Source organism: Salvia miltiorrhiza, chromosome 1, assembly GCF_028751815.1.
Source record: "Salvia miltiorrhiza cultivar Shanhuang (shh) chromosome 1, IMPLAD_Smil_shh, whole genome shotgun sequence".
In the NCBI taxonomy this organism is placed as follows: domain Eukaryota; kingdom Viridiplantae; phylum Streptophyta; class Magnoliopsida; order Lamiales; family Lamiaceae; genus Salvia; species Salvia miltiorrhiza.
Window position 1 is genome coordinate 35,062,114 of NC_080387.1, and position 72,089 is coordinate 35,134,202.

At 35.9% G+C, this 72,089-nt stretch overlaps 1 protein-coding gene and 4 long non-coding RNA genes across 5 annotated transcripts; 4 read left to right on the forward strand and 1 right to left on the reverse strand.

Moving 5' to 3' along the window:
• Positions 1-17,734: 17,734 nt before the first annotated feature.
• Positions 17,735-18,666, forward strand: LOC131022355 (uncharacterized). The gene is made up of 2 exons (XR_009101240.1): positions 17,735-18,034; positions 18,287-18,666. It is a non-coding gene; the product is annotated as an uncharacterized LOC131022355 (long non-coding RNA).
• Positions 18,667-33,133: 14,467 nt separating this feature from the next.
• On the forward strand, positions 33,134-35,319 carry LOC131022362 (uncharacterized). Its single transcript, XR_009101242.1, has 2 exons — positions 33,134-34,529; positions 34,947-35,319. It is a non-coding gene; the product is annotated as an uncharacterized LOC131022362 (long non-coding RNA).
• Positions 35,320-42,007: 6,688 nt separating this feature from the next.
• Positions 42,008-45,401, reverse strand: LOC131022368 (uncharacterized). The gene is made up of 4 exons (XR_009101247.1): positions 45,221-45,401; positions 45,092-45,144; positions 42,756-42,818; positions 42,008-42,246 (listed from the first exon to the last, which is right to left on the reverse strand). It is a non-coding gene; the product is annotated as an uncharacterized LOC131022368 (long non-coding RNA).
• LOC131022373 (uncharacterized) lies at positions 43,366-45,550 on the forward strand. Its single transcript, XR_009101253.1, has 2 exons — positions 43,366-44,760; positions 45,178-45,550. It is a non-coding gene; the product is annotated as an uncharacterized LOC131022373 (long non-coding RNA).
• Positions 45,551-52,102: 6,552 nt separating this feature from the next.
• Positions 52,103-53,666, forward strand: LOC131022380 (E3 ubiquitin-protein ligase PUB24-like). Its single transcript, XM_057951832.1, has one exon. The coding sequence runs from the start codon at positions 52,427-52,429 to the stop codon at positions 53,657-53,659; it is 1,233 nt and encodes a 410-aa protein (XP_057807815.1). The 5' UTR covers positions 52,103-52,426; the 3' UTR covers positions 53,660-53,666.
• The last annotated feature ends 18,423 nt before the right edge of the window (positions 53,667-72,089 follow it).

The window sequence follows — 72,089 nt, forward strand, 5'->3', positions numbered from 1 at the left end:
CTTGGCTATCAGAGATGATATGCTGGACACACCAGACGACCAAATAAAACGACACCGTCCTACTTAAATGGAAACAACGCCGTGTTGTGTGATATTAATGTGGTGAATAGCTATAATACTGGAAAAAAAACGAACATAATTTACACTTTTTCATTTAAAAAAAATAAAATTCACAAGTTATATTGGAAGCTTTATACATATGATAATATTGAAAAACAACGATTTTTCTAGTATTATCTTGTTTCTTTCTAGTATTATAGGGATTTACCATGTTACTTTTACCCAAAACGACGATGTTTTCTTTTAAGTGGGACGATGTCGTTTTATTTGGTCGTCCGATGTGTCCAACATATCATCCCTAATGGCCACGATAAATTAAAATTGGGAAAAATTGAAAATTGGACCAAAATCAGAAAGAAAAAAAAAGCTCAGGCATATTTCTCGAATTCTTGAAAACGTTTTGGATTTACATGTAATTAACCCTTCACTTGGCCACCTTATGTGTCCGGTGTGTCCAGCGTGTCATTTTTTGATGACCACGTCAAATTAAAATTGGAGAAAACCAACAATAAAACCAAAATTAGAAAAAATAAAATAAAATAAAAGACTATGTATCATGAGCAAAAAAAAAAAAACTCTTGTGCATTTATGAATTTTCCTAAAAGCGTTTTGAATTTATAGGCAATCAACCCTACATCATATAAGTTTTTTCTAATAAAGGATTTTTAAAATATCCATTTTGAAATTGTAAAAATAAAAGGTATCAATTCATAAAAATATAAGAAGTAATCATATTTATTATTTGTGTTATTGACGCCTAAATACACGAACTTTGGGCCTATTTTATGTTTTACTACGAACTTTGAAATTAGTCAAAAAATACATGAACTTTGACTCATTTTATTTTTTTTCCACGAACTTTAAAAATTGTCAAAAAATACACAAACTTTAAAAATTGTCAAAAAATACACAAACTTTGGCTCATTTTATTTTTTTACCACGAAATATATAGTTACAAAAATTATTCAAATAATTCTTTTATTTTATTTTAATACGATGTCGTTTTAATTACGAAATATATTTTAAAATTTTAAAAACAAAATCACGTCACCGTGAATAATTATCATCTATCATTAATTAAATTAATTAAGCTAGCTAGTTAATTTTACTTATATCATTTTCTTATAACAATATAGTCGTGGGAAAAAATAAAATGAACCAAAATTCATGTATTTTTTGACAATTCTCAAAGTTTGTGGGGAAAAACAAAATTAGCCAAGGTTCGTGTATTTTTTGACAACTTTCAAAGTTTGTGGAAAAATTAATATGAGCCCAAAGTTCGTGGATTTATGCACCAATTTATGGTTTGATTATGAATTTTAGATTTAAAACTCGAATTAACAATCAATCAATCTTTATTCAAATTGTGAATTCATCGTAATTTTAATCGAATTCACAACTAACCTAATTTGAATTGTGAATTTATCGCAATTTTAGAATTAGTTATGAATCTAGTACATGAAAAGTACAATTTATCAAACGAAATTCGCTGGAGTTTGGCGACTGATTTTTTGGTCGATTGATTTAATTTTTAATTTTAATTATTTTTCTAAGACATGTTTTCGTACTAAAAGAATTATTCAACTAGAGCCAAGTCCCTAAGGGGACACTAAGCTATGCGAACTCTTATCTACGAATAGTAGATGTAGGGTTCAAACCTCACCGCTCCCCCTATCCACCGTAAAAAAAAACTAGAATCAATGAATTACACATATAAACCAAAAAACATCAGTTTCGTATTTTGAATATTCTAACGACTTGGGTGCTATTCCAGGTGTGAGTTTACGTAGAGAGAGAAAATCAGAGAAGAAGAAAAGAGTTTGCAAAAAAGTTAAATAAGGGTATTAGTATAATTTTATACAAAAAATAGTTATTTTTATATTTTCTTTTTTAATGCATATTTTTTATATTTACCATTCTCTTGCGTTCTACAAGAGTATGCTCACTTTTATTTTTCATTTGTCCTACATGAGTATACATAATCTATTTTTGAATATGACCTCGCCATTAACTATTTATTTTTTATTTTCATTTTCAACTTTTGTTTACAAATTTATCAATATGGCTCACCATTATTTCTCGACTCCACTCACAAAAGTGGTCTCATTTTTCCACTCACAACATATTCACCAAATATTTATTAAAATAAATACTAACAAAATAAATTAAGCATACTCTTCTAAATGAAAGAAGTATATGAGAATGAAGAATTTTATATATTGACTCTTATTTTAATACGTGAAATCGTTACACTGATCAATAAAATAATTGATTTCGTGCTTGTCTGTTTCCACCATTATGAAATTCATTAGTTTTTTCATGTTTCTTTTTTTCTTGCCAAGAAAGGGCAATCACTCAATTCATGGTTGAGTTATAGGCGTACATTGAAAAAGGGCAAAGTGTGGAAAAAAAGGGGTAAAATCTTCCATGATAATGAGACACTAAGATCTATGGCATTGACATTGCCCAGTACTTTCTGTTCTATAAAGAGAAGTTCATCTCTTTGTGTCACCTTTTTTTTCTCTTATGAATAGATGTTGGTTAGTGGGGTTACATTGTTTATTGCTTAACAGCTGAAAAAATGGCATCTCTAGATGCAAAAAGATTATATATGTATTACATATGTATATGTAAAAATCATATACTCATATTGACTTTTCACTTGGATTTCCTTTGTGTAATAAATGAGGTATATTCAGATTTATGCTTAGTAATATTGTTGTAATTTCAAATGCTAGTAAATTTGAAATTGAATTTTGATTTTTTAAGACAAGGCAGTCTCACATGAATTTTCTGTGGTATTGTTCTTTGGGTTATTAGCCTGTAAATACACAAACTTTTTCAACTTTATGAAATTTAACATGACTTTTATTTTCTGCTCACATATACATGAACTTAATGTTTTTTCTGATTTTTGACACCGACAAGGAAAAACTTTAATTTATTGTTGACGGGAAGGCCGGAATTCACTCTCTAATCAAAATAATAAATATAACTATTCTATTCAAGTGCGTATTTCGTAGTCCACGTCGTGTATTCCGGCCTCTACGTCAATAATAAATAGAGTTTTTTTTTATTACCAGTGTCAAAAATCGAAAAAAATGTTAAATTCATGTATTTATGGGCAGAAAATAAAAGTCAAGTTAAATTTCAGAAAATTAAAAAAGTTTGTGTATTTACATGCTAATAATCCTTGTTTTTTTGTGAAGTTTTGGTATCTTGTTATATGCATTTTCATAAATTCTTAAAATGGAATAAAGAGTATAGTAATTCGTATAGATATTTTGTGAAGTTTTGGTATCTTGTTATATGCATTTTCATAAATTCTTAAAATGGAATAAAGAGTATAGTAATTCGTATAGATATTTTGTGAAGTTTTGGTATCTTGTTATATGCATTTTCATAAATTCTTAAAATGGAATAATGAGTATAGTAATTCGTATAGATGTTTATCCATATAGACCAATGTGGTTGAAGAATGATGGAAGTATGCCACCATAACTTGGGTAGGCCATGAGCCATGGCATGCCTTGGACCAAATCATGTACCATTACTTACCTTTGCCTTCTTTGCATCATACATGAGAGAGAAAGGGCAATCATAGATTATATTCTTTTTTACTTTGTTATCATATCATTATTTTCTTTTCAATTTCTATTTTGTAAAAAGTTGTGAAGCAGCTTTGGTAGGGTGCTTCTGCTACTATATTGCAAGGGGGACATACTAGTCATTTCCCCAAACATTTCAGTTTGGATTTATTACAAATTGGTGTTTGATTTGGTATCCAATTCTACTCAAATAAATACCACATATATATGTAATTAATAAATATATCTGGCAACTGCTATAGTTTGGATAAGATGGAATTAATAACTCTGTGTGACTTGAATAGAGGTGTATAACATGCTTCAATAAGGGCACATATTTTTCGTTTATTTCCACGTGATTGAGAAAGATGGCCCCATAGTTTCTTGCAGAAAATCTAAGTAAGCATTGTCTTTTTCGATAAGGAGAAACTGAAACTTATCGCCGCTGCTTGAGAGATGTAATATTTTTTAGATTATATATTAATACGAGAGATAAATTCCATCACACACTTAGTATATTTTCATTCATTCAACCAATTAAATCATCCCAACCATGAATTGTTTGTTAGTAGTGGAGGCGGTGACTCACTCTTTGAGTACTATGTTTTGATGTGAACATTTTGGTGGGCCAAAATAATGCGGCTAATGGGCCTCATCTAATGGCACAAGTGGTAAGGATTTTATTATTTTGGTTGAAAAGTCTAGAAATGTAGGAAATTATTGATGTGACCAATTTGTTCACATCAGGATATATCATGTCTCTACTCTAGTGGATCCTAGATAGTAATTTGTAGTGAAAATAGTAATATTTTTTTTTTATCTCATGCGTGCAAAGAAGATTGGTCCGTACCATCAAAAAGTACCAAAAACATATGGAATTAAAAGAACTTTAGGGCAAAAATATATGGTAAGTGTTGAAATTTAGAATTGGAATTTTTTTTTTGCCAATTTATGATTATAACGCAATATAGTGTACACTTTCATGCCGTAATCAAGTTTGAGAAGGTTTGTTAGACTTGGAGCCATTTCTCTGTAATTTATAATTAAACCATAAACCTTACTAATACTCCCTTCGTCCCAGCTTTTAGTATCCAATTTTCCTTTTTTGGCCGTCCTACATTTTGATATCCATTTCTATTTTTAGTAAAAGTAGGTGGGACCCTTACACCATTTTAATTATTTTAACTCTTACATAAAATGTGAGACCCTTATTCCACTCACAACACACCAATCACTTTATTAAAACTCATGTCGTTCTCAATTGGATACCAAAAGCCGGGACGGAGGGAGTACTATATAAAACCATTTAGATAAATATGGACTGGTCGTTCGGCTCAATTTAGACACGGCCCAATATATTAAGAATTTTAAGCTGGGAAACTAAGCCCATAAAATTTATATGGTTTAAGTTCTAGATTGGGCCGGATCTGCTTGTTATAATTGAAACAGAGTTGAGATTGGTTTTACTATGTCCGAGTTGGAGTAACTTAGTCACGATGGAGTTAAAAGGTCATACACCATCGGGTTTGAAGGGAATACATCATACTAGCTATGTTTATATTTATATTTATAGGGAATCGTTATTGTATTAAATCAAATAATGTATAAATTTATGAATTCTCTGTAACATATATAAATTTATTGTAAAAAATGAAGATTTTTTTTTAAAAAAACATCAATTGTCGCAAATTCATTTTGGACTTAAAGGCTAAAAATAATTTTTATTTTATACGATATATATTTGGACTCGTATGAACCACTTTCAATATGAATTCTACCTCTCCCCTATATATTTAAAGTGGATATATATATATTTGGACTCATATAAATATATCGTATAAAATAAATGGTTATAAATGGATATAAATGTTTATAGAATTCGTATAATGTTGGGAACCTTGTGGAATATCCTAACCCTTGTTTTGATGATACCAAAATTCATAGGACTTAAATGTAATAGACTAGAATCGTTTTTGAACTCAAGTGTTAGAGTTCGTTTCTAGTTTAGTTGCGGTGTCAAAGACTGAAGACTGAAGACTGAAGAACGAAGACTGAAGACTGAAGACTGCAGTTACCAACTGAAGTATCAGTTGAAGAATCAGTTGAAGACTGATTATTTAATGCGCGCCATGGACTGATACTAAAGTCAAGTATCAGTTGAACATTCCTCCTAGGACTGATCTTCCAACGTTCAGAGGAAGCCACGTACGCTCAAGTACAGCCGCATTAAATGCAGAGATATCTCAATATCTTATCTCTGCAGAGGTCATTCCTATCTGGTGGTTACTTTTCAGAGATGTCACATCTCCTGTCCATCAAAGAGAGCCGTTTCCACACAGACAAGGAACCTCGAAGATTGAAGCCTCAGCCCAAATTCGAATTGCTCTCCAACGGAAGAAATCTTGAGGACGATTTACGCCAACGGATCTATTCAAGAGTTCTCCTACAAATAGCGCTCGAGGATCACTTCAATCTTCACCGATTCAACGACATAAGCTGAAGCTCTGCCGAAATAGCTACTCAGCCTAAAGCTTAAACCGCCCAAAGCTTGAATCGAAGAAGAGAATTCCAAAGCCAAAATCAGTCACTGCTGATTACATACATTCTCTTAGACCCTAGGCATATATTCTGTGTACCCAGAAGCCAAAGGTCAAACTTGCTTCAAAGAACTTGTTCTTTGTAAGTATAGTTGGCACTCGTTTAAACCTCTCCCCCATAAGAGTGTTTGAGTGACTCGGAGTTTCAGAAGGTGTTCTGAACTCTGATAGGGAAGTCTGAGCACGAGGTGTGCTTAGCAAGGAAATCCTGCGCGAGGTGTGTAGGTAGGGAAACCCTACGCGAGGTGTGTAGGTGCTGAAGAGAGAGCTATCTTCAGTTCACGGTTTGCAGTGCACCAGGGAAGCACTTGCGGAGTGGATTGTTGGTCTGATCAATCAGCCGTGGATGTAGGAAAGAGTTTTTCCGAACCACGTAAAAGTCTCTGTGTTATTTATAGCTTTCAGTTTTACATTCATAACTGTGTTATTTCAATTGATAAAACTGAATGCTGACTAACTGAAAAGAGAAACCTTAATCCAACTATCTGCTCCACCGAGGCTATTCGAAACTAAGTTTAATTTCCGCTGCGTATGATATCAATCTGACTCACTATCCTCTGATAGTAAGGAAGAGAGATATCATCTTCATCTCTGCAAACACGACTGAAGCCCTTACGTGGATCAGTTAAGTTCCAGTGACTTAACTGATAACTCTTTACTGAAGAGCTTTCAGTATCAGTCGTCAACCCTGTTGGTCAACACTTATTTCGGTTAAACAGGTGTCTTGTTTGCGTGTAAAGTTTCGTTTCTATATCTGACTGAGATCCCTCTGATTGAGGTTTGTAGATAGTCATAAAAATAGCCTATAGGTGTATTCCCCCCCCATACACCTATTCGAGACCCCCCGGACCCAACAATTGGTATCAGAGCGGGTTGTTCGCAAGAACTATTTGTCTCTGACTAGTTCTACTTGAACTAGATCCTTATTAAAGGTCTCGAAAAAGTTTTACTCTTTCTTATTGTTTTGTGCTTGCTACTTGCTTTATCTGCTGTTACCTGTTCTTTTTTTTTTATGGAGACTAACCACAGCAGATTATCTTCTCTACCTATGTTCTGTATTGAAAAATACGACATATGGAAGTTTCGGCTTGAAAGCTTCCTCATTGCCCAACATTGTAGAATGTGGGAAGTCATCACCAGCGGTCCAATCATTATCACCGAAACTGTAAAAAGGGTTCCTACTGACATCCGTCAGGAACCTTACGATGAGGACCAGCCCAAGTCAAAGGCAGACTTCACCACAGAAGAAAGGAAGCAAGATGAGCTAGACAACCTCGCCAAAAGCATCATCTCCGGCACCGTTCCTGACAAGTATGTCATGAAGATCATCAAGTGCAGGACAGCAAAGGAGATGTGGGATATTCTGGAAAGAATGTGCGTAGGTTCTGAGGAGATCAAGGAGAATAAGCTTTCCATAGCTTGTCAGAAATTCGACTCCTTCCTCATGCTCAAGAATGAATCTGTCGAGGAAATGGAACAAAGATTCAATCTCATATTGAATGAAGTTCAATCCATTTCCAAAGACAAATACACTCAACGAGAAATCAACTTGAAGATTCTTCGAGCACTGCCACGAGGAGAATGGCAGATCTACTCAGTCGCTCATCAGCATAAGCCAGGATTCAGTCAGCTCCCGACAAACAAGCTTTTCTCCGATCTCATGGCAAATGAGTTCGATCTTCTGAGAAATCTTGGTAACAAGAAGGCTGGAGGATCAGACGAAGATGGTCCATCAACCTCAAGAGGAGTTGCACTGAAGGCCTCAACCAGAGAAGACAAGAAGCAGATCAAGGAGCCAACGGAACTCAACCCTGAGGACTTCTTCAGTCAATATGCCTTGTTGACTGACAGATTCAACAAGATGGAGTCCAAGTTCCGGAAGTACAGAAGGTTCCACAAGCAGCACTACAAGGGAAAAGAAAGAGAAAGGGACTCCAGACATTCCACAGATCGAAGCGGAGAAAGGAAGTCAGCCGCTTACGACATCAAAGAATTGGAATGTTATGGATGTAGAAAGAAAGGACACTTTAAGCATGAATGTCCTGATCTGACTCCAGCTGAGCGCAGGGAACTGAAAGCAAAGAAAGATCGCAGATCTTTGAAGAAGAAAGCGATGGTTGCTGATGATGCTGACTCTTCCAACGACACATCAGAATCATCCGACTTCAACAGTTCCAGCTCAGATGATGAGAGCCGAGCCCTGATGGTCAACGAATCAGAAAGTGTAGCTGACAACAGCTACGACAATGGAATGAATGGCCCAGAGGTAAAATCTCTCACGAAAACTCCATATACTGATAACTTCCTGATGCTTTCAGGAGACCACTCAGAATCTGGAGATAGCTCATCCGTTGAAACTGACGAGTTTGATCAGCTCCTGACTGATCACTGTCAGCTGAGGAAAATGTTCGAAGATCTCCTCAAGCAGAATCAGAAAAAGGACAAGGAGATCGATGATGAACGAGCTAAACATCAGACAATCATCTACTTTCCGGATGAAACATGTCTTGATCAGCTAATCATGGAGAACAGCCGACTGGAAGAAGAGCTCAGAATCTCCAACTCAGAATGTGAAAGAGCTTCTCATGAAATCAAAAGGCTTAATCACAAGCTGGAAGAAACAGTCAGGTACTGCATGTTGCAGTCTCCCATGATGAGCAACTTTCCATCGAAAGGACTGGTCAACAGCATCGGAGGAAAGGTTGCAGCTGCCAAAGGAAAGGATATCATGATCATCTCTAAGAATGATCCTTCTGAAATCACAACCTCAGAAGAATCAAGAGATCATGATATGGATGAAGTTCACAAGCGCAGACTGATGGCCAGATCAAATGTTCCACCTCCACGAAGCTACAGACGAGCTAAGGAGGCTCCCAACCAGATCATCTTATTGAAAAGGCTGGAAAGCAGATTTCAGTCAAAGATCCGGGAAGGAACATCAGGAGCCAAGAAGAATCTTTCTCATCAACCCAGGGGGAAGAAAGGCCACATCAGTCAGAAACTGACATCCTCAGTTCAGTTTCAGAAAGAACAACATCCATGGAGATCAAGCAATGCTGAGTCCAGTCGAGCCATGCCACTTTTTCGACGACAAGCCACTGGACGTCAGACAAATCTCCATAAGTCTGCAAAGACTAAAGTATCTCACGGAAGATACTTCGGCGAGCAAAGAAGACCTCAACCACTCACCAGACAGAACTGCTACAAGAGTGAGGCCTTCAAAAGGATTTCTCAACGGAAGAATGCTCATATGCCACCTGAAGCGCCAACGACACCGATCAGACATCCAACAATGCGCAAGAAATCAGCCAGACCAATTCTGAAGCAGATTTGGGTTTCAAAGGGAACTCGAACTAACATTGAAGGACCCAAAGCTTGATTGGGTGCCTGAAGCAACTCTTTCTTGCAGGTCAATGTCAGGAAACATAAAAAGAAGGAAGAGGCCAAAGCTTCAATCAGAACGTGGTATCTGGACAGTGGCTGCTCGAAGCATATGACGGGCTACAAAGAATATCTATCCCAGTATGTTGAGAAAACTGGATCCAAAGTTGCATTCGGAGATAACTCGATTGGAGAAACAAAAGGCTATGGTGTGCTCAACATGGGTAACGCCAGTATCAGTAATGTTAGCTTTGTTTCTGGTCTTAAACATAATCTGTTGTCTGTGAGTCAATTTTGTGACAGTGGTTTCACAGTGAAAATCAAAAAGGATGAATTCACTGTTAGAAACAATCAGAAGAAGGTGGTTCTGAAGGGATTCAGACAAGGAAGTCTCTACGTCGTTTCTTGGGAAGACAGCCCACCAGAAACGTGCCTCATCAGTAAAAGCAGCTCAGAGCTCAATTGGCTATGGCACAAGAGACTCAACCATCTCAACTTCAAGACGATCAACAAACTTGCTAAACATCAACTGGTAGAAGGACTCCCTTCTATTGTATTCCAGAAGAAGCAAGAATGTGAAGCATGCCTCAGAGGAAAGCAGACGCGGACATCATTCAAGTCAAAGACAGGACACTCCTCTGAAAGGATTCTGCATCTACTTCACATGGATCTGTTTGGCCCGATCACTCCAAGAAGCTACAACGGTAGGAAGTACACCTTGGTAGTTGTGGATGATTATTCACGATATACCTGGGTTATCTTTCTTTTCAAAAAGAAAGAGACACTGGAGGAACTGCCAAAGCTGTTGAAGAGACTGAGCGTTGAAAAGGAAGTCAACATCATCAGCATCAGATCAGATCGTGGGACTGAGTTCCTCAATACTGTCATTCGTGAGTATTGTGATGAACAAGGAATCAGTCATCAAACTTCTGCAGCAAGAACTCCACAGCAGAATGGAGTTGCAGAGAGAAGAAACCGGTCTCTAAAGGAAGCAGCAAGGACGATGCTAGCCGAGTAAAAACTCCCCTTGAAGTTTTGGGCCGAAGCAGTCAACAACGCATGCTACACGTAGAATCGCTCCTTCCTCACTCAGAGACATGGAAGAACTCCATACGAGTTATGGAAGAACAGAAAGCCATCGATTGCCCATTTTCATGCTTTCGGTTCTAAGTGTTTCATACACAACAACGATAAGAAGAGGTTGAACACCTTCGATTGCAAGGCTGATCCAGGAGTCTTCCTTGGATACTCCAGAATAGAACGTTCAAGCAAAGCCTATCGAGTGTTCAATACTCAAACTCTATGTGTAGAAGAAACACCTCATGTGATCTTTGATGAGTCTACAGATGGTTTCAGGGAACAAGATGCTGAAAAGAATGTTCAGATCACTGAAGGTTCCAAAGCTGAAATCCATACTGACGAGCCCTCTACTGTCTTGGTATGGGGACCTGGAAAGGATGAAGATACTGAGATACTTTAGTATCAGAAGATCAACCAACGGTCTGAAGTTCAAACTGGAGCCAATACAGATGGCAATAGTCAAGGGGGAACTCCAGTTGCTGAAGTTCAAGATGAACGCGCAGAAGCCGCCCCAGCTCAACTCTCCCCTGCTCCAGAAAGTGCTCAACATCCCAGAGCTATTCTAACTGAAGAAGCTCCACCATCTCCTGAAGAAATCAAGAAATATCGAAGATGGTTTGAACTCCACTCTAAGGAGAACATCATTGGAGAACCATCAGATGGCGTCAAGACTCGGAGATCTATGTGCAACCTCGTCTTCAACATCAACCAGAACTGCATCAACGAAGATAAGAATTTCAGCTGTTTCTTATCAACTACAGAGCCGAAGGATATTGAAGAAGCTCTGAAGTCAACAGAATGGGTCATCGCAATGCTAGAAGAACTAAATGAATTCAACCGAAATTCTGTTTGGGAGCTTGTGGATCGACCAGACGATGCAAAGGTGATTGGCTTGAAATGGATTTTCAAGAACAAGAAAGACGAAAAAGGAAACGTTGTGAGAAACAAAGCAAGGCTTGTGGCTAAAGGATACAGTCAAGAAGAAGGAATCGACTACGACGAGACATTTGCCCCAGTTGCCAGATTGGAAGCAGTCAGACTCTTCTTAGCTTTTGCAGCTCACAAAGGTTTCAAGGTACACCAAATGGATGTCAAGTGTGCATTTCTCAATGGAGTGCTCACAGATGAAGTCTATGTAGAACAACCTCCAGGATTTGAGGCTGCTGGACCAGAAAAGGTGTACAAGCTGAAGAAAGCGCTCTATGGGTTGAAGCAAGCACCAAGAGCGTGGTATGATACTCTCTCGGAGTATCTGATTGAACAAGGCTTCAAAAAGGGATCTGTGGACAGAACGTTGTTCACTCTCAAAGAAGGAGAAGATCTCTTGCTTGTTCAAATTTATGTCGATGACATAATCTTCAGATCCAAATCCGAACACATGTGCAATAAGTTTGCTGACATCATGAAGAACAAATTCCAAATGTCCATGATGGGAGAAATGAATTTCTTTCTCGGATTGCAAGTCAAGCAGACCAAAGAAGGAATACTGATCAGCCAGTCCAAGTATGCGAAGGAGCTGATAGCTAAGTTCGGTATTCAGCACATGAAGTCAGTCAAGATCCCAATGAACACAAACTGGAAAGTTGATCCAGGTTCAGAAGGAAGCTCTGTCTCTTCGAAGAAGTACAGAGAAATCATTGGATCTTTGCTATATTTGACTGCGAGCAGACCAGATATCGCATTTGCAGTCGGGGTTTGTGCAAGATATCAATCAGATCCTAAGGAAGCTCATTTAGATGCAGCTAAGCGGATTCTGAGATATCTCAAGGGCACACCCAATTTAGGATTGTGGTACCCAGCAGAGGACGACATCAAGCTCACCGGATTTTCAGACTCCGACTTCGGTGGATGCAAGCTTGATCGCAAATCAACCTCCGGAACATGTCAATTCCTAGGCAACAAGCTCATCTCTTGGTTTTCTAAGAAGCAGACTTCAGTCGCCACCTCTACAACTGAAGCTGAATATGTTGCTGCCGGAAGCTGCTGCTCACAAATCCTGTGGTTAGTCCATCAACTAAAGGACTATGGGATCGAGGAAAAGGAAGTTCCTATCTATTGCGACAGCTCCAGTGCTATTGCAATCTCCCAGAATCCAGTTCATCACACCAGAGTCAAACATATTGAGATTCGACATCACTTCATTCGTGATCATGTCGAAAAGAAGAATGTCTCTGTGGAATGGATTCCCACTGCTATTCAGAGAGCGGACCTGCTGACCAAGGCTCTTCCAGAAGAGAGGTTCAACGATCTTTGTGCAAAGATTGGCCTTATCAACCCTGAAGAGTGATGCTGTGTTTGAAGATTTTCTCAAACAGTCATGCTGACTAGTGGTCAACCAACTGCTGCTTCTACGATCGTCGACGTAAAAAGCAATGAAGTCCGAGTGCTCATCTGAAGAGGAAGTCATCCTGATGAATCATCCAGGATCACGTGGTATCAACTGACTACTATGTTCAGTTGATCAGTAAGTATTTTAAAAATGCTTACCTTTTCAAAATCAGTTATTTCAGTTTAGAGCTTTAAGTTTTTAGTTCAAAATCTTTTCTCTAACTGATCAGTTTCTTTCAAAAACTTTAACTGATTATTGGAATTGTTGGAATTGGAATATCCGAATTAGGACAAGATTTTTATAAAGTGAAAATCTGTTTTGATTGAACTTGTCCTGATCTTTTTGCCAAAAATCCTTCCAACCTTTTTGCCTCTGCAATAAAATTTCTTGAAACGCTCATTGACATGACATGTGTAATGATGCCTTTTGAAGTCCCTCGCAGTGACGGCGGACGCGAAATTTTTTCTTCAATTGCATTTAAGGCACATTTTTCGAAAAACCTTTTCATCTTCTACATGGTTCACATCTTGTCTATTTATACCATGTTGTCTTCATAGTGTTTCTGCATCAACTAACAACTCTCCACAGCTTTCACTGTGAGAAAAAGTTTCAATTGTTTCCAAAGTTGCAGAAAAATTGTTCCGACTAAAGGAGAAATCTATGACTGCAAAGTCATGGAGTGGAAGAATGACGCTCATTGTCTTGGTCTTCACCGGACCCTTCCACTGGATCACAACGTCTCTCCGGCGTCAAAGTTTGCTCTACCCTCACTTGTATCCAGCGAAACGAGCGTCTTCCATCCTCATGCCCGGCACATGGATTGGAAGTTCCTGTCTAGAATATGGACAGACTTCACCTGTTTCTCAGGAAACTTCTCACCTTTTGGTGAAGACTCCATGTGGTGCAACAGCAATGCGCAAAAGCTCATTGCCATCCGGCGCAAAATCGACAGTGCTAGTCCTCACGACTGTCACTGATTCGATTCTCCATTTTCACATCTTCTTCTCCCCCATGTATGACGAAGGCATGTTCTGATCCAATTCTTTCATGAACGCCACGTCATATATTTCCTTCGTTTCTCCTCCCCTCCTTTCGCACTTCTAATTCATCTCTTCTCGTCTGTCTCCTCGCTCTTCGGATAGTATGTATAGCTACATCTCATGATTATCTCTAACGATGCTATGCATACTTTCCCTTCCTTCAAACTGCTTCCCATCATTCCTCTGTCTCCCCGCCTTCTCCGTCATTCTTTTTCTTTCTTCTCCACCCACTCCTGACGTCCTTCTCCTTCTGCTTTCTCGGGACATCTCCTCTTCTCAAGACGTTTTCACAACTTGAGAATTGGAGTTGTTGTCTCATTTGATTTTCAGCTTCCATGGTCATCTCTCTCTTTTTGATGTTGCCAAAAAGGGGGAAAGTTGGGAAAGTAAGAGTCAGTGAGTAATCTGTTTGAAAAGATTACTCCTGTCCCTATTTCTTGACTGAAGATGGGATAGCTATGGATCACCAGAAGGATGACATTTCAGAAGAGACCTCAATTCAACGGAAAACAAGTGAGAGTGGAACAAGCTTAGGAACATTGAAGACACGAAGACAGAAGATGAAGATCAAGAAGTTCAAGGCGCAGCCAAGCAGACTGCTGGAGTCCAAGGTTTATCCATGATGTTTTTGTTTTACTTTTTACTCCAATGTAAGTCTTGCTCTGTACCTAGACTGATGGCTTATCAGTCCATTTAATGAAATGAACTTCTTATTGATCTCACCCTGAAGACAATGACTCTTTGTCCAGGCTCTGATTTATGGTTTTTCTGTCTTCTTGCTGTTCTGTGTTTAGAATTGTTTTCGTTCTTGCTCTGAGTACAAGTTATTTAGGTTCTGTTGTTAAGGGGGAACAACTTTCACCCCTTGTCTAGAACTTGTACTGTGAGCTCAGTCTTTTTGCTGTCTAGAACTGCTGTGTGGTTTTGGCATCATCAAAAAGGGGAAAATTGTTGGGAACCTTGTGGAATATCCTAACCCTTGTTTTGATGATACCAAAATTCATAGGACTTAAATGTAATAGACTAGAATCGTTTTTGAACTCAAGTGTTAGAGTTCGTTTCTAGTTTAGTTGCGGTGTCAAAGACTGAAGACTGAAGACTGAAGAACGAAGACTGAAGACTGCAGTTACCAACTGAAGTATCAGTTGAAGAATCAGTTGAAGACTGATTATTTAATGCGCGCCATGGACTGATACTAAAGTCAAGTATCAGTTGAACATTCCTCCTAGGACTGATCTTCCAACGTTCAGAGGAAGCTACGTACGCTCAAGTACAGCCGCATTAAATGCAGAGATATCTCAATATCTTATCTCTGCAAAGGTCATTCCTATCTGGTGGTTACTTTTCAGAGATGTCACATCTCCTGTCCATCAAAGAGAGCCGTTTTCACACAGACAAGGAACCTCGAAGATTGAAGCCTCAGCCCAAATTCGAATTGCTCTCCAACGGAAGAAATCTTGAGGACGATTTACGCCAACAGATCTATTCAAGAGTTCTCCTACAAATAGCGCTCGAGGATCACTTCAATCTTCACCGATTCAACGACATAAGCTGAAGCTCTGCCGAAATAGCTACTCAGCCTAAAGCTTAAACCGCCCAAAGCTTGAATCGAAGAAGAGAATTCCAAAGCCAAAATCAGTCACTGCTGATTACATACATTCTCTTAGACCCTAGGCATATATTCTGTGTACCCAGAAGCCAAAGGTCAAACTTGCTTCAAAGAACTTGTTCTTTGTAAGTATAGTTGGCACTCGTTTAAACCTCTCCCCCATAAGAGTGTTTGAGTGACTCGGAGTTTCAGAAGGTGTTCTGAACTCTGATAGGGAAGTCTGAGCACGAGGTGTGCTTAGCAAGGAAATCCTGCGCGAGCTGTGTAGGTGCTGAAATCCTGCGCGAGGTGTGTAGGTAGGGAAACCCTACGCGAGGTGTGTAGGTGCTGAAGAGAGAGCTATCTTCAGTTCACGGTTTGCAGTGCACCAGGGAAGCACTTGCGGAGTGGATTGTTGGTCTGATCAACCAGTCGTGGATGTAGGAAAGAGTTTTTCCGAACCACGTAAAAGTCTCTGTGTTATTTACAGCTTTCAGTTTTACATTCATAACTGTGTTATTTCAATTGATAAAACTGAATGCTGACTAACTGAAAAGAGAAACCTTAATCCAACTATCTGCTCCACCGAGGCTATTCGAAACTAAATTTAATTTCCGCTGCGTATGATATCAATCTGACTCACTATCCTCTGATAGTAAGGAAGAGAGATATCATCTTCATCTCTGCAAACACGACTGAAGCCCTTACGTGGATCAGTTAAGTTCCAGTGACTTAACTGATAACTCTTTACTGAAGAGCTTTCAGTATCAGTCGTCAACCCTGTTGGTCAACACTTATTTCGGTTAAACAGGTGTCTTGTTTGCGTGTAAAGTTTCGTTTCTATCTCTGACTGAGATCCCTCTGATTGAGGTTTGTAGATAGTCATAAAAATAGCCTATAGGTGTATTCCCCCCCCATACACCTATTCGAGACCCCCCGGACCCAACATATAATATATATTGTATATATATTAAGAAGTGGATATAAATGGATATAAATGGTTCATATAAAGGATATAAACACTTCTTAATATATAAAATACGAACTAGCTAAAATGTATGAATTCTATGTCGAACACGTCTGAATTCTTTGTGTAAATGTTGAATTGCGAAAAGTAATTTTTTTGCTACCTATGAGATTTGAATTCGGGACCATGAATTCATCCAATAAGATGATGAATTAATCGTAAATATTGGTGATCTAAGAGCTGAAAATGGTTCTTATTTTATATTTTAAAATATATTTTTATTTTCGCCTTCCCATATATATACATATGGGGGAGTGTTCCAATGAGATCCCCGTGAGATCTTAGATTGATTTGTGGATGCTGATTTCATGTATCCTATGACTGATATTTATTTAAACGGCGATTTTTTTTTACCAGGGTTCGAATTCTGGAGGAAGTGAAATTTTTTCCAATTTTTTTAATATCGTTATTCATCAGTATGTACTGCCTTATTCATTGTACTCATAATCTCACGAAAAATAGCAATATAACTACAGTGTACCCACATATATACGTGAACTCTATCTTACGGTGAAAACTAGATCCTATGAACAAACACATAAAATACATGAACAAGAGATAGTCAAATCGTGAACAATTAAATGTTCACGTGTATACAAGATTCAACCATCTTTGTTCATGTATTTTATGTATTACAATTGTTCACGACTTGATTATCTCTTGTTCATGTATTTTATGTGTTTGTTCATAGGATCTAGTTTTCACTGTAAGATAGAGTTTACACTTGATCCTTCCACTATATATATATATATATATAGGGTGAGGCTACAGTGAAAACACTCCTAAGTGTATAAACTACATGGACAAGATCCAGCCCTCCATCTGTATGAAATTAACGGACCAGATTAAAGATTCAGCCTTCTTACGGTTCTTCCAGTTTTAATTAATAATTCGTAACTAATATTGTATGAAGGGCAAAAATGTCATCAAAATTGAGGTTGACTATCCGTATCCCTCTATCTGTTCCGATCATCATGGGTGGGATATGGAAAGATTTTCTTTTCCATCCGACAAATCATTTTGGTCGAGAATTTAGAATGTTTGGTACGAATTGAATGCAAAATAAAATAGCACCAATCACAAATTCCATAGAACCGATAAGTTTTAGTTTTATTATAAAATAAAATTATACTAATTACATTGATTGTGAATTTCAAAGTATTTGATTAAGCTTTTTATCGGTATTCACTCTCTCTCTTCAATTATAACCTACCAAATCTATTCCATAGAAATCACTCTTCCATCTTCTCCATTCACAGACTGTGGATGAACTAGGGTTCCATTGTAGGTTCTGATTTCACCGACGGTGGCTTAATGGCGAGGACGAAGAATGCAACGACGAAAGGTTCGTAAATGTTGGGTTCAATTGTGGGATCAGCTTTAACCCTGTTTTATTTTTTATTCTTTCAAAAATTTAATTTGAAATGAGAAATTTGTCATTTTTTTAAGAATTCGCGAGCTGTCAATTTTGAGAACCCTATTTGGGTTCGGTTGCTTTTTGAAAGTTTTATGCTTTATAATTGTCCCCTTGTGTCTTTAAACGATTTGTCATTTTTTTAAGGTTTCGCGAGCTGTCAATTTTTTATTAACCAACTAGGGTATGCGGAGAAACATAACCCATTCTCACTTTTTCATTTGCTGGAGATTGTGAAGGCGCCGATCTCAGGTTTTTTCAGAGACGTAATGACGAAGACGAAGGGTGGTTTCGGAGGTTCGTAGCAGTGGGTTACTTGTTGTTTATAGTTGTTTAAGATTCGTAATAGGGGTTTGTTTTTATTGTGGAACCCATCTTCAATCTCTAAAAATCTCTTAAGGTTCTTCGATTTTTGTCAATAATCGGTTGATTAGTTGTAGAATTAGTTAGATTTTTGAAAGTTCACAGTGTCTTTAAACGATTGTAAATTTCTTGAATTGTTATGAAAAAATCGATTCCCTACGTGAAGAATATGTTAGATTTTTGTGGGGTTTTTGTGTATACATTCGATTTTTTTAATGCTTTACAAGAATCTCTTACGAATTTTTAAGTTTGTATTACGAATGACATGGTGATGCATAGTTCTAAGAATGTCAAACAGTAGATTGCAAATTTTTAAGTTTGTGGTTACGAATCTAGTTCATGGTGCATGTAATTAATTTGTTATATGAATCTGAAATAGTTTTCGTTTCTAATATTACGAATTTTTAAGTTTGTGATTACGAATTTTTGGCTGACAATTGTGTGGAGGTAGATGTGTTTTGGTTTGATTGAACGAGTTAGATGTGTGTTTTGGCTGACAATTGTGAGGAGCTATTTGTGTTTTTTTGCTGACATTTCGTGACTGTGAGTGTTTATTATGCATTTTCCTATATTTTCATGTCAAATTGTCAAAAATATGAAGTGCGGTGTGGTTACGAATCTGATACATTATCCTACGAATTAATTTGTCATATTAATATGAATTTTGATTGTAGGTTTCTAATCTTACGAATTTTTAAGTTTATATTTGTATGATCAAGTTTTATAATTGAGTGCAAGTTTCTGGTATTACGAATTATTAGCAAGTTTGCTCTATAATTAAATCATTTGTATAATTAATAATGAAAATTTGGATTATCGAATTATTAGCAAGTTTGCTAATTTTTTGGTGAGAACTTGTATAATTGAAATAAAGTTTTATTTGAAATAAAATGATATGTTATTCTACATTTTTTGTGGTTTACTGCATAATAATCTTGCGGTTATGATACTTAAATTTTATTTTTTTAGTGAGAATTGGCCTGATAAATTTTAAAAATTTAAAATATAGTTGTTTGTTGTGAGGACTTATGGAAATTATTCATTCAACAAAAATACAATAAGAATTTACGGTCCAGATTAAGAATTTTAAAATCATTTATAAATTATAATATTGTTTGATACGAATTATTCATGTAGTAAGAATTGTATTATAATAATACACTTACGTTTAAATGATACATCTAAACTTAACAAATGAAATAATCATAATACCACTTAATTATTAAATCATCTTAAGAAATGGATTGTTCAAAAAATAATGGTGAACAGTTAAGAAACGTCTTTAATCATATTCCATGACTTTGAAATACCAAAAAAATACTAAACAAGCTTCAAAGTGCATGACAAATTGAGAAATTGGAAAATTAAATTGACATCGTTTCTTTGTCGTAGAACAATCACTCCTCTTCACTATCTTCTTCAACAATCTTCCCATAATTGTGCGAATCATGTCAAGCACGGCGACCACACTTCTTGTACATCCTCTTGGATTTTTTTTATAAAACTCATATGCGTCATCTATAGACTTGAATTGTTGCCCTATGCACGACTTCTTGCTGGCTTCGTAGACGGGAAGGTATGAATTAGTGTCAGATATTATTTGACCTTCTCGCGTCTCTCAATCTGACACTGAAAAACAATAGTTGTTCAAACCGATATCAAAATACGATTACTGAAGTAATCTGTTATGAAACAATAATACGTAACGTAACTAACAAAATTCGTAACATACAGCTGCATAACGTAACAAAAAATTTCGCAATACTTACATTTTTTGGATAAGAATTATACACATTTTTTTGATCTATGAACAACATGAATTTTGACCTTCTAAGTGTTGTGTTACGCATTCTAAATACATAAAAAAATAAATGTGTAACATTATTTAAAAAATTCGTCTGGAATTTATGAAATATTATTTCGTAGCAAAAATAATAACATTCAATTAGTAGATTACCACAAACTTTCAAAATCATATTACAGTTATTAATGAACGAATAGTAAATAACTTATTACAACATATTAACAAAAAAAATAGAATAACCAAACCAGAAAATTGAAACAAAATCGAAACATGCTCATACTTCATACACAATATACTACAACAAACAATAATTCGTAACAAAGATAAAGAAATTCGTACTAAAAACTACTCAACATAACCCAGAAATAATTCGTAATATAATATGTTTCATACACATGACATAGTCACAGAAAATTCGTAACAAAATGCTAAAAAGAATAAAGAGCATACATACCTGGATTATCCATGATTTACTTTGAAGAAATAGAATGATGAATCCAAAAATTTTGGCTTCCGTTGATGATAGAGACTCTGTGTTTTACATTTGAGAAAATATTAGGATTTAGGTTAGAATGATTTTAATGGATTTAATACGTGTGTTAAATAAATAATTGATATAATTATGGAAATAAAGATTTGATACATGTGTCCACTAATTAGAGATTAAATTGAGCAATTACATACTTAGCCTTTTAGTCATTAGGCGTGAATATTGAGAGATTAGATTAGGCCTATTTCAAGCCATTAGATCAATCAAGATCTAATGGACAAGATTCATCCATATTTTATACACTTAAAAGTGTTTTCATTATAGCCCTCCCATATATATATATATATATATATATATATATATATAGAAGAGTTCAATGGAGAACATTGAACATGTCAGTAATATTTCATTTGAACGTTAAATGTTCGTAACAGTTATTTTGTTGAACATGAGCGTGAATAAACATTGAATTTTTTAGGGTTATGGGATTCGACCTCTATATGTTCAACGTCAGGTTCAACAAAATGACTGTTACGAACGTTTAACGTTCAAGGTGAACAACTAACATGTTCAATGTTTTCTGTTCTTTGAATATTTGGTGTTCTCCATGCGACCCTATCTATCTATATATATATATATATATGAAAATATGGAAGTCGCTATAAACAAAGAAAAATAGAAGAAGAATTGAGTTGTTAATAAAATCTGAACAATGAGAACTTTATAAATTTATTATAAATAATAAAAAGGATGTTTCAACATGTTCATCAAAAGAACAAGATATATTTAAAAAATAATTAGAAATAGAATGTGAGACACATGAAGTTGAAGATATTGATAATAAGATTGAAGACGAAACACGTGTCTATACCCCTGCTAGTGTCAAACAAAATGAAATCAATATTTTTATTGAGAATGAGTTAGAAAATATAAAAAATATGTATTGTAGTCCTACTATATTTTCTTGGCCTTATGCCCTCAATTCTCTTGATTCGGTCCCGACTTATGTAATCTCATCCTCTTCAATGCGTAAATTAGGTGATCAAGCTTATCTCGCGCTGAGCCAATTGGGAGAACTCGCTAATGACGACGATAATAAAATAATTACCACTGCATGTCGTGAAATCAATGGAAATTTCACCGGCATCAATCTCATGTTGAGAATTATGCAGCTGATCAACTGAGAACAAGCAGATCGTTGAAGAAACACCCCAATTTTTTCAATTAATTATGCGGAGTTTGAACTGCGAATTTGGAAACACCGCATAAATGGATGCACTAAGGTGATTGGTACGATGGAATGGAATAAAGGTGGAATGGAATGAAAGTAGGAATGGAATGGGAGTGGGAAAGAAATGACAAATCTTAATGATTTCCTATGCTTGGTATGCACAAGGGATACTAAAGAAATGGAATTGTGATTCTTTGTTTAATTCAATTCCTAGCTAGAAATAAAGTTTAGAAATGAAATGAAATTATTTTATTGTATTAATATCAATCCATGTATATGATTGTGTAATGTGTTGTATCAATTTCAATTCATATATTATACTATTGCTTATATAAAGTTGATAATATCTTATTTTTTCTATAAAAAAAATTATTCAAAAACATATTTTTTATATTTTTGAGTAAATAATAATAATAATAATAATAATAATAATAATGATGATGCATGTTTCATACAAATATACATGTCAAAACATAAATTTAGAAGGATTAAGAATGAAATGGAATGACTAATACAATGGTAGGTGGAAGGAATGGTGATTCCTATAGATGTAGGAATGGTGATTCCAAATGGAATGATGATTCCTACCAAAAAAAAAATATACCAAGCAAATGAATGGAATGAAGGTAGGAATTACCATTCCATTCCCACCTCCATTTCATCATACCAATCACCTAAGGGAGTGTTCGGTTGCTCGAGATTGAATTGTTTTGAGATTAGCCGAGATTGAATTGGCTCGAGATTATTTTTGTCATAGGGGTAGGCTAAGACTCATAAGCCATGACTAATCCTACGTGGCATAATCTCGAGATTAAGTCTCAGGCCCTATTTACTCAACCAAACATAATATTACATAACTAATCCTACCTTATTCTATAAACCGAACACCCCATAATAGTATTAAAAAACATTGCATATTCAAGTATTTTGGTGAAATTGAAGTCGTGATTCTTCAAAGAGATGGTGGAAATTTTAAGGAAGCAGGCGACACCGACGAGAGAGGTTATGAAAATCCTGATCCATACCTGCTCGACAGAGATGAAGATAGTAGAGACGGGGGCGGTTCTGGAGCTGATCGAGATGGAGAAGGGCACCCGGAGAAGAAGACAGCGAAGATGATATTTAGGTTTCCATGGTGGCAAAAAGGTTGTTGAGAGTGTCGTCGTTGGTGACAGGTGATTGGGCAATGTGTATATGCAAGTCGATTGCGGGGTTCTCCGCCACATCGGCAGTGGTGAAAGAGATGCTGACGCGGTGTGACGGTGAAAAAGACGCTAACAGTTGTAGGCATGATGAAGCTCTGTTTTAGAGTATTTTTATACTCTTATATTGTTGTCATTGTGTAGATTAGAAGGAGTGTCTCCATGAGTTCTACTTGTTGTTCTTTTATGAGTTGCTTCCGATGTTACAAGTTTCTGGAGACACCTTTGCAGTCTATACTTGCGGGATTTGAAGATATGGTTAGAGATTTACTTGAGCCTTCCTATGGATATTATCTTTTGAATCTCTAGATTGCATTGGAGTCTTTCCCCAAGAGTCTTACTTCTTCCAAACATCTTCGAGGGTTTGCATATATATATTGAAGTCGAAGAGGACTGCTGCGGCTGTTGCATTTATTGTTATTCTTATTATTTGTGAGAGTATTTTCGTGCACTTTGAGAGCATACAGTTTGTGAGTGTGTGCTATTATTTTTACACTTTATCTCTTTGTAAGTGTGAGTTCGTTTCTGTTGTAATATATTACTCTAACCTGTTGGAGTGATATAATTCGTTGGACTTGAGCGTGGATTGAGTACTAGCAATCACGCTTAGGGAGTAAGTTCTTATCTTGCTCTCCATTGTTCACGTAGGTGACGATTTGGGAAAATATAGAGGCTAGGAAGATCAAGTCTTCGCGTGTGAATCATTTGTGTATCTTATCATCACTAGTGAACCGTTTGAACTAGGCGTGGTCCCCCAGACGTAGGTGTTTTATCACCGAACTGGGTAACCTTCTTAGTGTTCTTGTGTTCTTCACTTTTCTGCACGAGTTTCTGTTTGAATCACTATACGAGTTCTAACTTTATATGTGTGTGACACAAATGGATATTGATAGGTACAATTTCAATTGGTACCTGAGTGGGATCACCCAAGTTATCGGTGTTGATTCCCGAATCATCTATCCTATTATTTCCGCTGCTGCTGTGTTTTGTTTTTCTCACTCAATGGCAACATAAAAATAAGGTGGTTCAGTCACCAGACCACCTCTACTTGATATCTACTGGAAGATGCGAATGATCTCTTTCATTTATGATGTCGATGAGAATGCATGGACTTCTATTGAAGAAGGATGAGTTTCCAAGTGATGACGAAGGGAAACCCAAGCCTAGGAACAAATGGACAATGGTTGAGTTAGCCCGCCTCCAATGCTAATCAAAAAGTGCTAAATTCAATCCACAATGTTGTTACCATGGATTTGTTTGCTCTTATATCCATGTGTGCTACTGCAAAAGAAGCCTAGGATGTTCTGATAAGTACTTATGAAGGAAACTCTAAAGTCAAGAAACAACGTCTTCAACAATTGGCCACCAGATTTGAAGAATTAAAGATGGACGAGAATGAGATTATTAGCACTTTCCATGGCAAACTTCTTGCTCTTGGTAACGAGAGTTTCTCACTCGGTGAGAGAATATCTAAAGAGAAATTGGTAAGAAAAGTTATGCGTGCTTTACCTGAGAGATTTGACTACAAACTTACTGCCATAGATGAAGCAAGATATGTCTTTATTTCTTTATTTCTACAAACTTACGACCAAGAAATCAACAAAAAGACAACATAATTAAATAAAAAACCAGCAATGAGGAAGATATCTTTATTTCTTATGTATATAATTTAAAATAACCTTGCTACAATTTTGAAGTTGCAATGTATTGCTTCATTGCTTCTTTCTCATTTTAAGAAAATCAATGTTAATTTTTATATATATTTATTTTTTAACTATTTAATTTCATATTGATATCCAATATTTATTTTGGTAGTAAATGTATTATTTTTAAATATATTTTTATATCACCATTACAAATTATACATGTAAATTTTATATTTCAATGTACATATTTTTTCATAAATGAAAAATTTTAGCATTTTTATGTATTTTTTTAAAGTTCTAAATTTATTATGACCCGTGCATCGCACGAGAGTGCGTGTTAGTACATGTATATGAAAGTGTTTGAATGAAAATCCTCATTTATTGTAAGAACGGAGAATTTTTTTAACACTTTGATCGTGAAAATGTACGGTAAATAGCTCACCTTTAATGATGATAATGATCACATGGGTTTGAATCTTATGAGGAGAAAATTTCATTTCTTTCAAGTGCGGTAAATTTTATGAAAATTGCATTAATTTTAAAATGTAATGTTTGAACGATATTATGGACTAGATTATGATATATTTGATGTATTCTAATAAGCTTTATGATGAGGAGTAATATGTGCAGAGCAGAGAAGTGACATAAGCCAGAGGAGCAGACTTCGTCAGAGAAACGGGCTTCCTCAGAGAAGTCAGGGAAATGAGCCTTATCAGAGAAACGGGTTGCACCAGAGAAGCTATTCTCGCCAGAGAGATGGTCTTCGCCAGAGGATCATCGGAAGAGCTGAAAAATCTCCCGATTAAGGACGAAATTACCATTATGCCCCCGACCATGCAAGACGCGTGCTCCAGCAATGAAATTACTTTTTTACCCTTAACGTGTACTCTATAAATAGCCATGAGCTCGTACCTTGTAAATATACGCTTTCAATACTTTTACTACTGCAACAATCTTTCCTCGTGCTATCAGCAATCTCGCAATCTTCTCTCACTTTTACGATCAATCTCTAGGTAAAATCCACAATTCACCGATAATTCACCAAACAAACGATCATCGTTCATTTATGCTTTACCACTTTAATTAATTAGTAAATAGTTTGACTATTGGATGAATAAATTGGAGACAAAAGAAAAGTCTGGCCTATTTACCTAGGGTAATAGGCTTGTGTTATGTCCAAACGAAATGTCCTGTTTCCTTTTTTGGCAATACACTCTCTCTCTATACTTAATATTTAAATAATTTCCACCAACCCACTTTATCTACTTTATACACATTTTTTAATCTCCGTGCCGAAAAGAAATAGGACATTTCGTTTGGGACGGAGGGAGTACTTCTTTTGTCATAGGCGTGTGTTATTCCTATAAGAATATGAATATACTCCATCCGTCCAAAAAAAAATCCTAAAGGTGAACGAGACGAGTTTTGAAGAAAATAGTTAAGTTTATTTTGAGTGGAGATAGGTCCCACATAAAAGGTAGTATTAATAATGATAATTAATTGTATTGTGAGTGGAGTTTAGTGCCCATCATGTGATAGAAACTTTCCAAAAGAAGAAAGGGATTAATTTTTGTGGACGTCCCAAAATGACAAAAATAGACTATTTTTTGTGTACGGAGGGAGCATTTCTTTTGTCAAAGGCACGTAAAGTTACAGAAACACAAGAGAGAAAATACTTATAGCACTATAGAATTCAATCAGAGATTTCCTATCTTTCGAAGATTGAATTGTGCATCGGGGAGATTTCCTATCTTGAATTGTGCATCGGGGAGATGTGCATCGGGAATTGTTCCTGCATCGAATTTGCAATTAGGGCTGGTAAATCGGTCGGTTCGGTGACCGGTTAACCGGAACCGAATTAGGCTCAATGGCCTAACCAATAACCGAATCGGTTTATTGATCGGTTAACCGAATAACCGGGTTCGAATTAACCGAATAATTCGCCGATTTCACATTTCGCCAAGAAAGCCGGTTAATTCGGTTAACCAGTTAACCAAATTAATCGGTTAATTATCAAAAAATTCAAATTTAACAAATTTGTAGGCAGTGGGATTTGAACCTTGCCCTCTCAGAGAAAGGATGAGGTCCTATCCACTCCACCAACTAAAGTTTCATATTTATTTAGAACAAAAAAATATTTTATAAAGACTTATAATGTTATATTTAAAAAAAAAAGAACAACTCTAAATTACTAGTGGAATATATTAGTAGTGAGTAAAAGAAACCAAGTCTGGTAGCAGAGCAGAGAAAGCAGATAAGAGAGCACGATGTAATAGAGCAGATCAACTTCATGACAAAGCAATGCCATAGCAATTTTCATGACAGACCAATTTTTTTTTGGAACACCAACCAATTTCGAATTGATTAGCAGCAGCCAGAAAATTAGTGGTAGCACCCAATTATTTAACAATGATATAAATATATCATTCAATCATTGGTAATGACGAAGATCACTGTACAAAAATCAAAATAAACATAGCTGATGGTTTTGTACAATTATTACAAGCAGCAGAGCTCCATTGCCACCTTTCATTTTCAAACCTACACATGCCTTGTAATTTACAAACTAAACTGTACCCTCATTCAAAAAAAGAAAACAAGAAGCAGAGCAGTAACGCAGCATTCAACAATGTAAATATGTAATTTAACCCAAAATCAAAAAATACTTGATTTAGGTGATTTAGGACAAATCTGGCGATACCTTGTCAAGGTTGAGAAGCGGAGGGCGACGCTGGCGCAGGGAGCGAAGCTAGTGATCGCCGGCGAAGAGGCCGAGGTTGGCGGAGGGAGAAAGGGGCTGGGACTTGGGAGAAAGGCTGCAGTCTGCAGGCTGAGCACGAGAGGGGGGGGGGAGGGGCAACGACGCCGGTGGGAAGAAGCGCCGGTGCCGGTGGGAAGGAAGGGAGGCGCCGGTGGGAAGATAGGTGAACTATCTCTGCTGCTCAAACTCAGAGCCTCAAACGAAACAGAACCCTAATGTGGTGGGGATTTTTGAAAATTTAATATAATAGGAATGTAATTTAATTAATTTAATAAATTTAAATTGGTTAATCGGTTTAACCGGTCGGTTAACCGGTTAAATCGATTAACCGGTCTAGTAAATATGCACTAACCGATAATCAAATTGGAATCGGAAAACCGGTTATCCGTTAACCGATAACTGGTTTTTCCGGTTCGGTTACGGTTTTAACCGAAAAATCGGCACTGATTTACCAGCCCTATTTGCAATACACGTGGATACCATAATAGTTGATTCAATTACAGGAATTGCGACAAGAATTGCTATAGGATTGTTTACTACACAATAAGTGAGTTATTCTAATTGTTGTGTGTTTATTATCTCTACACAAGAATTCAATTGTATAAATCTAGGTTTTATCCTTGATAATAATTTTCGTTGCGTATCATTATGTCAAAGATTTTCAACAGTGTTCTCACACCCTGCATGTATATGCACATATTTGAAGATATTAAAAATGACAATTTCTCTTTAATAATAAAACATTGATTATATAAATATTATTACTCCTTCCATCCCTCAAACATCTTCCTCTCTTTCTATTTTGAGTCGTCCCCAAAATATTTTCCTAACCTATTTTTGGAAATAATTGCATTCACTATTACTCTTACAATCTTCACTTTTTGTGGGACTCATTCTCCATTCATCAAATACACAATTAATTTTTATTAAAATCCGTATCACCCTTCTTTAGAAAAGATGTTTGAGAGAGACGGAGAGAGTAACGAAGAAGTGCATCTATAGGGCCTAATTCGAACTATTCTATAAAGTCCATATTTTAAACAAAAAGATATATCTGCCGTTCAAATTATAAAACACATCTATATAATATATAAAAAGACAGTTTAACGGCTATTTTTTCCTACCAAATTTTAAAAATTAGTTTTTTTTAATTGCTTCCTATTTTTCAACAAGTATACAAAAATTACGTGTTCCACTCATTTTTCTTTCTACTCCACCTTTTTCTTTTATGTTTTGATTTATTTTATTTTCTACATCTTTCTAATCTTTCGATTTGATTTAATTAGCCTTATTTTAATTTTATTTTCAATTTTAATTTCTTTTGTTCATAGCAAATATATGACATCAATTTATATCTATATTTATATAATATACAAAAGGATAATTTTAACAGATACTTTTTAATGTAATTTTTTTAAAATGATTTTTTTAATACTCCAAAATACCTATTTTTTTCACAATTCACACTCAATCCTGCATGTTTTTTTTCTTTTTCTCTTTTTTTCGTTTCAATTGTAATATAATTTGATTAATGTTAAATATTTAATATACATATCAAATTAAAGATTGTGAAAATAGCTTTAATTTGATATAAAAAATGGCTTTTTCCCTCCATTTATTCCCTCTCTTTTTTTTCTCTCTCTTCTCCCTCCATTTTTCACTATTTTTTTTATATTTTAATTATTTTCTAAACATTATCACATTATTTTATTTTTAAAAAAATATGCACATTTTAAATTTAATATAGTAAAAAAAATTATGAAAAATGAAGTTAAAACGATGAAGTTATTGAATAAATTAAAAGTTAAAATATTTTATTTTATCTCTTTGTTAAAATTTTACAATTTTATATATATATATATATATATATATATATATATATATATATATATATATATAGGGTTAGGTTATATTGAGAAGCTCAAATGTGTTGAGAAGTTGAGAAGCAATCTAATAGATGAACATGCCAATTAGTTTTTATGAACACGAGTTTGATCTGGGGTTCGATCCTTGTCAGTGACGTATTTTTTAACAAATTAAATAGATTTGTATGTTCGTCAGTTATATTTGGTATGTTCAAAGAATTTATTGATCTAGGGTCTAATTACCATGTTCATCAAAATGTACTAACATGTTCATCTATTACATTGCTTCTCAACTTCTCAACACATTTGAGCTTCTCAATTGAACCACTCCCTCTATATATATATATATATATATATATATATGTGTGTGTGTGTGTTTGTGTATGAAAATACTTATTTATTTATTATGACATATATACTACTCGATGATAATAATGCCAAGCGGTAAGGGGTTAATGCCTAAGGCCAAAGATCTTGGGTTCGAGTCCCCTGTGGCGCGACCTTTTAATTTTTTTATTTATTTAATATTGTAAATTTATCAAAAAAAAAAGGTTAAAGAAATGGAAAATTACTCGATGATAATAATGCCTAATGCTAATTTTTATTATTGATTTTTTTTTCATTTATTTAATAACTTTAATTATCATTACGCTTTATACAAAGTTGAAATTTTATATTTTTAAATTTAGGATTTTATTAAATAATTGACGGGCGTGGATTGTTTTAGTTTATTTATATTAAAAATATATTTTATATTTATATATTTTAATTTTATTTAATATTTATATTTATTTATTTAAATTTGTTGTTTAGTTTCAATGTTCGTCGTGCATCGCACGAATGATAATACTAATGTTACTTGAAAGTCCAATTTAGACTATGTTTAGTACAAAAAAGAAAAGAAAAATCAATAAATATACGTTGAGATTTTCTAATAGTTTGATGTGGAACATTCCAACAAAGGGATCTTCTCATTTTCCATTACCGTTTTCATATGTTACAATACAAAAATCAAACAGAGAAATGTACCAAATTTTGAATCTTTTTGCTTCTAATGCCATTTTAATTTGGAATTTCGTATGCGTATCTTAATTAAGGTGTGTAAGTTTCGTGCTATTTCTCTTGATTGAAGTTTTACCTCAAAAATTAAAGTGACTACAAACTTGTGGATTTATAAAATCAACTTCTATGCAATAATGCACGCAGAGTTGAATTGTGGAAATTTTCCAGATCTGATTTAATTTCGAAAATAAGTCAGATGGAAAAAATCGTAGCTTTGAATGATATATCAAAACTTGACCGTTGAAAGCGGTTCATTCGATAGTGACCCAGGAGCAGGAAATTAAGATGTATATACAAAATTGGAAAATAATACTATTAATAACGAGGAAGAAATAAGACTTTGAAAATTAAATCAGGTCTAATTATAATGTGAGAAAACCTAAAATTATTAGATGCTTTACGTGGAAATGAGATCATCTCTTCCACTATTTTGTGTGCACCATCGTGTACTTCTCTTAATTTATTATAATTTTTTCATTATATTTTCTTCAATTTTAATTTATTATGCTTTAATATTATAAAAAGATAATTATATAAATTAGGGTTTATAATTATTTTTTTATATTTATTTGAATTAATAATTGATTATTTGGGTTCATTAATTCAAAGTTAGGGTATATAATTTTTTAAAATTTCAATTTTTTGTGATAAATATTAATTAGAGTTCATAATATAATAATATATTTTATTTTTATAAAAAATAATTATAAAATAAATAAATTAAGAGTGGTACACGGTGATACACACTAAATAGTGAGACAGATGATCCCATCTGCTTTAGGTGTCGATATGCTACCATATGATTTTATTGATTTCAGAAATAAAAATTATTATTATTATTATTGTTATCTAGAAGAAGGCAATAATTCAAATTAGGCGTAGTAGTTAATGAGAAGGTCATCATCATTCACCGTTACGAATATGTTAAAGAAAGACGAAATAATGTTGTTTGACTCAAGTCACTATATATGGTAACCCACGAATATTTATTTCAGAATTACTCTATTTTGGATCCATGCAGACAATTACACAATTTTGAACTTTAATTGTTCGCCACAAAAATGAGTTGGCGTAATTGTGGTTCAAATGTGTTGGGCAGCCTTGAAGACCAACGTGTAAGCCATGGACTCCATCTTCATCTGTCACGACCGGACCTAATTATGGATAATTAAGCCGGGGAACCCGTGACTAATGGAGGGAGATTAGAAGCGGGGTAGAAAGGGGATAATCAAACAAGGAAGGATCGCATTTCATTATTGTTAACAAAAGGGATATTTATAATATAACGGAGGTTTAGTCATATAGACTCAAATAACTAGTAAGTTCGGATAACTCCGACTTAGCCAAAATAACATAAAACTTCTGAGTACGCAGCGGAATAAGGTTCTGAATACATGTATGAAGACATGTATCCCTAGAGTTCATTAATACATAATAAGACAAAAGAAACCCGCTCGTCACTTCATCACCATCGGCAACTGCTCAACCTGCACATTTAGAAATATATGCAGGGCTTGAGTACAAAAGTACTCAGTGGGCACGTATGCCTAAGTATAAAAATACATGCTTCAAAAATGTAAATTGTCATGCCATCATAAACAGTACAACAAGGGAGTTTTTCGCTAAAAAGGCCCAAGCTTACTAAATTCATTTGTGATTCTTAAAGTTCGTCTGCAGACTAAGTTCTCTTGTAATCTATCATATCTGGAACTGTGTGCCGGAGAGGTGGCCACCTCTCACGGTCACTTGACCGGCCAACCCGCTAGATGACTCACGGTCACTGGTGTACACTAGCCCTGGCAGGATAGCTATCAACTGCTCAAGACCCGAATTCGATTACATAACTGGCAAAGCCACATCAGATAGATATCATACTAAAATTTAAACATTTTATGGCAAGACAATATTTGAAATAACTTCAATTAATTTAGTCATGAAATAACTTGCTTAAACGTAACATTTAAACTCATTTGATATATATGAAAGTAATGCCCACCTGATAGCAAAGCTTTACTACAGATTAATGACTCCTTGACGAGCTCTTATTCTTGCTCTCGACCTTTAATCCGAGAAAATAACGTAAGACTTTAAATCGAGGAAAAATTCTCAATTAAATGAGAATGCGTAATTTAACTATGCATGAATCTCGTATGCATGAACTATTATTCTGAGATAATAATCAGGGAATTCTCTATTGTTAATCCAGATTATCGGATTTAAACAAAAGCTAAGTCTCGTATCATGAAGCCGGATAATTAACAAAAATTAATCCGTTCTCTTCGAGGTGTTCTAATCCGTCAATTAAATAAACCCCGCTCCTCGTAGTTAAAAGAAAATAAATAAATACTTCAGCTTATTCGCTTTATAACCTCATAATTAATCGGCTTAATAAATAGGAATAAGTAATGTTATAAGATTAAATAATTAAAAGGCTCAACATAAGGCAGCCTAATAATTAATTAAGTAAAAATGGGCTTGAATAATTAACATGAGAGGCCCAATTGAAAATATTAATCGGCTCAAGTAATTAAATAAATCTTGGCCCAATAAATAAATAATTAACAATTGGGCTAAGTTTAAATCAAGTATGCAAGGCCGAACTGCAATTAAATAAATAAGGTCCAACTGAAATAATCGTTCAACCCATTCTACTCTATTAAAATCGGCCCAAATGAAACAATAACCGGCCCAACAATATACATATGGAATTTGGAAATAGAAGTCTATTAATAATAATATCTCAGCCCAATTCTTATAGAATAATTAAAGCCCATCCTTTTAAAATAATTCGGCCCAAAAACAATTACTATAGGAGCCCAAAATTAAACAAAACAGGAGCCCAATTCATACAAAAATGCAGTTGGGTTTTAAATAAAAGAATCGGCCCAGAGAGTTATATAATTCGGCCCAAAGTAAAATAAATCAAAGCCCAATTTTCGGCCCAATTACAATTAAAAGGGAAAAGCCCAAATTAAATAAATAACAAAGGCCCATTAAACTAAAGCCCAAGAGCCCAACTCTCATCTCCCTCAAAATCGATCTCTCTCCCTATAGTCTCAAAATCGGCTCCCTCTCTCTTTTCTCTCTCTCGTTCTCAGCCTCCAGCCGGCTCCGGCGCCTTCTCGTCGCCGGCGCGAGCCCCTGCTCTCCCAAATCGGAAATCACCGCCGCCTCCCTGAACTTTCGATGAGCGGCGGTCGTTTCTTCTCCCAAATCGGCTCAACAGTCAACACAACTCTCTTTTTTCTTTCCTCAAAATCGGAACATCTCTCTCTCTCGATCTGTTTTCGGCGAGGGGTCCAGCGCCGCCGCCGCTGATCACCACGCTGAGCCTCCGTTTGTCTGGACGTCCGCCGCCTCCGCAGCTCCGCCGCGAACGGCCCCGGCGAGGTTGATGCCTCTATTCCCCTATCTCGATCTTCCTCACGCACAGATTCGCGGTCGACCTTAGTTTCCTCTCTATTGAGTGAAACCGTCTCCGCCGCTGCTCTGAAATTCCGGCGACGCCGCCGCCTTCAACGGCTCTGCCCTCTTTCCTCTAGTAACATCAAGTGGAACTCAAATCAGGGCCAAAATCTCCTCGCTTTCTCGGTCTCAACGAAGACACACAATTGGGGAGGAAAGTCGAGCCCCGGTTTCTCCGTCCGAATCGCGGGTCTCCGCCCTTGTTCGACGCCGTCGCGTCCGCCTTGGCCAGAGATCGCCGCGCCGCTGAAATCTGTCCTCTGCTCAAGAACCGGGCTCAACCTCATTCTGTCCCTTCTTCTTGGTTCAGGCAAGTCGCCTCTGTAACTTTGGTCAAAGTTGACGCCGCCCTTCGCCCAAAGGTCTCCGCAAATTCCCGTCGTCACCGGGTTCTTTCCCGATCTCGTCTGGCGAGCAGCAGAGCTCTGCCACTGTGGCCGGGGTCTCCTTCGCCGTACTGTGTTGTCGTCGGAGCTCCTTTGTCTCAACGAACAGGCAGTCAGCCTCCGACTGATTCCGAAGTTCTCATCGACGAAGGTTGGTCCCCATCTCTTGGTATAAATGCAAAAGTAGTAAGCTATGGTTCTTTCTTTCTAGTTCGGTTAACTGATTCTCTTGGTTCCTATTTACCGATTATACAATAGATTAATGGCGTGTGGCTTTGGGACTGCATCGAAAAAGTTCTCACGCATGTATCTTATGAAAAGAATACATATACATATACATATTGATTTCTGCCTAACGATCATATGAGTTTGCTAAGTCTCCTTATGAAAATATATACTCGTTGTATGCTTAGTATCATTTAATCGATCATGCTTGTTGGATGAAAAACGAATGGATTGAATGAGCTGAGCCTAGTGTTTACCTTGTAAAATGTTATATGTTTGAGGCTGTTTGTTGATTTCAGCAGGAGAAGAACTGAAATAAAGATGGTTCCTTTATCATATGCAGGAGGAATCAAGAACAGGATGGTGAAAACTTAAGACCGGCTTACCTCTTCGAAGTTCCGGTAGAAGCTTTGCAAGCTCTATCTCTTTCCCTCAATTTTCTGGTGTCTAAGGGAGAAACAAAGGGTTGTTGGCTGATATAGATGGGTGGAGGCGTAAAGTGGCTGCCTTGCGTGAATTGGGGGCTGCAGAGGGGAATGTTGCTGCTGTAGCAGCCCTTTTGCACACACGTTTTTTTTTCTTCCTACTCTCTCTTTTCCTTCTTTTCTTTTGATAAAGTAGCTTTTCCTTTTTTTCTTAAAGTAGCAAAAGATTGTAAAAGGTGATAGGTTGCAAAGTGATGTGATTGAATGAAATAAATCTTCTCTGTTGGTAAATCTATATCTGTTATTAATCTCGGGTCTTGCTAAAAAAAAAATACATAATACTCTAAAAATTCTCATATTTTGATCGCTGACTTCTCATCTATTAACATCGTGACTCGTAGAATAAATTTAAACTAAATTCGTAGATTTAATTCACTTCACAAGCTGAAATAAATCCACGACTCAAGTGATAAAGTTAAATACATAGAAATGATATTTCTATTACAAATAAAATAATAACTTGACTTCGCTAAGTCAATTATCATTCTGAAATAAATCACTGACTACTCAATAATTCAATCGTGGTCATCTCAGGTAATGACATCTAATTCAGAACTCTGAGCTAAATTAACTGAATATTAATCACTGGATTAAATCAACTGAAAGATGTAAAAATAAATATTGCATTTATTGCTCTTAATCATAAAATAAAATAGCGGCTACTACATACTACCCCTCTTAACAAAAATTTCGTCCCGAAATTTGCATATCATTGCAAAAAGGTTCTGGGTACTCTCTCATCTTGATTTCTGTCAGACTATCTCAATCACCTCATTCATCGTGTCTGATCCTAAAATTCTCCTTACACCTACTTTATCTCAGTAGAGTGGTGATCTATATTTTCTTCCATGCATTGCCTCATAAGGCGCCATATTGATTGTTGCCTGATAACTATTATTGTAGGCAAACTCAATCAACGACATCACTGTTCATCACTTCCACCTTTGCCTTGTACTACTTTTAACGTGTCTTCGAGAGTCTGAATTATTCTCTCAACCATCTATATGTTTGTGGGCAAAAGGTGGTACTGAAATTTAACCTTGTGCCTAATTTCTTCTATAAGTTCATACATAATCTGGATGTAAACTTCGAATCTCAGTCCAAAGTGATTGACACGAGCATATCGTGGAATGCACAATTTCTCAAACATATAATTGACCTAACTTGTCTGATCCGTATGTGATCGGTATTAATATAAAACGAGCTCATTTCGCAAGTCGCTCCACTATTACCCAGATGGCAGCACTCCCTCTTTTCGACTTCGTAAACTAGTCACGACATCTGTTGCAAAGATGGCAGCACTCCCTCTTTTCGACTTCGTAAACTAGTTACGACATCTGTTGCAAAGTGCTCTAACTTCCATTATGAAATCTCCAATGGTTGAAATTTTTCATATGGTCTATGGTGCAAGGCCTTCACTCGTTGGCATGCTAGGCATCTCTCAACAAGTGTAGCTATATCTTTCCATCGGAATTCTTCTTTCAAGTCTTTGTACATTTTATACTTCCCGGGTGGCCAGTATATGGCGTGTCATGAGCTTCGCTCATTATCTCATCTCTGAATTGTTCATCGTGTGAACACACACAATCTTTGATCAACATCCACGCATTATCCACGTCTCATGATACGTCTCCTGATCTTATTGCTAAACATATTTTCTCCAAGGTCTCATTCCCATTTTTTTTTTTTTTTTCGCATTATCAGCTTTCCTATAAAGTTGGGTATTATTACCATCGTGGCAATAATCCCTTCTACAGATTCTAGTGGTTGAACCACTTCTAAATTCATTCTACTAAAATCTTTCATGGGTTCCTCTTTCTGAGTGAGGGGAGATCCCAACTTAAGTTGAGTCTTACGACTCAAGGAGTCGTCTACCTTGTTAGCTTTGCCTGGGTGGTAGTTAATACTACAGTCGCGGTCCTGCGCTAGTTCGAGCCATCTTTACTGTCTCATGTTAAGGTCTTCTTGCTAAAAAAAATATCTCGAAAAAGTATTTCAAACTTTTATGGTCTTTACCGCAGTTAATTCTAGTTTATGAGTTGGCTAGTTCAATTCATGTGGTTAATGCTATCGTGATGCGTATGTTGCCACTCTTCCTTCTTGCGTTAACATGCAACTAAGTACTCTCCTTGGACACGTCTGTATAAATCATATATTCTTTGTTAGCTACTGGAACAGCTATGGTTAACTTCTCCTTGAGCTTCTTGAAATCTTTTTTTTTTTTTTTTTTTTTTTTTTCACAGACTCTTGTCCAAAGAAATTTAATTCCCTTCCTGAGTAATAGGGTCATTGGTCTTGCTATTTTGGAAAATCCTTCTATGAATCTCTGATAGCAACTTGCTAGTTCCAAGAAACTTCTTATCTCATTAGGGTTAGTAGGCGATTTCCATTCGCGCACCGCTTGCACTTTCTCAGGGTCCACTTTAATCCCTTCTGATGACACAATATGTCCTAAAAACGTGACTTCGCTGAGCCAAAACTCGCACTTGCTAAATTTGGCATAAAGGCGCTCCGTCCTCAACGTTTCTAGGATAATTTTCAAATGTTCCTCATGGTCTTTCTCTTTTTTTTTCGAGTAGATCAGGATGTCATCTATGAATACCAAAACAAATTTGTCTAAGTACGGATGGAACACCCGATTCATGAGGTCCATGAACACGGCTAGCGCGTTGGTTAGCCCGAATGGCACAACTACAAATTCGTAGTGGTCATACCTAGTTCGAAACGCCGTCTTAGGTACATCTTCTGGTCGAATCTTTAGCTGGTGATAACCAGACCGCAAATCAATCTTCGAGAACACGCTTGCTCCCTTGAGCTGGTCGAAAAGGTCATCTATCCTTGGTAAAGGATATTTGTTCTTAAGTGTCACTTTGTTCAGTTCTCTATAGTCTATGCACATTCGCAATGTGCCATCCATTTTCTTCACGAAAAGTACGGGTGCACCCCAAGGTGATACACTTGGCCTAATGAATCCAAGTTCCAAAAGTTCTTGCAGTTGTATCTTGAGTTCTTCCAACTCTTTAGGAGCCATCCGGTACGGTGCCTTTGAAGTGGGAGCTACCGGGGGCTCCAAATCAATGGTAAACTCAATTGGTCTGTCCGGTGGTGGCCCTGACAGAATCTCTGGAAATACATCTGAAAATTCCCGTACAATTGCTACATCTTCTATGCCCTTCTCAGCTCCAAGTTCTCCGTGTAAATACACGAGGTAGGCTGGGTGTCCCTTCTTCATCATTTTCGTTGCTTGTAGGGCGGAGATGATCATCTTTCTTCTCCCCATACTAATTCCGTGGAAATGTGACGGTTCCCTTCCTGGAGATCGGAATGATATCCGTCTTTCATTACATAGGATGGTGGCGTAATTCTCAGCCAGCCAGTTCCTTCCTAGAATTATGTCCACGTCTCCCATCGGTATAACATACGAGTTGTTCACTCCAACTTGAATAATTTTTATGCTTAGCTCTAAATTCAAGCACACATGTGCTATTATTGTTGTTGTTGCTATCGCTGGTGTGGTTACTGCTCTTGGTATGGTTGGGCAAAGCTTGGATTGCTCAAATGCAGATTCTGAACAGGCGAGTTTAGCCTGAGACCCGCCCTTTGTTGCTTATTCGGGTAACGATTTGTATAATGTTCATTCCAGTTACTATGCAACAACCTTCATTACCAGTACTGGAGAGTTTCCCATGGTTCTTGTTCCACTTTGGGCAGGGTGGAATCCCATACTTGTTATCCCACATCTGTTTTGAGGTGTCATAGCCACGTTCCTGTGACGTCTGCCCCTGCCATGGCCCTTTCCTTATCTTGGCCAGGGTTACTATATCCCATTCTCTTTTTCTTTCTCAAAAGTTTTGAGCCCGAGTTTGTGGAGGTGCAGACGTACGCGCAGTTGCTGGTCTCTCTCCCAGCATTGCTGCCTCAATGCATAACGCTTTGCTAAGCGACTCCACGTAAGACAATCCACCATGGCTTGCCCAAGCCATTCTAATCTCGTGCCTCAGTCCGACACAGAATTCTTTTAACCATCTTTCCATATGTGTCTACTTGCTCTAGCGCATATCTTGACGTATCGCAGAACATCATGCCGTATGGAGTAATTGTTGTTCTTCCTTGCTTCGGATTGTAAAATTCCATTTCTTTCTTTTTGCGATAGCTTTTGGGTGTATACTTGTCATATATTACAGTCTTAAACTATTCCCACGTTAAATTTTCCAACTACTCAATTGTCATTGTCTTCCTCCTTGCTTCCCACCATAAGTCAGCTGAAAGGATACTCAAGTAAGACGTTCCAGATCTGTGCAGCGCAAGAAATTGAAGATGCGCTCACTAGCTTGTACCCAAATCTCAGCCTTTGTTGGATCTCCTATCCTATCGAAGACAGGTGGGTTTCCTCGTAGAAATAGTTATTCTATTCTACGTTTTTGTTGTATGGTTAGTGGCGTTATATTGATCTAGCCATGGTACTGGGCCTTTTTCATTATCTCGTGGAATTCTTCCTCTTCTACTCGGACTCCCTTGTTTTGGTGGCGTACTGATGAGTTGACACGTAGTCATCAATACATACATATGCATATCCTCACTTCTGTAAACCGTTTCTTGATTCTCAAATCTTGCTCACACTCTTCCTCGTGCAAGCATATAAGTAAAATGTGGCGGACTTGACTTGCCGCAAAAGATCGATAAGGTCGCTAAAAAGACATAAGAAAATTGTTTCGATGAGAACTTCTACATTAACATATGGATCTAGATGTATTGATCTATCCAAGTACTACTCATGATGAACTGGCTGTCTAGCAATGCCATCACCAACTAATTTGGTCATGGAACCAGTTTTTTTTTTTTTTTTTTTTTTTACTAATACTAGTTAAACATAATTAAGCCAACATAGGGGCATACAAAAACATCATAACAATCATTGTTTTCTAAAAAAAATAATATCATTCTACCAAATCCATAAGAGATGGTCTAGCTGCATCATGTGATTGACCCTTGGGTCGAGGCATACTTGTTTGATGGATTTAATCTGGTGAATACTTGTTTGTCTTTAGGTCACCGGAAATCTACTAACAACTAACAAACCACAATGATTAAAGTCACAAATGGCAATTACGCAAAGTGAAGTGAATCAACAATTTTGTCAGACGATTGAAAAGAAATGGCCTTAGGGTAGAAATGAATTGACTAAAAGGTCGAAACGAAATGACCTAATAATCTGAACCCGCTTGGCTTTTCAGATGAAAGTTTAAATATATAGATTTAGAGACCCATATATGACGACTACTGATATTTTGGTCATGTGGACTGGCCAGGTCCGACACAACTACTTCTCAGTCACTCGGAAATACTTTTCCGAACTTGGCAACTCTTGTTCATTGGCTGCAAAAGGTATATTTGGTCTAAAATCACTACTTTCTTCTTAACATCTTGAACATGTCCTTGAGAATATTCTAGAGCTTCTCAAACTTGGAGTCTGCCTCCTAGTTTAATGAAATAAGGTAGGCTCGACCTTACTCAACAATCTTCCTCTACATGATCTTTATGTAGTACTTCTAGTACTTAGTGTTTTCTTCGCATAGTGCTTGAAATGCAACCATATAATTTGAAGTACTATTCCGTGTTATTGCAAAAGACCTTCTGAATCATCACACATTCAATAAGGAAATAGTTTTTGCTCATCTGAGCACCTTTATAGGGTATGTGTCACCATATGTAATGCTAAGTCATGGAATGACCTTAGTCAATGCTCTCATTCCGGCTACCAGACTAAATACCTAATCCAAGACGTTCTAACTGAGGCGATGTCCTCGATAGGTTAAGATATGTATACTTATCTTGAGTATATCCTTATGGTCTCATTAGAATCTTAATTCATTTGTTTCAGCATTGATCCACTGTCGGCGCTTCTAGCTATTATTAAACTATGAACCATCTTCGAGAACTTCTCTCGTCTTACCCACTTGAGTAAACTTTTATGATCAATCATAATGGTTGGTAATTGTTAGTACCCATATCACATCTCGTCTTTCCAATTCGTAGTAGGTGATCGTAATCAATAGGGATTCTCAGTCATGTCCTCATCTAATATGATAGGTACTGTAAGCAGAATGGTTCCGAATATCTGAAACTATAAGCTGATAGCTTTAATCGAATTATTAACATCATATACAAAGCATTTTGACCCCTCGTAAGTCTAACTCTGAAGTTCATTGATGAATCATGAAAGTTATCCTCAAGTCATAGCTAGTGATAATCGAGGCTAGAAGTGAGTCTCAACTTATTAGGGATTAGCTAACTGATTACATAAGTCACACTCATCGCTATAAGCAATATCATACTTAAACTATCATTGAATAAGGCAGTAGTTGATTAGGTTTTCCGTCTTGCGTGAACAACCTGAATGAAGAACAATGCATGCGTCAGTGATTCGTGCGTGGCACTCCGCTTGCACTACTTTCATTGGATTCTCTTCCTCTTTCTTAGCTCTTCACCATGGCTATAGTGATATATAACTGAGTTTCTAGCTTTTATTGTTCTTCTCGTAACAGTGATCATGCATTCTTAATGCATCTAAGTTTATTGAGATATCTAATCAATCAATAAAGCATAAAACTTGAATGTAAGCATCAGTACATTCATATAGAACGTGAACTTCTCAATGTTTTAAAATCATTACCACCTTCTTTCTTGCTGAGCATGACGATGTGATGAAATGATGAGCTTTGGTTGACTGACTCATATATACTAGTGATCATACTAGAAAAATGGGCTAACTCTAGGGTTCAGAGCAAAGGAACTGCTCTGATACCACTCTGTCACGACCGGACCTAATTATGGATAATTAAGCCGGGGAACCCGTGACTAATGGAGGGAGATTAGAAGCGGGGTAGAAAGGGGGATAATCAAACAAGGAAGGATCGCATTTCATTATTGTTAACAAAAGGGATATTTATAATATAACGGAGGTTTAGTCATATAGACTCAAATAACTAGTAAGTTCGGATAACTCCGACTTAGCCAAAATAACATAAAACTTCTGAGTACGCAGCGGAATAAGGTTCTGAATACATGTATGAAGACATGTATCCCTAGAGTTCATTAATACATAATAAGACAAAAGAAACCCGCTCGTCACTTCATCACCATCGGCAACTGCTCAACCTGCACATTTAGAAATATATGCAGGGCTTGAGTACAAAAGTACTCAGTGGGCACGTATGCCTAAGTATAAAAATACATGCTTCAAAAATGTAAATTGTCATGCCATCATAAACAGTACAACAAGGGAGTTTTTCGCTAAAAAGGCCCAAGCTTACTAAATTCATTTGTGATTCTTAAAGTTCGTCTGCAGACTAAGTTCTCTTGTAATCTATCATATCTGGAACTGTGTGCCGGAGAGGTGGCCACCTCTCACGGTCACTTGACCGGCCAACCCGCTAGATGACTCACGGTCACTGGTGTACACTAGCCCTGGCAGGATAGCTATCAACTGCTCAAGACCCGAATTCGATTACATAACTGGCAAAGCCACATCAGATAGATATCATACTAAAATTTAAACATTTTATGGCAAGACAATATTTGAAATAACTTCAATTAATTTAGTCATGAAATAACTTGCTTAAACGTAACATTTAAACTCATTTGATATATATGAAAGTAATGCCCACCTGATAGCAAAGCTTTACTACAGATTAATGACTCCTTGACGAGCTCTTATTCTTGCTCTCGACCTTTAATCCGAGAAAATAACGTAAGACTTTAAATCGAGGAAAAATTCTCAATTAAATGAGAATGCGTAATTTAACTATGCATGAATCTCGTATGCATGAACTATTATTCTGAGATAATAATCAGGGAATTCTCTATTGTTAATCCAGATTATCGGATTTAAACAAAAGCTAAGTCTCGTATCATGAAGCCGGATAATTAACAAAAATTAATCCGTTCTCTTCGAGGTGTTCTAATCCGTCAATTAAATAAACCCCGCTCCTCGTAGTTAAAAGAAAATAAATAAATACTTCAGCTTATTCGCTTTATAACCTCATAATTAATCGGCTTAATAAATAGGAATAAGTAATGTTATAAGATTAAATAATTAAAAGGCTCAACATAAGGCAGCCTAATAATTAATTAAGTAAAAATGGGCTTGAATAATTAACATGAGAGGCCCAATTGAAAATATTAATCGGCTCAAGTAATTAAATAAATCTTGGCCCAATAAATAAATAATTAACAATTGGGCTAAGTTTAAATCAAGTATGCAAGGCCGAACTGCAATTAAATAAATAAGGTCCAACTGAAATAATCGTTCAACCCATTCTACTCTATTAAAATCGGCCCAAATGAAACAATAACCGGCCCAACAATATACATATGGAATTTGGAAATAGAAGTCTATTAATAATAATATCTCAGCCCAATTCTTATAGAATAATTAAAGCCCATCCTTTTAAAATAATTCGGCCCAAAAACAATTACTATAGGAGCCCAAAATTAAACAAAACAGGAGCCCAATTCATACAAAAATGCAGTTGGGTTTTAAATAAAAGAATCGGCCCAGAGAGTTATATAATTCGGCCCAAAGTAAAATAAATCAAAGCCCAATTTTCGGCCCAATTACAATTAAAAGGGAAAAGCCCAAATTAAATAAATAACAAAGGCCCATTAAACTAAAGCCCAAGAGCCCAACTCTCATCTCCCTCAAAATCGATCTCTCTCCCTATAGTCTCAAAATCGGCTCCCTCTCTCTTTTCTCTCTCTCGTTCTCAGCCTCCAGCCGGCTCCGGCGCCTTCTCGTCGCCGGCGCGAGCCCCTGCTCTCCCAAATCGGAAATCACCGCCGCCTCCCTGAACTTTCGATGAGCGGCGGTCGTTTCTTCTCCCAAATCGGCTCAACAGTCAACACAACTCTTTTTTTCTTTCCTCAAAATCGGAACATCTCTCTCTCTCGATCTGTTTTCGGCGAGGGGTCCAGCGCCGCCGCCGCTGATCACCACGCTGAGCCTCCGTTTGTCTGGACGTCCGCCGCCTCCGCAGCTCCGCCGCGAACGGCCCCGGCGAGGTTGATGCCTCTATTCCCCTATCTCGATCTTCCTCACGCACAGATTCGCGGTCGACCTTAGTTTCCTCTCTATTGAGTGAAACCGTCTCCGCCGCTGCTCTGAAATTCCGGCGACGCCGCCGCCTTCAACGGCTCTGCCCTCTTTCCTCTAGTAACATCAAGTGGAACTCAAATCAGGGCCAAAATCTCCTCGCTTTCTCGGTCTCAACGAAGACACACAATTGGGGAGGAAAGTCGAGCCCCGGTTTCTCCGTCCGAATCGCGGGTCTCCGCCCTTGTTCGACGCCGTCGCGTCCGCCTTGGCCAGAGATCGCCGCGCCGCTGAAATCTGTCCTCTGCTCAAGAACCGGGCTCAACCTCATTCTGTCCCTTCTTCTTGGTTCAGGCAAGTCGCCTCTGTAACTTTGGTCAAAGTTGACGCCGCCCTTCGCCCAAAGGTCTCCGCAAATTCCCGTCGTCACCGGGTTCTTTCCCGATCTCGTCTGGCGAGCAGCAGAGCTCTGCCACTGTGGCCGGGGTCTCCTTCGCCGTACTGTGTTGTCGTCGGAGCTCCTTTGTCTCAACGAACAGGCAGTCAGCCTCCGACTGATTCCGAAGTTCTCATCGACGAAGGTTGGTCCCCATCTCTTGGTATAAATGCAAAAGTAGTAAGCTATGGTTCTTTCTTTCTAGTTCGGTTAACTGATTCTCTTGGTTCCTATTTACCGATTATACAATAGATTAATGGCGTGTGGCTTTGGGACTGCATCGAAAAAGTTCTCACGCATGTATCTTATGAAAAGAATACATATACATATACATATTGATTTCTGCCTAACGATCATATGAGTTTGCTAAGTCTCCTTATGAAAATATATACTCGTTGTATGCTTAGTATCATTTAATCGATCATGCTTGTTGGATGAAAAACGAATGGATTGAATGAGCTGAGCCTAGTGTTTACCTTGTAAAATGTTATATGTTTGAGGCTGTTTGTTGATTTCAGCAGGAGAAGAACTGAAATAAAGATGGTTCCTTTATCATATGCAGGAGGAATCAAGAACAGGATGGTGAAAACTTAAGACCGGCTTACCTCTTCGAAGTTCCGGTAGAAGCTTTGCAAGCTCTATCTCTTTCCCTCAATTTTCTGGTGTCTAAGGGAGAAACAAAGGGTTGTTGGCTGATATAGATGGGTGGAGGCGTAAAGTGGCTGCCTTGCGTGAATTGGGGGCTGCAGAGGGGAATGTTGCTGCTGTAGCAGCCCTTTTGCACACACGTTTTTTTTTCTTCCTACTCTCTCTTTTCCTTCTTTTCTTTTGATAAAGTAGCTTTTCCTTTTTTTCTTAAAGTAGCAAAAGATTGTAAAAGGTGATAGGTTGCAAAGTGATGTGATTGAATGAAATAAATCTTCTCTGTTGGTAAATCTATATCTGTTATTAATCTCGGGTCTTGCTAAAAAAAAAATACATAATACTCTAAAAATTCTCATATTTTGATCGCTGACTTCTCATCTATTAACATCGTGACTCGTAGAATAAATTTAAACTAAATTCGTAGATTTAATTCACTTCACAAGCTGAAATAAATCCACGACTCAAGTGATAAAGTTAAATACATAGAAATGATATTTCTATTACAAATAAAATAATAACTTGACTTCGCTAAGTCAATTATCATTCTGAAATAAATCACTGACTACTCAATAATTCAATCGTGGTCATCTCAGGTAATGACATCTAATTCAGAACTCTGAGCTAAATTAACTGAATATTAATCACTGGATTAAATCAACTGAAAGATGTAAAAATAAATATTGCATTTATTGCTCTTAATCATAAAATAAAATAGCGGCTACTACATCATCACATATCTATACTATATTAAAAGAGGAGTTTCCAATTTGAAATCAATTTCAAATTGATTTTAATGGCGATTTTGTAATTTATTTGAAAATTAATGGCTTATTGTATATATTCAAAAATTAAGTAAACTAACTTAATTAATTAAAATTACATGTCCCACCCACGTTTGAAAGAAGGGGGCACCAAAAAACTGCTTTGATTCATGCAATTGATTGATAAATTGCATTTGGATTTAAGAAAGTGGAAATAGCACATGATTTTGTGCATAAAAAAAAATTGTTTTTTATTTATTTTCTTTTATTTTATTATTTTTTAAAATATCCATTCATGAAATTATATGCAATATGGATCTTGAATTAAAGATCGTGATACAAACTTTAATTTGATACATGACGCTTAAAAATGAATTTAAAATAAACACATTATAATCATTTAAAATTCCATAATGAATTATATGTTTTTATTTATATATATATATATATATATATATATATGTGTGTGTGTGTGTGTGTGTGTGTACAATTTATAGGCATTCATTGTAAACAATTTAGAAATTTATATTTACATAATACTAATTTATAATATATTAAGAAGGTAACTTTTAATTTCAAATTAATTTTAAAATTAATAAATGACAGTTTTGTAGTTATAATAAAATTGAAGATCTATACTATATTAAAAGGAGAGTTCTCAATTTTAAATTGATTTCAAATCAATTTGAAATTGATTTCAATGGCAATTTTGAAAATATTTATGATATAAAGATTAGAAATAAATCACAACACAATCACTTCCCATTATCTCTCACCACGTGCATTAACTGATTCAAAAAAAAAAACTATTAATTATAAAATAAAATTAAAACAATAATCTCAATCCATTAACCCACCCATACATACATGCACGGTCAAACAAAATAATTCAGCAAATAAATTATGTTATCCCATTAATATAAAATAAAATTAAAATAAACGTCCACCCATTTCTCTTATACAATATTTATTTACTGATTAAAAGTCTAATTCTATAACTATACACTACAAAATCTGATTTGCTATGTAGTAGATCGATTTTTTATAAGATAAATAATCAGCACACAATACGTATGTATATAAAGTTGATAAATGTGGGATGCATGCATGATAATACTAAAGTCCATACCAATTCAATTATTATACTATAAAAAATTATATATAATTAAAAATACAAATATAGTTGACTTTAATATAAGAAAAAAAAATCACAATAATAAAAATCGATATTGTGAAAAAAAATAAGAAAATTATAATTTTATTATAATTTAATGTTTTAATGATTTTTTATTGATAATAATTTAGTTTAAGTGAGTCAAATAATGTGGGATTTATAGGAGGATCCAAGATTGCCTTTTAAGTTTCGACGGCATCAATTTCCTCTTATTATTTAATAGGCAATGACTATCAACAAAAATCATGATCAATTTCTTTTACATGTTGATTTATTTTTGCCAAAATTTATTTTTACACATGACCAGATGCATATTGCTATTTCAAGAGTTGTAGTCGTAGTTTGAAATTCTTCATTTCTAATGAGGATAGTGGTATCGGTACGACTACAATCAATGTTGTATACAAAGAAGTCTTTCAGAATTTATAAATTCAGATCCAATATTTATATAATATTATTTTTATTTTTATTATTCTTTAATGTTAATTATATGAAAGTACCTTATAAAATATAAAACATGTTAAACTTCATAAGTGTTGTGAAAACTATATATTTTATCATATATTCTACTAAAAATATTTTATTTATAAAAATGTACTCCCTCTGTCCTGCCGAGCTTGAGGCGTTGCTTTTGGACACGGGAATTAAGGAACTATTGTTTAGTTATGTAAGTATGTTTGTAAATTTATGGTTAAGTAGTTATTTATATAATTAATTATTTCAAATTATTTAAATATAAAATTTAAATTAATTAAATCTGAATTTTATTTAAAATAATAACATTATTCAATTATTTTAAATATAAAATTAAATTATTTAAGTATGGCTGCAAAAAATATTTTTATTTTTTGAGAAATAAGGGTTATTTGGGATGATTAAAGAAAAATAAGGGTGCAATTAGTTTTGTTAATTAGTGTTGTAAATTACATAATTTTTGTCAAAAAAGGAAATGACTCAAACTTGGTGGGACAACCCAAAAAGAAATACAACTCAAGCTCGGTGGGACGAAAGGAATATTTAATTTATAATTTTTTTGAATATTTATAATTATTATAATTAATTTAATATTTATAATATATACAAAAAAAATCCGTGCATTGCACGGGGGGCAAATACTAGTTACAAATAATTTCTCAGTATTTCTATTTTGGTTACTCCTCCATCACAATACTTGGTTATTTTTGCATAAATTAGAAATTATTTGGGAAAACAATTTGCTCGACTAAACTTCGTATGTGACTAAGATGGAGATATGTAGACTAAGGTATTTATCAAATAAATTATATTAATTAGATCTTTTAGAATTGTTTATATAACACTACAGCAAAATTGTCTAGTAGTGATATATAAAATTTTTGTGACATCAAGAGATATATCAAAAAATTTGTTACCTCTTTAAGTGTATAATAAAGTTTGGTTACACCTACACATGTATCTATATACTTTAGTTACACATAAAAATGTAAGTAAATTTTGGTGTCCGAGGATTTTTCAGGACAATAACTTAAGTTGATTTGGGAATTAGGACAATACATTTCGGACTTGTGAAAATAGGGCACTTATTAATAAGTATTGCACCCGTAGGATATTTCTCAGCCAATTATCGAATTTTCGGACTTTCCCGCATGGACCAAGCACATGACATCCTATATGGAGCCGTAAAAATAATGCGCTTGCCACATAATCAATCCCTCCGTGTGGTTTGTCATGTGCTTGGTCCATGCGGGAAAGTCCGAAAATTCGATAATTGACTGAGAAATGTCCTGCGGGTGCAACACTTATTAATTAGTGTTCTATTTTTACAAGTCCGAAAGTTATTGTCCTAATTTCCAAATCAACCTAAGTTATTGTCCTAAAAAACCCCTGACTCTAAATTTTGTAACATTTAAAGGTATCGTATATAATGTCACAATATCTCTCTCTCTCACACGCGCGCGCATTAAACACACATATGTAAATATAGTATTATATATTTTTTAGAAATAAATATAGTAGTATTAAATTATTTGATTATTAAGAAAATTATATTTTTAAAGAACTAATTATAATATATATTATCATAAAAATAGCTAAACTTTTATATGTCACAAAAATAACTACAACTTTATATGTTACAAAATAAATTACACCTTCAAATGTCATTAAATGTAGCAATGTGTTTTTTGACCCGCATAATAGCTATCCAATTCAACTTGTTATAATTTTATTCAGTGACATTTTATAAAAAATCATGTCACTACTGAAACATTTTGTTGTAGTGTAAGAATGTTGGACTGCCTTAAAGAAAACCCATCAAGCTTGGTAGGTTGACGTTTTTTTTTTTATAATTAATAATTTAAGCGGTGTATAGACTTCAGTCTGTAAACAACTAGGTCTAAGTACAGTTCAAATTTCACCGCTCCTTCTCCGTCAAAGTAAAAGAAAATATCACATATATTTGTTTAGGGAAAATATTATCACTTGTTTAGTCATGAATTGTTTTAGAGGCAGTTTTAGCTTGAATTTCGATTAATACATCATTCAAGTTTTATGATTTGATGACAATTTTAATAGATTTCTTTCACACAACTACAAATTAAAGCTAGATAATTATAAACAATAGTAGTAATATTAGGCTTCTAGAAAGTCATAATTAAGGAAAATATACCGCGTAAAAACAAGGGTTAATTACATATAATATCACAAACTTTGCCCGAAATCCATTTTCCCCACGTTCTTTAAAAATTCTATTTTTTATTAAATACTTTGACATTGTTTAATTTCCTCACGATTTTTTTTACCCTCAAATCGGAATCGACGTGGCGCTGATGTGGCTCGCTGGTACATGCCATTCCAATAAATTAAACGATGCGTTTCAGTTTAAACATTAAAACTCTCGTTTAAGAAATCAGCGCCACCAATGGGTGAAGCACCGGCGCTAGCAATCGGTGCACTGGTTTGGAAGACTGGAAACACAAAGCAATCGATGCCACTGGTTTGGAAGATCTCGACACAAAGACTTCCACACTGGTCTGGAGAGGAACCCTTCGACATAGGTGGTGGAAAGGAAATCAATCGATTTTTTATAGCATCAAAAGCAATCTTTGATTTCCTTTTGCCCGATAAAAATGAGAAATTAAAAGAAATTAGGACTTTTTATTATGATTTAATATTATATGTGTAATTTAAAATTCATATATATTCCACGTCAGTGTTATGTGTAAAATTAAATCCACGTCACTGCTATGTCATTTTTCCGGTCATTGAAATAAAAAATCGTGGAAAAATTGAACAAATATCAAAGTATTTGATAAAGTAAAATTTTTAAAGATCAATGAGAAAAATAGATTTCTGACAAAGTTCGTGATATTACATGCCATTTACCTTAAAAACAAATACTACTTCTCTAATGAATAAGTGAATAACAAAGCGTTGAATGTAGATGAGCAGCACAACTTTTGATTTATTTATTTATTATTATTATTATTTAGTATTTATTTTTTTGAGAGCATATTATTATTATTACTATTATTATTATTATTATTATTGTTGTGGCGTATATGCTTGCCATAGGTAACTCCATCGCGCCCAACAAATTATTGTGCTCCTCTAGACCAATCATTAGCAGACACGTGTAATTGAAGGAAGCCAAACACGACGTGATCTTTACTGCTCCACATGCGTTGACCACATGAATGGGATAAAACTGTATGACCAACGAAAAGTTCTGTACTGAGTTTACATATCCATCTAATCCTAAAATAATTAATGCATCATTTATGTGAATAGTGACTTTTTCTTTTCTTTTCTTTTCTCTTGAGGTGCATTTTATGTGAAATGCTTGCTAGCAATACCCATTATATAAAAATAATTTCAAGATAGTTTAATCATATAAAAATACTCTATTATATTTGTGTAAATTTTATATCGACAATCTTATCAATTTAATCACACACACATATATATATAGGGGTGAGCTAGAATAAAAATACTCTTAAGTATATAAAATATAAACGTTTCTTAATGTACGAATTTTATGTAGAACACGTATGAATTTATCCAACAGAGTTACGAATTGCGAAAAATAAATTTTTGTTACCTTTGGGATTCGAACTCATGACTACGAATCATCCAACAGGGTTACGAATTAACCGTAGATCTTGATGATCTAAGGGCTGAAAATCATTTATATTTTATACACTTAAGAGTGTTTTTATTCTAGCCGAGGGCTAGAATAAAAACACTCTTAAGTGTATAAAATATAAATGATTTTCAGCCCTTATAGGATAACATATATAGGGGAGGGCTAGAATAAAAACACTCTTAAGTGTATAAAATATAAATGATTTTCAGCCCTTAGATCATCAAGATCTACGGTTGATTCGTAACCCTTTTGGATGAATTCGTGGTCCTGGGTTCGAATCTGAAAGGTAGCAAAAATTTATTTTTCACAATTCGTAACCATGTTGGATGAATTCGTAACCCTGTTGGATAAAATTCGTACATTAAAAAACGTTTATATTTATATTTTAAGAAGTGTTTTTACTGTAGCCATCCCCTATATATATATATATATATATATATATATATATATATAAGAATTGAATCATATAAAGACCTCTCTTAACATACAAACTAAATACCACTTACACTTAACTTATAAAATAATTGCACTTCACTTATAGAGTATATGCACAATTTAGTGGTCTGGGTTCGAATCCCAAAGGGAGCATAATTACACTATAATTTATAACCATGAAAATGCAGATACTTAATTATACGTTAATTGTAGTAAATTTATAGATTAAGTGCAAGATTTTTAGTTTTTACGTTAAATAGATTTGTATTGAAACTCAACCCTATATATATAGGCAATAATATTTAATAATTTACGCGAATTACACACATAATGTGTCATGGTAATGAATCACATATGGTAAATGGAGTATATAAAATCAATGACAAGTCGACAATAGTGACAATAAGTTATGCTAGAATATTCCTACAATACATTTCTTCAAATTTCTTCAGTCATTATTCCATTCAAAACCGCCCATAAATTAAACAGCCGCATTCTCTTACCACTTTTGTCATGGGACAAAAAGCCCTCTTTATTTCATCTCATCCTCTCCCACACGTTAATTTCATCACTTTTCCTTTCTTACATATAGAGTATTTCCCCAATCTTGTTTTCTGCTTGTAAAAAACATTCTGATTTCCATTAATTTCTTCCAAATAATATAGAATTAAAAATGGATGAAATCGATATACCTCAGTATTTCCTCTGCCCCATATCACTCCAGATCATGAAAGACCCCGTCACCACCGTCACCGGCATCACCTACGACCGCGACAGCATCGAGCAGTGGCTTTCGACGGCTGAGGCCTCCTCCGCTGCCGCAGTGTGCCCAGTTACTAAGCTGCCGCTGTCCAAATCCGCCGGTTTGACTCCCAACCACATGCTCCGGCGGCTTATTCAGGCGTGGTGCGTCGCCAATGTGAAGAGCGGGATCGATAGGATCCCGACTCCGAAGTCCCCCCTCCACCGCTCCGCCGTGATCAAGCTCATCCGCGGTGCGGGAAGCCGCCGGAGCCGAGCGGAGAATCTCGAGGCGCTGAGGAAATTGGAGGAGCTCGCTGGCGACGACGGCGGCAAGAATCAGCAGTGCATGGCGGAGGCCGGCACCGGCAAATCGATGATTTCTTATGTGATGAGATGTTTCGACGACGGCGATTTCGCCGGCGTGGACCGTGCGCTGAGAATCCTGCGGCTGACTTGGTCCCCCACTGCGGAGAACAAGCAGATCGTTGAAGAAAAAAACCCTCAATTTTTACAATCGATTCTGTGGATTTTGAACGGCAGATTAGAAAATTCGGCGAAGGCAGATGCCTTAGTTGTACTAAAAAACGCCATAGAAGTTGCGAGTTCGGTTTTTTTGGAGAAATTGAAGCCGTCTTTCTTCAAAGAGATGGTGAGAATTTTGAGGACGCAGACGGCGGCGAGGGCGGTTCTGAAAATTCTGATCCGGACTTGCCCGGCGGGCAGGAACAGGACGAAGATAATCGAGACGGGGGCGGTTTTCGAGCTGATCGAGATGGAGCTGGGCAGCCCGGAGACGAAGACGACGGAGTTGATATTCTGCCTGCTGGCGCAGCTGTGCTCGTGCGCCGACGGCCGGCAGCAGTTTCTGCAACACGCCGGAGGCGTGGGGTTGGTGGCGAAGAGGCTGCTGCGGGTGTCGCCGACGACGAACGACCGGGCGATGCGTATATACGAGTCGATCGCGCGATTCTCGGCCACGAGGGCGGTGGTGGCGGAGATGCTGACAGTCGGCGGCGTGACGAAGCTGTGCATGATTCTGCAGGCGGATTGCGATGTGTATTTGAAGAAGAAAGCGAGGGAGATTTTGAAGCTGCATTCCAAGGCGTGGAGCAATTCGCCTTGCATACAGCTTTACCTCTTGACGAGGTATTCTAAGACGTAGCTTCAATCTTGTGGAGTTCGAGGGTTTTTTAGGACAGTAACTTAGATTGATTTGGAAATTAGGACAATAACTTTCGAACTTGTAAAAATAGGACACTAATTTTTTTTTAGAGTAAAACAGGACACTAATTAATAAGTGTTGCATCCGCAGGACATTTTTTAGCCAATTATCGGCTGAGAAATGTCCTATTTTTACGACGCTTATTAATTAGTGTCCTATTTTACTCTAAAAAATAATTGGTGTCCTATTTTTACAAATCCGAAAGTTATTGTCCTAATTTTCAAATCAATCTAAGTTAATGTCCTAAAACATCCTCTGACTCCAATCTTGTGTATATATATATATTTCGTGTAATTCATGACATGAAAAGAGAGATAGGATCCAATAACTTGTCGATTAATATAATTATGCTCACTTTAATATGATGTTTGTAATTGTATGTTCATGTTCAAGAAATTGTACATAGTATATGTAGGTTTTATATAATTAAATCTACAGGTTATTGGGCATTAAATTATAATTTTGAGCATAAACTTAAGAAATTGCATGTCTTCAAATACATAAATTAATTTCACTTCCCCTGATTTTTCACGCAATTATCAATTTTCGGTGAATTAATGCCATCATATAGTTGAAGTGGAGTGTAAATATCGAATGACGTTGTTTAGTACATCAACCATTTAATTAAGCTACAAGGAGTCAAGGACATTTCGAGCATCCACCTCAACATTAATTTGAGGAGAATTGACAATCGTACAAAAAAAATAGAATAATTGAAAATTATTCTTTGATGGTAAAAAAATCAATTATTTTACGTACAAATTTAAAATTGAGTTAAATTTAGTGTATTTAACTACAATTATCCATTAATTAATTCTAATTTAAACAAATCGACCTAAATGGATTTGTAAATTCACGAATTTACAAATTTGGTTATTTAATTTGCATTTTCAACATTAATTTTGAATTACAAGATATATCTATATATATTATATAATTAAATGAGCCACTACACTGCACGCAGGCGAGACCTCTGCACCACATAAAGGTGGGAAATATCTACATCGCACGTAGGCGTGACCACTACACTACATAAAGGTGGAAAAACTACACCGCATGCAGACGAGATTGAACTCAAGACCCTCACAAAGGTGAGTCTTTGGGCGCCTCAACTTTGCCACTTGAACTAGCCTCATTGGCTTCAACATCAATTTTTTTTAGGAATGCTTTTTCGACATCATTAAAAACCACTTTTAATTACTACTAAATATATATAGGAGAGAGTTAGGGTATATACACTTCTTAACATATAAAATACGACCTAGCTAAAATGTACGAATTCTATAAAAATACGTCTGAATTCTCTGTGTAAATGTGTGAATTGAGAAAAATAAAATTTTTGCTACATATGGGATTCGAACTTAGGACCATGAATTCATCCAACAAGGTGATGAATCAACCACAGATCATGATCTAATGGCTAAAAATGGTTCATATTTTATATTTTAAGAGGTGTTTTTATTTTAGCCTCCTCATATATATATATATATATATATATATATATATATATATATATAGGGGATGGCTAAAATAAAAACACTTCTTAAAATATAAAATATAAACAATTTTCAGCCTTAGATCATCAAGATCTACAGTTGATTCGTAACCCTGTTGGATGAATTTGTGGTCCTGAGTTCGAATCCCAAAGGTAACAAAAATTAATTTTTCACAATTCGTAATCATATTGGATGAATTTATACGTGTTCTACATTAAATTCGTACATTGAAAAACGTTTTTATTTTTATAATAAGAAGTGTTTTCACGGTAGTCATTCCCTATATATATCTATATAGGAGTGGGCTAGAATAAAAACACATTTTTTGTATAAACTATAAACGCTTAAAATGTATGAATTTTATGTTGAACACGTATGAATTCACTGCATAAAGGTATAAATTGCGAAAAATAATTTTTTCACTACATTTGGGATTCGAACTTAGGACCTGAATTCATCCAACAAGTTGATGAATCAACCGTAGATCTTGATGATCTAAGGGCTGAAAATTGTTCCTATTTATACAAAAAAATGTATTTTTATTCTAGCCCTCCCCTATATATATATATATATGTATGTATAGGGAATGGTTCTAATGAAATCCCTCATATATGATGAGATCTTAGATTGATATGTAGATGTTGATTTAATATATCATATGATTGATATTTATTTGGAGGAGGAATTTTTTTTCCTAGGTTCGAATTCTGGAGGGAGCGAAAATTTTATTAATTTGTGAATTTCGTTATTCAACACTATATACTATCTTATTCAGGGCCGGTCCTGAGGGTGGGCGGGCATGGGCGACGGTCCAGGGCCCCAAAAATTTGAGGGCCCAAAATTTTTAATATATCCTATTAATTATAGATCTTATGTATACTAACAAAATGATTTTGGGCCCAACATAATTTATTGTCAAATTTATATCTATACTATATTAAAAAGAGAGTTTTCAATTTGAAATCAATTTCAAATTAATTTCAAAATTGAGTGACAATTTTGTAGTTATAATAAAATTGAAGGTTTATGTTTAAACTATATATATTTCTTGTTATTTTCATTTTTTATTTTCTTTAACTTCTCATTTGTTGTTACATTTCTTTCCAAAATAGTGAAATTCAATTAATTATAAAATATTTAATATGCATATCAAATTAAAGATCATGATAAGAGCTTTAATATGATACTATATTTTATGAAAATATTTGATTTAAAATGTAAAATTTATGCATGTTTAAATATTAAAGTTTTATAAATTTCTCTCTCCTCTCTCATCTTTTTAAATAAATATATTTTTAATTCTTTTAAATTAGGAGTATTTTATTTTTAATTTTTTAAACTTATTTTTTTATTTTTGTTTTTAATATCAAATTTTATAATTGTGAATTCTTTTTTATTTTTTTAAGATTCAATTCAAATATATTCAATTAAATTTAATTTTTTATTATATTTATAAGTATAATAATTAAATTAGTATTAATTTTATACAAATAGTAAAAATAAAAAATATTTTCAGTGCATTGCACGAGATGTAAATGCTAGTTGCATTTAAAAGTTAAAGTTCAATTTAAAATGCAAATGCTAGTTGCACCTCGCCGCCGGTAATATATTTAAGTATATAAATTAATTAATATTAACAATACCGGCGGCAGCGCTGTCGGTGATCACCGGAGGCATCCTTGCCACTGGTATTTCTGCCGCTATTTTGAAAAACACGGTCGTCCCCTCCATCGTCGGTGGGCCGCCAGTAATTTTGATCGCAAATTATACATTTTTTTGTAGTGATAGTATGATATTATATTAGGGCCCCATTTTTTAATTCCACCCAGGGCCTCAGTTTTGTCAGGACCGGCCCTGATCTTATTCAACACTATGTATTGATTTATTCATTAGTCTCAATTTTCACGAAAAATAATAATCTCACAAATTTATGCAAAAAGTCATTTATTAATTAAACGAGATTTTATAAAAAAGGAAAAAAAAATCTTTAAAGACCCTTGAGAGTTGAGAGTCATTTATTAGTTATACTATACGCGTACTTTCAAAAGTAAGTAACCACAAAAATATTGAGATTTTTTGTTCATGGTATTATTTGTATTCAAGAATAAGCGTATAATTTATTGAAATCACCTTCAAATTTCAAGAACCCCAATATCTCAACATATATTCGGCAGGCAGAGAAGAAGGGTTGGGGGGGGGGGGGGCAATGTTCGTGGGGAGAATAATTTCGGACGAAGCCGAAAAATTAAGATGTAAATATAGTTGAAACTGTAGAACTTTGTTTATTGATTAGCAAATCGTGAATAATTGGTGTTATGTTGATAATGAGAATATCAGCGTATTTATAAGCCAAAAATAAGATGAATCTTAATAAGAATAGAATTACTTTATACAATTTTAATATCATGCAACTCAAGTTGATGATCTCTTTAAACTAATCTCCAACTTTATCGGATGACCAAATCCTTTAAGATAGCGCCAAATCTCGCATAATCAGGGTTGCCATTATATTCAGCGTTGCTTCAAGCTTATCAGCTGCCAAATCCCCTTAAATCCAATCTCATTTTCGGTGCTTTAAACTCGGAACCGAAGGTAGCACAAAATTGTCCATGCGCCTTCATCGCCAGTGGAATCTCGAAGCATGATAAGTAAGTCGAGGAGAAAAAGCAAAATAGTTGTTTGAACACAAAGTGCATATAGAGTTAAAGCACAATTATGCTCAAGTTTGAGATCCACATGAATGATACTATGCATGTTTTTTTTTTCCTTCCTAAAACTATCGTTCCTATACTACGCCCTCTATATTTTTTGTGCTGGAAGGCATCCGTCACATATTGCAATTTTATGTGTTTACACGTACAAAAATGAGTGATCAAGATTTGAATCTATATACTATCTATGGAAGGGTACTATATTAATATATATTAAGTTAACTTTATATTAATGTATATTTTAAGAATATATGTACCAATCACACTACCATAAAATGTGGCTTTAATTAACGACCGGAAATTCGATCATTAAAATTGAAAAGGCGATCGTTAACATGGTTAACGATCGATTTGATTGGTCATTTTGAAAATTAACAACAAAACTTTGGTTGTTAAGTTTAACGACCAAAAATTCGGTCGTTATAAATACTAATTTTGGTCTGACTATTTAATGCTTTTTTAACGATAAAAAATATGATGGTTAATTCTTTTTGTTAAATATTTTTTAGTGTAACAAGCTAGCTTTTAGCCGCACAAGTGTTTCGATATTTGTAATGTATTTTGGACTCAAACACATAGGTTTTGACGAACTTCTCAGTGGGTCACCAATCCTAAAAGTGCTTTATGAATACTCATTTTGCATTGTTTTTATTTATATTCTAGTGCTTAAAGTGTTAGGATTATGCCTGATTGTGATGTCATTTGGTATGAGTTTTATATTCTTTTGTGATATTATGTTTAGGTATAGTTTTGGCTATTTTGATATAGGTCTGAGTGTTTTAGAAGCTTAGCATCGATAATGAAGATTCAAGGTTCGAGTTTCAAGTGTTTCGGGTGCGAGAATCGAGAAAACGACCTCGAAAAGCTCGATCAATAAAAAACCGAACGAAACAGTGAAGGGAGGAAACTGTCGGATAGGTTGCGCAGCCGGGAGGAATTTTGTGAAGGATCCGACGACCAAACGGCAATAGCCAGCTGGATCGCCAGATATCAGTGTCAGCAGCGGGAGTGGCGATGACCGCCGGGAAGACCTCTGCACTAAGAATGAATTATGTGCTGTCGGCGGTGATTGTCGAGGTGTCCGCCGCATGTCCATGTTTTATTATTTTTATGTAGTTTTTTTTGTATTTTTAGGTTTTTAGACTGAGTTTTACTATGAGACTATATATAGGTCTCATTATTGACGTATTCAGGGTTTCAGACTCATATTTTCAATTTCATAGCTTTAGAATTTTAGTGCTTTTTAGTTTTCAGAACTTGGATTGGATTTCTGCAAGATTGAAGATCCAAGCTGTCACTTTGTTTTTATTCCAGGTTTTATTTAATTCAATTTTTACAATTACTTTGTTTATAATTATGCTTATGTTTTCTGTTATGATGTATGGCTAGTTCTTTATCTGATTCTGGGATTTGTAAATAGTTGGTTGAATTTATGTGATTGACTTGTTGACACCTTTTTGTTTTTCAGTTTTCAATTTATAATTTCTGGTGTTTGATTTCGTGTGAATTACCTGATCAATAATTTACATGTTTAGCTATTCGGTTTGAGACCTAGCGAAGATAACTGTTTAATGGATTAAATAAATGTATGATATGATTTTAACTTTGTGACCTGACGGAGATATGTGGATTATAATGAGTTATTCTTGTGAGCTTTTGGGAGTTAGTAGATTTTCTTGAGACCTAGCGGGAGATAGAGAATTTACTAATCTACTATCATAAACTGTTCTAGCGAAAGTATGTGATTATTTATGTGATCTCTCATCCGAACTAGTTTAAACTGATAATTAGGATTAATAGGTTAATTGTGTGAATTTGATTAACAAAATTACATTTCGTAGGATCAAGTATTTTATTCATTTGATTTATTTGTACTTTTTGAGTTTAGTATATTTATTCTCCACTATACTTTCCTTTGACTGGATACTGCAGTAGTAGTTATATATTAAGATCATTTAGGGTGTTCTCGTTTATCAGTCATTGAGGATACGATACTCTACTTGCTATTTAGTGATACAATTATACTGTGTTAGTTGTAGTTTTTGTTGCTATGAAATTAGTGATCACTGTTCTAAGTTAAACTCGATTAGTATTCACAGGTATAGAAGATGTGTATCATTAATATAACTAACACTTATTAATTCATTTAACTCTCATTTTAATATACAGTATTATCCCATACATATCCTAAGAATATGTCGAGAAGGATATCATTTGTCGTGTTGTGGTGTCAGCAATCCAATTAAAAGAATGACCGATTTTAAAACAATAAAAAAATTAATATTATCGTTAATTTTTTAAAAATAAATTATATTATTGTTATAAAAAAAGATCGATTTTAAGATATTCTCAATAATTTTAAACTAAGAATAAAATATAAAAATAATTAAAAAAATTAATTTTAATGACCGAATCAAAAATCGATTTTATAAAATATTAAAAAATTAATATCTACAACTGATTTAAAAAATATTAACAAAATGATATTAACGACCCAATTCTCTGTCGTTAAAAAATAATAAAAATAAAAAAGTAAAAATATTAACGACCGATTTTTTGATCGCTAAAAAAATAAATAAAATATTTTTAAAAAAATTAACAAAAAATAAAATATTAACGATCAAAATTCGATAGTTAAAAAATACTATATATATATATATATTTATATATATAATTTTAAAAAGATAATATTAACGATCGAATTTTTAGTCGTTAAATAAATAAAAATATTATTAATGACTTAAATTTTGATACTTAAAAAGTTTTGTAAAAAAAAGATAGTGAAATGATCGTAAATTGTTGGGGCCGCTAATTTAACAACCAAGATCATAGCACAATATAAGAAACGTCGAACGAAATACTCCCTCCGTCCCGCGAAGCGTGACCCACTTTTCTTTTTGGGTTGTCCCACGAAGCTTGACCTATTTCTAAAAATAGTAAAAAATTTACCTTTTATTCACCTTTTTACTTTTTCACATACCACACTTAACACACAAAATACCAATTTCTTAATTCTCGTGCCGAAAAGAAATGGATCACGCTTCATGGGACGGAGGGAGTAATTGGTGATAGACATTAATTGAACTCAAAAACTCCTATAAGGACGTCTGCATTATGTGGATCATTCATATATTATAATAGAACACTTATAAATATTCTATTAGAATAATTAATAAAACATTTATATATTTAATAAGAAACTTACAAGTGTTCTATTAAAATATGTTAGTGGTTCGCATTTTGTGGACGTTCACAAATAAAACTCCTTTAACATGATTTTCTTATATTGACTTATGATAGATCAGGTTTTTAATCTTTGACTAATTAAATTATTTAATTAAAGATAAAACTGGTTTACATGTATACATAGTTTTTTCTTTTTCTAAATCTAGATTAAAGTTAAATTAATATATATGCTCGGACTAAAGAACTTCCGAATTCATGGATTAAGACACATATTTCAGTTTATTATCTGAATATATACAATATTTATATTGCCGGCTCAAGACCGCCGCCAGTACTCTTTTACTATTATTAGTTAAACACAACCATACATTTCCATTAGTTAATTAACATGAAATACGGATTACTAAATAATAGTAAATAATTTGAGGTTAGGCTTGATATCTGGATTGGTTAATTGACATTACTATAGAAGTTTAAACTTATAATTTTTAATTTTATTTTTATTTTGAAAAAGTGAACCTCCAAAGATAATATATAGTTTCATTCGCTCGAACTTACCTACAAATTTTGAAAAAGAGGGGCGAGCAAATAAAATCTGTCCAAACTTCGTTTAAAAAGTCAAAGAAGTCTATAAAATACTCTATCCGTCCACAAAAAATAATTACTACCTTCGTTTCAATATTGTTGGCCACATTTCCTTTTTAGTTTGTCCCACTATTATTGGTCATTTTCTAAAAATGACAAAATTTATTTTAATAAAGTCAACAATTACTCACTAATTAAGTCAACAATTGTTGGCCACTCTCTAAAAATACCAAAATTACTCACTAATTTTGGTGGGCCACACTCAATTAAAACATAACACTCAATTTCTTGATCTCCGTGCCGAAAAGAATGTGACCAACAATAACGGAACGGAGGGAATATTTTTTATCATTTTAGAATGTTCACGGAAATTTTTTTCTTTCTATTTTTAGAAACTATCTATCACATGGTGGGCCATGTTTTTCACTTACAATACAATTAATTATCATTACACTACTTTTTAAGTAGGACTCTTTTTCTACTCAAAATACAATAACTATTTTTATTAAAACTCGTGTCATTCTTACGAGTACCATTTTTTTTATGAACGGAGGGAGTAAAGGTCAACTTGACTTTCTATTTCCAATTAAATTTAACTTTTTAATTATTTATGAGGTATTTATAATTTCCTCTCTTTATTTTAGATGTCTAGATTTGAGCACACTTCTAAATTCATTGTTCTTCTTATAACAACGTGCTTATTAGTTGGAATCCCACCCTGAAAAACCTTCACCTTGTGTAAAAGTTAGGTATTAGTTGTAGAAGGAAATCAACAAGTAACCTACAAGTTCTTAGTCCGAAAATTGAAGGATTGTATTCAAGTGCAATCGAGGAAATTGCTTTAACGGTAACAGTCGCGTAACTAGTGAATTGGTTTAAACATAACTGACTGATTGGCAGACTTGCAACTTTAAAACAAGAAATTTGAAGTTAGTGGATTCTCTCGTAAACTAGGATCGTGGACGTAGGAGTGTTTGGCGAACCACATAAAATTAATTGTGTTCTTACTTTCTGCGTTTTACTTCAGTATTGCTTTATCTGCTTTGTAAACTGACCCCACGTATTACAATCAACACAAGTATCATAAAATGAACATCTGCATACTTCATCAGACTGACTCAAATCACTGATAATAAACTGATGTTTGACTAAGCTGAAAACATATCTTAAAAATATTTTCTAAAAGAAAGTTAACCAACCACACATTTCGCACATCAGTTATTAGTCAAACTTATCAGCTTACAACAGTCATTAAGATTACTAACTGAACTTTTAGTTAGAACAGTATATTTGGATATCAGTCAACATAACTTCAGTTAGTTGATCTGCATCTTCTCTGCTGACTCATTATCAGTAGAACCTGATTAAAAACTCACTTAACTTTGTAAAACAAAGAGAAATCGAAAATGGTGTACTCACTTTGCCCATACACCAGTACATACTCGGTTGTGACCAACAAAATACAACAAGAAAAATGCATACATGATTTAAGGAAATATTTGTATGCTAACTTTGGAAAATATGACCGAGAAGTTTCAAGAGGAAACTAGTAAACAATGTATGATTTCCTTATTCAGAAGTACGCGGAGTTCATTTGCACTGATATGAAGGCTTTGAATGCTTGAGAGATAAATTGTGCAACATTTCTGGTAGTTTTTTCGTAGGAGGTTGCGGGGCATTTATGCTTCCTCATACAAAATAGTTTCGTTGGAGATAACTTCTTCGATCTTCAGTAGTTGGCAGCAGTTGTAATCCTTCAGTTGTGCTCCATAAAGTTGACGCTTTCAGATGTCATGTCAAGTATAAGGTTGAATCAGAAAATCTGATTTTATTGTACTTATTATGACATAGAATCCAGATTTAATGGGATCCGCAATTAATGTAGTAGGTTGACTCTTCTTCAATGTATATTGGTAGGAGTTGATATTGTGCAACCTGCTTTTTACTTCTCGGCATTAACATCAATGAGTTAGCTTCAGTGTGATCTTCTTTTCAAAATCATTAGATCACTCAGCATGATTATTTCTTTCGAAATCTGAGGCTGTTATCCACTTCTTTTTTTCAAACTGATAAACATGTATACAAAGGAGGCACGCTCCCTAACAAGTAAGCTGCGATCTAGAGTACCATTAAGGCCATCATCCGCATGAATGAGTTTTGGTAGAACATCAAAGCTTCATTAATTTTTCCAACAGCACTACTATAGAACGTGGGGCAAAGGGGCGACACCAACGGTCATCACCTGCAACCGCGGGGTGTGACGGCAAGAGGTCCCTATAGTTGATGGCATTGGTAACGGTCATGCCCCGTGGCCGCTGGGGGATGATCGCGAGGCCTTTGTTTCACTGTAATCCCGTGGTCATGGGCTCTTGTGTCTTCGACTAATTAGACCCATTCTCATTTGTTCGAGCTCTGATTCATTTATCATTTTTGCTCACGGGCTCCTATCGAGTTTTACTTCGACCTCATTGACTTCTATCTCCCTAAGTTTACTTGATTTTCCTGGAAAACTCACCAAAACTATCATCAAGTGCAATCTCATCAAAATATCAAACAATAAGGTGCATGTTGGGAACTTAATACAATATCCTAATCCTAGTTTTGATGATACCAAAATCAATAGGTTTCAATTGTAATAGACTAGATGTAACAACCCGCTCTTTTATTATATTTAAATCCAGGAATACGATAATTATTATTTCATCTTTCAGTAAATCAAGCCCAGTAATTATTTATGATTTAAATTCAGCTTATGACACTGGATTATATTCAATTAAGCAGGATTATTATTTTATTACCAAGTCAGTAGCTTCGCGTAAATAAAACCGCGATGAGAATTATTGAGTAAGCCAATAATTATTTATTTCAGATTCATAACTGACTTAGTTAAGTCATGTTATTTATTAATCACAATAGAATTATTTTTCTATTATTATTTCTTGAGTCGTGATTTATTCCGGTTTATGAAGAATTAAATCTACGGATTTAATTTAGAATTTATTCTAGCTAAGAAAGGAAGCAGATATCGAGTAGTTTCATAAACACGCGATATTAACAAAACCCGGTAGTTGGATTTTATTTAAAAAAACAAAATGCAATACAATATTACAGATATAGAAATTCCAAGACAAGAATTATTGCTTCTGTTTATACTTCACTTTACAAACCCCTATTTTTCTATCTATCTACCAACACTTAAAAAAAAAAAAAAAGAATAGTGTATGTGTGTGAAAAAAATCTGCAGCAATCCCTTAAGCGCATGCTCAGCCATTTTTTGACTCCAGCTCCACGCCTGTGTAATATTCTTCTTTGACTCCAGCTCCAGCAGCATATTTGCAAAATTTTCACACCCGAACACCTTCATTTGGTTTCAGATTTCAGCAGCTATTAAATCCTCATCTCATACCCATTCCACACTTAAACGTTTTCATCATTCTCTGCCAAAGAAATTTTCAAGTATCAGTTAATTCTTGCTTCATTCAACACCAACGAGCAGTTCATTCAACAACCAACACAAACATTCAAGGTATTGATTCTATCTCAAATATCCATTCCAGTAAAGCATTCATACCAAAACATGATCAGTTTCACAATGATAGAAAACCATTGTAGGCATAATGAACTTAGCAGTTACACTCTTTATATTGCAAACACCAATAACTCTTATGCAAAGCAAGAACAGGCTGCACTCTTTCACCACTAGGAAAATAATAATACAGAAAACCAAGTTTTCATTCCAAAATCAAGTCTTTATACAAAGTCGAGTTTTCTGCAAATTATTCAAATTTACGAACCTATCGTGAGTGATAAAACGAGAGAGAAAGGATGGTGGATTGTCGGAGCTCTGCGACTCACGGCGACGGCGACTCCAGGAGAGGCGGCTGCCGGATTCTTGCTGCCAACGGCAGCGGCTGACGGCGGCGCTCCTCCAGCGAGCTGCTGGCCGTCGATCGCGGGCCAGCCAGCGGCGACTCCGGGCAAGCCAACGGCGGCGGGAACTCCGAGCAAGACGAACGACTGAAGGCCAGATCCGTCGACCTCAGGCGAACAGCAGCAGCTCCAGGCGGCCGTGGCGTTGAACGGCGGCGGATCTGCCGCGAGGATGAGGGAGCAGGCGGCGGCCCGGCGATGGCGGCACACCGCGGTGGTGGTGGCTGCTGCGCCTGGGTCCAGCGGCCGAGAGAGCGAGAGAGATAGAGGTTGAGGTGAGAAGGAGGAGGCGATGAGTGAGGGAGGCGTCGGAGCCGGCGATTCTCGCCGAGGTTAGAGCAGGCGGCGGCGGCAGATCTTGGAGGGAGAAGAGGCGGCCGGAATCGAGCGAGAGAGAGAGCGGAGGCGACGGCGAGGCGGCGCGCCGGAGGCGGCGCCGCCCTCAGCCGAACAAAGGGAGAGAGAGTCGATGGTAGTGTGAGGATAGAGAGAGAGAGAGAGAATCGATAGTGTGAGGATAGAAAGAGAGAGAGAACTGATATTGTGAGAGAGAGAAGAGTGAATGTCGGTAGAGAGAGAGAGAGATAGAGAGGAGTGGGCCTTTCTCAATTGGGCCGGGTATGGGCCGATTTTTTTTAATTGTTTGGGCCGATTTAATTAAACTCTTGGGCCGATTTAATTAAACTCTTGGGCCGATTTAATTAAATTGTTTGGGCCGATTTAATTAAATTGTTTGGGCCGATTTTATTAAATTGTTTGGGCCTTATTCAAAGAAAAACATGATAGACTTAATTTATCTAATTAATTTGGGCTTATATCTATTTAAATTATTTGAGCTCTTAATAATTAATTTAAATTGAGCTTGATTAATTTAATTATATATTGACCTTTAAATTAATTATTTAAATGGAGTTCTTTATTTCAAGTATTTATAAATGGATTATAAAATGAAATATTTCGAGTTAAACTCTCATTTAAATTAATTCTTTTCAAATGACTTATTAATATGGATTATTTGAAAATGATTAAACGATTTTAAAAAAAAAATAAGAAAGCATGATCTATGATGATATAATTTATCTATGTAATATTATAGGATTTGTTTTTAAATGACGGAATATTTGACTTGATGGCATAAATAGAACGAGTTATGATTAATGCGCATGTTGATGTTCGAATAAATAGTTTCGAACCTAAATGATAGTTATGTGATAATGTTTGAGTTTAAGGTTTTGACGAGATAAGATTAATTCTTTCCAGTCCACATTAATTATTACTTGGACTCCTATTATTTATTAATAATGGGTCTCGAATTTATATTACTTGAGCTCCTACGATTTAATTGATGTTGGGCCTAATATTATTAATGCATTGGGCTTTGAATTTATTCATTTGGGCTCAAATTAAATTTCTTTTGGGCCTAGTTTATTTTATTGGGCCGGAGATTAATTTAATTGGGCTTTGCTTATTTTATTTCCATTGGGCTAATATATATATTGTTTGGACTCTATTATTTTTATAAATGGGCTCTTATTATTTATTTTGTTTGGGCTTCTATTAATTGTTAATAATGGATTTATTATTTTTATTAATTGAACTCCTACTAATTTATTAGTTAAGCCCAATGAAATTTATTAATTTAGTCCCCATTATTTTAATCCTAATTATTTTAATTAGTGATAAATTTTTAAGACTTACTAATCATTAATTAGTAAGTAAATTAGATTATTTTAAGATGAGTAGATTATTAAAGATTAATAATCCGACCTCATAAGACGAGCTTTAATTCCTTAAATAGGATTAACACCTCATAATTTAATTAAAGGAATATGAGTCATGCATAATCATTTCACGCATCCTCATTTATTGAGATTTTTCGAGAATTAGAATCTTATTTTATTTTCTCGGATTAAAGGTCAAGCACCAGAGTTAGAGCTAAAACCGTGAGTCGGCTATTCAGGTAGGCTTTCTACGTATAAATTAAAACCATATATATTAGAATTGCTAAGACTTTATGCTTATGAATTTAAATGATATTGTCAATGCCTAAATGCTTTATGTTTTATTATTAATTGCCTATCTGATGTTAATCGAATTCGGATTCTGGATGGGACTGCAAATCCCTTCGGAATTAGTGTACACACTTGTGATCGTGAGTCATCTAGCGGGTTGGCCGATCATAGTGTCCGTAGAGGGAGGCCTCCCTCTCGGCACGAGTTACTGATATGGTGATTAATGATATAAAATACCTGCGCGGGTTATTGATGAAAGAAATGATATTATGTTTGGTAAATACGAGTCTTTAAAGGAAAACCCTCGTATATTACTACTATTGAAAGGCTTGACAATAAAATATTATGCATGTATGTAAATTTCGGCAAGTGTCCACTAAGTACTCCTGTACTTAGCCCTGCATGTATTTTTAAATGTGCAGGTTGAGCTGTGATCGAGGATGTAGTGTGCAAGCGGAGCTTTTGTCAAATTTAGGACGAGAACCTCAGAGTAGAGTATATGTCTTCATACATATACTCAAATTGTTATTCCGCTGCGAACACTGATTATGTTAAGATATTATGTCAAACAATATGTATTATTTAATAATGTACTAAAACTATTGAGTACCCCGTTTTGGGATAATATTATGTACGGTCCCCTTGTGGCCTTCATTGATATCTAGATATTTCGATTGATTTCTTTATACAAGTCGAGTCATCAAGAAGCCGAATATGCCCCTTTCTAACTCCCGCTCCTAAATCCCCTCCCTTAGTCGCGTTTTCCCCGAATTTGCTATCCTTAGCAAGTGCGGTCGTGACAGAATGGTATCAGAGCGTTTCTTTTGCTCTGAGTACTAATCATTCTTTCTAAGTTGAGTCTAGATTAAGTAAGTAAATACACTTTGAACTAGTTGACAAAAGCTTGGCACTACATCTCGTCACGCTCAACGGAGGTTATGGTAAGTACTTTCAAATTTTAATTAAGTTAATTTCTTGAAATGTATGAAGCATGAATAAGTATGACTATGGTATGAATCACAAGAACTTAGAACTGTTAAGTTATATATGCTCACTCTCACGACGGAACATAGAAGAGAACTTAGGGAGATGCCTTAACTTTTTCTTCATGTTACGATGACATCGACAATGATGGTCGAAATAGAGAAAGAAGAATCACACGAAGGGTCGCATGATGAAACCACGAGCATGAAGATTGAGCAGCATAACGAACGCCAATAGTACGTTGATGGCATGGGCATAGCTTAAATATTCGAGTGTTTTTCTACGATGAGATCTCGAATTAGCTTGGCCTTTTGAACTTATTTTGTTGAAACTTTTAGTGCTCGTTGCTAGATTTAAGAAAATATCATCATCACATAACAAGCCCTAAGTTCGGTAAACAACGACACTAGAACTATATGATAGTCGAATTAGGTAATCCGTGATTAAGTATTAAGAACCTGTATGACTTGTGTAAATGCTAGATTTAGATGATGAGGTGTTTTTGCACGTTATGGTTATTGAACCGAACTTGTTTTCCGATTTTAGATATTTAGAACCTTATCGCCTTAAGTTACTTGTCGTGTGCTACTTTTGACGATAGAACTTCCTTTGTTAGATGGCGAGGACTGTTTTCACCCGACGACGACCACTGCCCCCAAGGGCTAGTCCAGAGGAGATCGAGCGGTCCTACCGCACCTATGCTCCATGTCACGGGGATAACCTCGGACAGTTCCTCGCAGGTTTTCACAGACACTGGGTCGAGGCGAGTGCACATGGAGTATCAGGATATGACGGTATCCAGAGGTTGATCTTACTGTTACCTTCCGAGTGGCAGGGATGGGCTAGGCAGATCTCTGCCCACTACATCTTTCGCCGAGAAGATTACCACGACCTCATGGGAGACTTCCCTAGCTTTATTGCGGAGCTTCAGATCTGTTTCACTTTGTGGGGCCGCGCCCCTCTAGGGCCCTACATCCTTCCGGGAGACTACGTACAGGTGGGGACGCCTTTGCCAGCGGAAGCACCCACTACTGCTCCCGAGCCCTCGATGGCCTTGCCCCGAGATCCTCCACCACGTGCCTCAGTTCTAGGGCGCCGTGGTAGGCACGATGACGAGGCAGGCCCTTCTCGTCCACGGGCTCGCAGGGATTTCCCATCGCCCCCTGACTCATCAGCCCGGTCTGCTACTCCTCCACCACCAATGATACCTACGGCAGAAGCAAGGCTTTCGACTGCCATGGCCAACGCTGACAGGGTCATGTCCAACCTGAGGGAGTTCATAGATAGGGGCAAAGCCCCTATGCAGGAGGATGATGGTACAGTACCGTATGGTACGATGAGGAGTACTCATCCCGAGCCCGTGCCACCTCCAGCTCCGATCAAGCCTCGCACCACGGTCAGGATCAGTACCAGAGATGATCCGATCCGTGAGATGGTGGACGACATCTTCCGCTCAGCCCAGATCATGCAGGAGACAGGCGAGGGCCAGGGAGAGACTCCGTTGCCCAGCTGGGAGCCGGGCGAGGATGAGGAGAAGGACCCCGAGGAGGATGAGGAGGAAGACCCCGAGGAGGATCCAGAAGAGGACCCCCTAATGTCACCAAGGAGCAGCCGTACCGCGACCCAGGGTTCGCGGATTTGATAATTTTTAAGCTTGTTGATGTTTTCCGGAAACAATGATTCATTCCGATATTTTTGTAACCTATGACTATGATTTTATTTATGTTGTCTCTAGCTAGCATTAGTACGAAAACGTTGGTCTCTAGGACGTTCCATGATTAAGTACCCTTGCGAGGTTGCTTAGCTAGTAAACCGGTACACCATAGAGAGTACTCGGATCGACTTTACTTACGTTTTGGTTGACGATGTAAAAGCCCTCGATGAGGCAAATTTTTTTTTTCATGATATATCTATATATGACCCTAGCATGGGCTTTCTGCGACGATCTCGTGTATGTTTTATGTTTCTCTACGGGTTTTATTCTTCACAAGTCAGTTAAGAATGTAGTAACTTTAAATAATGTGACTTGTGTATGCAACGGTTCCTGTTAATATCTTAGTTTTGGAGTTATGATAAGTTAAATTTGACAAACAGTTCTTTATTAATTGCCTTAGAGATTCCTGTATAGAATGTATTAAAAAGGGTGTTTGTAATTTGCAGAATGCCGCCTAAACGAGGTCGCCCCCCTAGGAGAAACGTTAACAATGATGGAAATCGCGATGAAATACCTGAAGGGCGGCGAAACGATAGGGAACCTACCCCACCCCCTCCACCCCCTGCTAGAAGGACTGAAGAACTGTTTCTTTGACAGAATCCACCCACGTTCACTGGAACAGGCGACCCAGCCGAGGCCGAAGCTTGGATACGCGCCTTGGAGCGTATCTTCACTTTCCTACACTGCACAGAAGAGGAGCGACTCTCGTGTATGTCTTTCCAACTAGCCGGATCGGCTGACTTTTGGTGGGAAGCCCGCCGAAAGACTCTGACTCCCGAACAATGGGCAGCATACACTTGGGAAGACTTTAAGACGGGATTATATGATAAGTATATTCCCAAAAGCTACAGAAAGAAGAAGGAGGCTGAGTTCTATAGCCTGAAACAAGGGAAGAAGACGGTGACAGAGTATGACAGAGAGTTCTGCGATCTATCGCGTTATGCTCCGCAACAGGTTGATACTGATGAGAAAATGGCGGAGAAATTTTGTGCCGGTCTGAGGCACGAGATTCGGATGACTCTAGCTAGTCATGGTGGACTCTCATACACTGAGTCTTTGAACAGGGCACTGGACATCGAAGCTGCGATGCCAGTAGAAAGGTTGGCTCCGCCACAGACCTCAGCGCCAGCCAACCCACCTGCACGCCCTCAGAACTTTAAAGGGAAGCGCAACTGGAACGACCATAGAGGAAATGAAAACCAGACTAACAAGAGGCCATGGCAAGGAAATGCGCCGTTGGGACAATATCAGCAACAAGGACAAGGGAAGCAACAGGGTCCTGCCCCGGCTGGACGCAGTCAAAGACAAAATGAAGTTCCCCTTTGTCCAAAATGCCACAAACCACATCGTGGTGTCTGTAAGGCTGGAACTGACAGTTGCTACACGTGTGGCCAGAAGGGCCACTACTCCTCACAATGCCCCAACAAACAGCAGGGCGCGGCAATCAGGGCCACTTATGCCCAGCCCCTGCAAGCAGTTCAAGGGCAACACCAGCCCCGCCAACAACAGCCATACCAGCAGCAATACCAATACCAGCCCCGCCAACAACAGCCATACCAGCAGCAATACCAACACAAGAACCAACAACGCCAACAGCAACAGAGGCGGCAACAACCATTGCCGCAGCAGGCGAGAGCCTTTGCTCTCACCCAAAACCAGCCCGAGAAGAACCAGGGAAACCTGGCAGGTATGGGCAAGCTTAAAGGTTTTTCCATAATGATTCTGTTCGATACTGGTGCCTCGCATTCTTTT

Coding starts and splice junctions, on each gene's coding strand:
- LOC131022380 (XM_057951832.1), top strand. CDS start 52,427: ATGGATGAAATCGATATACCTCAGTATTTCCTCTGCCCCATATCACTC.